The sequence below is a fragment of the Leptidea sinapis genome, chromosome 1 (genome assembly GCF_905404315.1).
Source record: "Leptidea sinapis chromosome 1, ilLepSina1.1, whole genome shotgun sequence".
NCBI lineage: Eukaryota > Metazoa > Arthropoda > Insecta > Lepidoptera > Pieridae > Leptidea > Leptidea sinapis.
In genome coordinates, this window is record NC_066265.1 from 19,553,247 (window position 1) to 19,612,279 (window position 59,033).

At 35.4% G+C, this 59,033-nt stretch overlaps 2 protein-coding genes across 28 annotated transcripts; one reads left to right on the forward strand and one right to left on the reverse strand.

Annotated features, from left to right (window-relative positions):
• Positions 1-1,345: 1,345 nt before the first annotated feature.
• On the reverse strand, positions 1,346-38,627 carry LOC126970216 (glutamic acid-rich protein-like). 26 transcript variants are annotated; one of them, XR_007730571.1, is made up of 12 exons: positions 38,304-38,627; positions 37,578-37,913; positions 37,053-37,185; positions 36,778-36,897; positions 36,519-36,650; positions 36,234-36,427; positions 17,431-17,622; positions 15,075-15,164; positions 11,393-11,635; positions 9,662-11,313; positions 6,784-9,580; positions 5,916-6,390 (listed from the first exon to the last, which is right to left on the reverse strand). XR_007730571.1 is itself a non-coding variant. In XM_050816021.1 (11 exons), exons 1-11 carry the CDS (start codon positions 38,453-38,455, stop codon positions 10,405-10,407), a joined length of 2,304 nt encoding a protein of 767 aa, XP_050671978.1. In that variant the 5' UTR covers positions 38,456-38,627; the 3' UTR covers positions 10,255-10,404. The 26 variants fall into 26 exon arrangements, 8 of the variants coding, with proteins under 8 accessions (XP_050671999.1, XP_050671978.1, XP_050672007.1 ...); XR_007730576.1 differs by lacking the exon at positions 5,916-6,390 and adding an exon at positions 6,487-6,549; XR_007730577.1 differs by lacking the exon at positions 17,431-17,622.
• A 5,915-nt stretch (positions 38,628-44,542) lies between these two features.
• On the forward strand, positions 44,543-51,891 carry LOC126970671 (vacuolar protein sorting-associated protein VTA1 homolog). 2 transcript variants are annotated; one of them, XM_050816773.1, is made up of 5 exons: positions 44,543-44,623; positions 44,835-45,068; positions 46,482-46,632; positions 47,310-47,467; positions 49,465-51,891. In XM_050816773.1, the coding sequence occupies exons 2-5, from the start codon at positions 44,888-44,890 to the stop codon at positions 49,944-49,946; spliced, it is 972 nt and encodes a 323-aa protein (XP_050672730.1). In that variant the 5' UTR covers positions 44,543-44,623; positions 44,835-44,887; the 3' UTR covers positions 49,947-51,891. The 2 variants fall into 2 exon arrangements, with proteins under 2 accessions (XP_050672730.1, XP_050672722.1); XM_050816765.1 differs by having other exon boundaries at positions 44,597-44,750.
• The last annotated feature ends 7,142 nt before the right edge of the window (positions 51,892-59,033 follow it).

Sequence of the window (59,033 nt, forward strand, 5' to 3'; positions counted from 1 at the left end):
AAGGAACCAACGAGCTTGTAGAAGTATATGCAGCACGTAACAGGATCGTCGCTCACTAAAGTACAGCGCTCAGAAGTGTTGAGATCGTTTGCTATTTTTTCTGGATATTTTTTGCTAAGTTTGAGTAGTATAGTGAGCAGTTTCATCCAGCGTATTTCGTTGGCACTTATAGTGAATAAGACAGTTGGTTTACCAAGTTGACGAATTATTGCAAAGAGGTCTCGTTTGCGAGAGGCCCAGTATTGGACGGAGTTTGGCTCTGTCTTCATGTACGCGAGGTTTTGAATGACATATTCTTTCAGAAATTCTGTGTCCTCTAACATATGTCGCGTAACATTCTTCGTGACCGAAACATTGCGAAACGTGCTGTAAATTCTATCCACCATGCGCAGCCGCATTATGTTCATTGCAATGTATAAGATTTTTTGAGGTGTGGCCCCGCGTCTGTCACGTCGTCGTATCTCACTGGTCGCTATCATGTAAGGTGTTACCGAAACTCCCTTGCTGAATCGACGTGGCTCGCCGAAGTATATCGATGGGAACGACAACTCTTCTGCATGACAGTCAGAAATGTTGTTGAGAGGTGTTGGCTGATGTCCTGGTGCGATATTGAGACTTTCTTCGTTCCACATCATGGTATGTTGTCTTGAAGCGAGAATCTCAGATTCAAGCGTGTTTTCAGCGGAGATATTTTCTATACGGTTGGACGGATCATCCTGTATGTCATCGAGAAACGGCACAGTAGGATGCAGTCTCGAGAAATCCACGTTGATTTCGTACAAACGAAATAATGAAGACTTTTTAAGTACAGTAAGCCACGTACTTATTGTACTTTTGGACATGTATTCGCTGATGTAGAGCGATTTGTGGGCAAGGTTGCGCTTGATGTTAACATTAATGACGTCATCGTCATTTAATTGGCGCGGCAAACATTTAACCATATTTTGTACGTCTACTGGTACGTTTATCACTTGACCTATGATTCCATAAGAGAAATCATGGCGCAGGCGCCGCACTTGCACAAATGGAAGACGTGGCGATATCAATCGTTCACTGATGGGATCCAACGGTGGTAGTCCTGGTGGTTGGTCTGGATATAAAAATCCATTTACTTTTGCTAGGGCCGGCATCGATTTTTTGTTTAGTGTACGTTTGCAATTGTTGCAAATCATTTTATATTCTTCTCTACACAGTCGTCGATTTTCTTTGATGAACCATTCCGATATCACTTCCAACTGTGCCGCAGTGATGGGTTTTAAGTCGTTCTTGAACCACAGCCTGTCGCAAACCGTACAAGCGTGGCCAAAATCGTTGTCCAGAAAAGTTGATTTGAATCTCATGACCGAGGATGCCCATTTGGTGTTTCAGGTAGATTGTGCCTGATGTACTTCAATTTGATCAGAAGCACCGGGTTGAACAGTGATTTGTGTTGGTTCTGCTGCTAAAGTTTGAGGTTGGTGGTCTGTGAGCTGGCGTTGAGTACCAGTTTGGACGTCGTTTGACTTTACCGCTGAACGAGAAGAGGATGCAGTAGTCGATTCTAATGAACCATTGACAAGAGCCGAATTGACAGCTCTGCGTAGTCTGCAGTTGCGCTGTCTTTCGGCATCTGATTTCCTCGCTGCTATCGCCTGTGCAGCAGTTCTGGATGCTGCTATACGCTGTCTGTACTCACGTTGTTTCTGTGCCTTCGATTTAGGTGTAGCGATTGTTGGTAGCTCAGAGAATGGCATTGCAGGCCTGGATACGGCAGCGTCTTGCACTTCCGTGAGTAGATTGCTCCTTGAAGGTAATTGTAGATCCGTGAGATCCATAGGTTCGACAGGTTGGTCTGCCATAGTATTGTAAGCGGTTCTGCAAAATGAATAATTTGAAAGCTTGTGGCTTTTTCAAAATTGTCTTTGGGCTAGATGATAATGCATGTCATTAAATGTACTTAATTAAATTCACCCAAGATTATATTTTTTCAATCATTTGTTTCAAAATAGTTATGAGCATTTTTTTTAGAAATAAACTTCAATAAATTAATGTTAATGAAGTGTTAATTTAAAACAATGAAAGTGAAATCATAAATCGAATTCATGAAACTGATGCTTTAGATAAAACCCGCCCAAAAAATGATTTAATAATAAATTCCCATGCGCTGCGTTCACTTCTCATTAAAACATAATATTTTTAAAACTAAAATAATTTTTAATTTTCAAATAGGTATTATTTACAGTTTATACAAATTTAATTTAATATAAGCACGACCAATTAGTTATAGAAACAAACTGAAATCAAATCAATGTCAATAAATTGTTAATTGAAATGACGAAATTGGACAAACATTTTTTTTTAAATTACTGCTTTTAACCCGCCGTAACCTGTTTGATATTATAGAAGATGTTCACGCACAGTGGTTAGCCGGTTCAACTTGTCATTGTAGATGTGTTAGTGATATTATAATTACTATCCGGTAGATTGTCAATCGACTTAATTTCTTACAATTTAACGGCCTGATTTTATTGTCATTGTAAAGACACCGGTCTACTATAGTGATATTGTAAAGCAATGATATTTTGACAATTTTACTGGTCGTTAGTTTATGAGGCCGCCTCTGATTGCTCTGTTTTTTGTATTTATTGTATAGTCATTATTTTGCTGTTATCCAGTAGTGTAATCAACTAATTGTTATCTAAGTAAATCGGCTTTTGTTCACTAGGAGGTCGCAAAAACAAATATAGGCTGTTCACATCAACGCACGGGTCGAGCGTAGCGTGCCGCGACAGGGGCCGGCGAGTGCCAGAACCGAATCGGAATTCTGCCAGTGGGAGGCTCCTTTGCACAGGATGCCGGCCAGATTATGGGTACCACAACGGCGCCTATTTCTGCAGTGAAGTGTAAACAGCCCTTGTGTGTAAACATTACTGTGTTTCGGTCTGAAGGGCGCCGTAGCTAGTGAAATTACTGGGCAAATGAGTCTTAACATCTTATGTCTCAAGGTGACGAGCGCAGTTGTAGTGCCGCTCTAAATTTTTGGGGATTTTCAAAAACCCTGAGCGACACTGCATTGTAAGGGCAGGGCGTATCAATTACCATCATCTGAAAGTCCTGCTCGTCTCGTCCCTTATTTTCATTAAAAAAAAATCACTAACGGGTCCCAAAAACAAATTAACACTGTTCATAAAGACGCACAAGCCGCGCGTAGCGTGCCGCGGTAGCAGCCGGCTAATGCCAGAACCGAGTCGGCCCTTGTTCACTACATTTCAACAATAATTTCAGATGGAAAATTACATACACGCGTTTGGAAATTGTGTATGAAAAAAAATGTCCAATCAGAACGCTTCACGTCTAACATTGCCATTAACTTTATTTGTAATATACCTAAAGGAGACAGTTTTTTGTTCGGCGATTAGGCCCACCTCGAAATGTAGTGTATAGTATTGAAACGTACATTGATTTATTCCTTATAATCTCTAGATTACAACGGTATATTTTGTTTGAAATTGAGTAAGCGGAATACTGACAAATACGACAAAAATCTGAAAAAACCTCAATATAACCTTAAAATTAAATAGAAAAGCTATTACGTAATATCTTGAGAAAACAGAATAATAATTAAGTAGGGGTAATACTATCTGATATCAAAATAAACAGAGCCTGTAGGAAGAGTAAGGATACAGCTGATAAAAGATGGTATACAATGATGCACAGAACAAAAATGTTCATCACACAAGTATTAATAGACCCAGGCGCGTGTAGACCCCAATACTTCAGTTAAGCAGTCAGGGCACTAACCATAACCACTAAACCAGAAAGCATGCCAACAATACTTAACAACCATCATTATAATTTCAAAGTCGTGTCTTAATAAAAAAAGTATTTCATATAAATACTATTGAGGTAAGTTTTTGTACACTGTTTATCATAGAAAGACAAAACACATTATTTATATAGTTAGTATAAATATTTATTAGTCATCATCATTTTCAAAATCATCTTTTATAATTAGAATCTCATCCAGAAACGATACAGGTTGCTCAATCTCATCTTGATGCCCTGCCCTAAATACCACACAACAGACAATTCATGTGCACAGCAACCAACAGAATGTCTGCCCACCAAACCATTGCACCAGTAACCGGCAAGAGCAGCTCTAGTATTAGAAATGGATGGGTCAACCAGTAGATAAGTTTTTCTACTTGTGTGTCTTGATTACATCCTACCCGGTAGAAGATATTTATTTTGACCAAACTCATGGACAGGTTGCCGGAATTCTTCAATTTTGTACTCTCTGGAGGCCCAGTTCAAGTCTCCAGGTATCTCAGACACTAATTAATGTTTTCGCAAATTACGATGAAATCGTACTGCACAATTTACACATCGAATCTCTGGAGTATAATATGCTGTAGATGCGATATTAAAATCTATGAATAAAACAAATAATTATAATCAAGTGTTTGCCTTTATATTATAATTTCATGAACCCGGTTAGATTTAACAATAACGTTGGCCTGTTGACAATAATAAATTAGTTACAATTTTACTAGCATAATACGATTAATAAACATCACCATATCCCAAAATTGTCTCCTTTATTTTAGATAATATCACTATAGTGTACCCGTGACATTATGTCACTAAAACCAGGCCGTTTAATTGTAAGATATGAAGACAATTGACAATCTACCGTTTTACTATAATATCACTAGTGAAATTGTTATATCACGGCTCTGACAATATATAGATACATTGTCATGACATGCACTATCATTTTTTTCATTGAATACTAAAAGCAATTGACTTACTATACGATCGTTTATATGAGTTATAATAAATTTAGTCAAAATTGTAACATAACCTACTATTACTTCACTCGCCGACCGAGGCTACTTTTTTGACGTGATAGCGTCTTATGACGGTGAACGTCGAGGCGTTCAGCCGACAAAAATATGACTTGTTTCCAGGACGATACTACAAAGGTACCTGTGATTCCTTAAGATATACAGGAGGATATGAACAGCGGTGAGCGCATTGGTCTTCCTTTTTAATAAAAATTAAAACGGGTTGCAATCCGGGAGTGCCGGCAGAAGTGAAATCTTGAACATTAACGTTATGCATTTTTGAATATTTTGAAATGGTTAGGGAATAATTTCGCAAGAATTTCTCTATTTATCAGAATAAAAGTACCTACTATCATTTATGTGGTTAAAATACATACACAATATTCGTTATCGTACACAAAAATGACAATTTATAGTACATAAAAAACTTAACACTTCAGAACTATTACAATTATTTTACATTAAAAATTTATCTCTCTGAAAAATCAACTTTCATCCATAACTTCAACGTCTTGTATTCATAAGCAATAGAATCGAAAGAACCTCGGGATTTGTGAATAATTGTCAACGTCAAATCGGAAATCAGTGGAAAATGTTTTCTTTTGCCTCTATGGTTTTCTTTTCGTTGAGTGGTATTGACAATGACATTTTATAAGTACATATTTTAGAAAATTCACTTCATACAAAATCTAAGCCGTAATATTGCACATGACACAAATGACACCAGAAAAGGTTTCGACTGGCATATCTATACATTTCTGCGTTTACTCCAGTTGATTCAAATATTATTGGTCAATAGGCAGCAATGTAAACATCTTTTCAGTTCAATGCGTATGTTAAATATAGAACCCGATATGGACAGTGACATCAGTGGCTATAAGTTTTACGTTTGTTAATCTGTCCCTATTTTTTTAAATATATGTTCAGTCAGAGGTTTTTTACGTTTTTAATCAAAAAACACAGTCATAAAGGCGAAAATTGTATAAGTATTTTTTGATAGGTTTGTGTGTATATGTATTACTCCTTAACGCACTAACTGAATGTGTATTTAACATGTAATAAATTACCTATATTGAGAGAAACAAACACTCAAGTATCTTACTATTTTATTTACATAAAATAATTCGGTAAACTACATTAAAATGTTAAGTTCCCTGAAATAAATTTTATTTGTGAAAAACTTGCCGTTTAGACATCTTTTCCAGGGTATCCTTGTGGCTTATGTAGTGTAAGCGGACATCAACATATCTTTTTATGACAGCTTTGTCAAATTATAAATGGGGCCAAATTGGACTTTTGTGTGTGCATCAATTTGACTAGATATATATCTCAATATTGACATTAGTAAAAGATTTCAGTACTTTTAATGTTAAAAAAGTTTTATCATTCTCTTTGAGCATGTAATTTTAAACGCTTAAATCCGTTAGTGGTGAAATATAAATCAGACTCGAGGGAATGATTCGAGCGACTGACACTCGACTTATTTGGTTTGTAAAATTCTTCGCATCTCTCTCTTGCTACCAACCGCCGCCAATTTTCTTTCATTATCTCGTGAACGGGAAAGCTGAAAATGATTTTAACTTTCAAGCTTTTACAGATTTGCAGTGTAAAACAAGTATCAATTATCACTAGGTAACGATTGGTCTGTCATACCCTGTAAATAGCACTAGTTTGTAATTTATCACGTTCTGGTAAGCCGCTCACATTCACCGGCAATGACATTCTGTACACAAAATACATTATTGCTGATCATTGGTGACTGGGCCTTTTAAAAAAGAGCGACTCTATAGTTCTAATTTTTGACTGTGTGCTGGTCGTGTCCTTTCATCTGTCTCTTTCGGACAAACGGGAGGGAAAGGGATGTCAATATCGTACCATATTTAATGAAAAGCTATTCGCTTTACTTAATTATTTACGCTTTTTGCAAACCAATCTTATATATATAAAATAAACTTACCAGTGAAAAGTCACACCACCTTTTTTTCCGTCGTTTCACACTTAGGCTTGGTGATTGACACACGGCTAAGGAGACTTTAAGCACACAGTGTCTATAAACATACCTTTGCCATTCTGCTGCGAATGATATGTCTATGTGTGTATATAGAACGTCATTGGGTATTGACGATGAATGTACAGAAATTGGAAAAGCATCTGTGTCAATTTTCAAGCATGCAATGTCCCTTCTAAATTTTGTTGCACATTTCTCACCAATGGATTTTGAGAATTTGAACCAAAGTATGTGATTCCATCATTTTCATCAGATTCTTATGAGAAGTAATTCTATAGTGCCAATTGATAAACCATCAGCGACATCTATGTTTATAGTTATCATATAAGGTCGGTTAGGTTAGTAAGGTAATCCACGAGTCTCGTCAGGTTTCACTTCAGTCTTACAATTTTTTTGACCTGCATTATGATAACTAAAGAAAACATCTGATGCCAATGAAACAGTTTTATTTTTAAAACTGTTTAGAATTGATATGTTGTATTCGTTAACCCCATTACTCGTAAACATAAGTATAAGTCCATCCGTGCTTTTATTACAAACGTTTTACCACTCCTAGCTGGCAGTCATATATATCAGCAATGGTTTTTGCATCGGCTCGTTGACTGATTTAAATTATGCATAGTGTGAAATAAAATTTCTCGCTGTTCCTCGTTTGCTTTGCGCATAAGCCCATAAAATTCTGGATAAGGTAAAATATTCTCTTTCTTTTTAGCAATTTCTCCAAGCTTATCACACAGCGCAAGCCGTTGATCATCATTTAAATCTGTATTTGGATTCTGATATAATTCAGCAAATGGGTTTTCACTAGGAATTCTACCAATGACTTCATTTATCTCCTCTCCACCATCGGAAACATATTCACGACATATATCCCTGCAGATTTCCAATGTTTTTTCGATGTCAAAATTTGATTCGAACTCTTTTCTTCGATCTAGAATAAGTGCCTCATTTTCTTCGTATAAGTGAAGATATCGCGATTCTGCAAGAATTTCCGATTCTTCATGACGGAATGGAAGGTGCAAAGTAACCATTTCTCTCCGATACTCATTGTAGTCGGTACTCATATTATAATTGCGATATCGTATAACTTTTGGTTCTTCCCTGAGTACATAGTCACCCTTGTTATTTTTATAATATTTAGCAACAAACTGAGCAAGAGAAATACCTGATAAATCTTCAGGTCTATTCTCATACTTGTCGAACCAATTTTCCTTCCATACGTCGGTTGAATCATCCTCTAGTTCATTTAATCTTTTCATTGTCTTCTTTATTCTATGCCTTTCGACCGGCCTAATGGTTGGTATATAGACAATAACATTTGAACTTTTTGACATCGGCTCTCTCAATAAATACCATGCAGCCTCTTGACTCGTCATTTCAGTGTGGTTCAAAAGATTAATGCTAATATTTTTAGTAATATCAAATAAATTAAACTCAGGATGCTCATCCATTATATCAATTATCTGTCTTTGTAAATTGCTAACACCTCTGTTAGTTTTATTAACATATTCGCTCACGTAAACTGCACAAGAATATTCATCAATTATAAATTGGAAATCAGTGTTGGATCTGACAATGTTCAATATAAATGGATTAAATTGATTATTCCACTTTTCACATGGTTCACGCTTTGGAAAAACTCGAGGTCTATTAATTCCTGCACGAATAATTTTGACATATTCTTCATCTGAACCAATATCATTTCCATCGTAAAACGATTGAAAACCATTGTATTCGTATTTTTCCAAGTTTTTTTGGATTGCATTATATTTAGCCTTGTAGTGTAGGAAACCATTTTCTGTATCTGGCATAGGAGTCAAAATCATGGTTTTCTTAAAAGGCATGAATGGGGCGTCAAATCTACATTTTTGTTTTAGTCTCGATTCCGTACCTTTATAGCAAGTAGAAGTATGCTTATGAGTTTGTAATCGAATATCACCAGAAGCCTCGGCAGCAGATACTGATGTCAGAAAGTCGATTAGATCGATAGCTTTATTGTAATCTCTGTTAAGGGCGTCTTCTGGTGCATTATCTAACCAAGCTAAAATATGCGCATGTGGACTACCTCTATATTGAAAGTCAATTCTTTTAAAGTAATGCAAAATCCTGTATTTTTTGAAAGGACTGTGCCTTTTTGATTGCAATATTTTTAAAAGAATTTGGACTAACTTATTAAAGTATATAGCGCATGTTACAGCATCTTCATTAATAAGAGTGCTTTTCTCAATAAAATGCAAATCTGCAGCCTCTTCAACCGATATTTTCGCATTATTTTTCAAATTATGCAACAATTGTAACAATTTAGGCCATCCAATTTCATTAGCACTTATGGTAAAGAAAACAGTTGGCTTACCATACTGACGAATCATGGAAAAAAGATCTCTTTTTCTTTCTGCCCAATAGTGTGCTGAATTCGGAATGGAACGAAGGAACGCCAAATTAGTTTCAATGCAGTCGTGAATATAATTATCAGATTGTATTAGCTCTTTAGTAATTGCAATACCTTGGCCGACATGCTTGAATGCAATTTTAAGAGAGTCCTTAATTCTAATTCTCATTATTTTCATAGCCATGTACAACAAGTGTTGAGGGGTCACTCCTCGTCTATCAGATCTCCTAAGTTCACTTGTAGCCATCATAAAGGGTGTGACCACATGCCTAAATTCTCTGAATTGCCCCAAATATATTTGTGGAAAAGATAATTCTTCAGCATGTTCATCAAATAGCAAACTCTTTGCAGAATTACCTAAAAATAAAAGCGAAAGTAAAATATATATATATTATGTATCTTCTTGTTCAATAAGTTAAAGAAACAAAAAAAAACTACCTTCGCCTCGAGTGATTCTCAAGTACATATCGTCGTTCCACATCAATGTTTGCTGCTGTGCCATTAGACTTTCCTCAATGGGTATTTGTTCCAAGATGTCATTGTCGCCATCTTGATCAAAGATGATTTCATCTTTAACGTCATAACTTCTATCCTTCAAAAAACTATCGTCAACTGAAACGCCGTAGAACTTGTAAAGAGGAGTATTCTTTAAATATCGTAACCACACTTTAATTTTTCTCTTCGCCACTATACCATATACGTAGCTAGATTTGTGAATTTTTTTCCTTTTAATATGAACTGTTATGGCATGATCATCATCCACTTGCCTTGGTAACTGATGCACCATTGTATTTACTTCAATTGGGACATTTATCACCTGCCCGTATATTCCATATTTACCGTGAACATGCCAAAGCCTTCGAATTTGCATAAATGGAATCCTTGGCGATATAAGCCTTTCAGTTACCAAATCCAAAGGAAACTCTTTGAGACAGTCTGGAAGTGGTGCATATTTGAATCCATTGCAAACTGATAGTGGTGGGATATGTCGCTTTTGAATGGCTGTAAAGCAAGTCAAGCACATTTTTATTCTTAGTATATCAATGTTTGAGAGCAATGTTCTTACAAATTCAATGTTTGGAACTGCATCGTGATTCTGCAAATATTTCAAATCATTTCTAAACCACAGTCTGTCGCAAATGTCACAAGCATGACCAAATTCATTCTCAATAAAATCCTTTTCAAATTGTCGATGAGCAGAAGAATTCTGTTGAAAAGCAGAGTATGTTAGAAGATGTATATTAGGTTGAGATGATTCAACAACTTGATAAGGAAAATGCGGTTGTTGCACTTTATCATCGATAGAATTGTAGTTAGAATTTATTGGTAGACTTGAAGGTACATCTCTTGATGATAAATCTGCAATTTGGGAACTACAGACAACTGGTGGAAGATATAGCACACCTCTTGTGTACGGGCCTGCAGTTTGTGAAGTATGAATGACTGGTTGTACATCTAACACATCTCTGGAGGACGGGCCTGTTAGTAAATTTGATGTTCTTTTTCTATCGCGATACCGCTTAGAATATTCTTTGTTTTTTTGCTTTTGTTTTCTTTCATCTTCCTTTTTCTTTTCATCATCAGTGAAGTAAGGCGTAAAGTGCAGCTCACGAAGATCAAGATGAATCCAATTTTGCGCATCATTTGCTTTAAAATGACAGAAGCGAGTGTCTTCATTTTGTGAAATTACGTTGAAATAGTGGTAATGCACACAAATATTTTGATTGTAAGTTTTTGCAAACAAGTATAAACAATCCAAATCTCCATATTCATTGTTACTTGTGAGTATGCTATATGCTTCCTGTGGATTGTGGCAGGAGTTTAAGTAAGGTGAATCACGTAACTGTCTTCTCAAATCACAAGTCAAAATTTGAAGTTGAAGGACACGTATGAGTGAGTGGAATAAACAATTACCATCGCCTGGAATATCTGTGTTTCTGTGTAGAATGACTTTGGGGGTAATGCATTCGTGACTCTCTTCATATATATGAAGTTTTTGGGCGAGGGATTGGTTTTGTTCGAGCTGTACATTTTCTAGGTATGGCACAACATTCTCTAGGACTTCATTACTGTCCAATTTCTTTCTTTTCCTGTGAAAAAACAATGAAATAATAAAATAAAATAATAACAATATGAATCATGTATATTTATTATATTAAATTAAATTACATTTGCAAATCATCCAATGTCTTTTCAGACAATTCTTCTACATTTTTGTAATTTTCCTTCGAAAAAAACTTCCGTTTTGTACGTTGATAATATGCCCTTTGATTCTCGCGATGTTTTTTTCTTTTTTTTTCTACTTTTGCTTCTTTTTCTTCCTTCGAATCTTTTTTCTTCAAATCTTTTTGACGCTGACGCCATGCCCTTTGATATTCCTGATTTCGTTTTCTTTTTTTTTCTTTTATTTCTCTGAAAACCGGGGATTATTTATTATTTTATTACATTTATTTTTATTTAAAATTATTTGTTTGGTACCTTTTTTTTAATATTTTATACAGATTTTTTACACTCGATTAGCAAATCAATAGAAATGCCAATGTGGTCAGTATCACAATTGATACTCCTATATAAAGAAATAATGAGTCACGCGCGCATTGCTTCAATTTATTAAAAAAAAACGATTAAAAAAGAAACGATTTCCCTCAAATATGTTGCTAAAATTTGTCGCGCGTATTTTTACCGCTTACCACCGTGCTTTTGTGGCAGCCTCTCACATTAAAAACCTGTGCACCTGTGCTTATTGTCAAATTATGAAAATATAGGTTAGTGCTATAAAGTATAAACATATTACAAATATTACATCTATAATATTATGTATATTTTTATGAAGTACTCACTCATTTTCTTTCACTACTTCTTTGTCACTTTTTTCATTAATAGATGCACTTTGTTCTTTTTCCATATTTTAAACACTTTATACAGGATGTTATAAAACTACCGGTAAAGCCGAAAGGAGGTTAAGTGTAGCCTTATACTCTTTATAAGGCCCCATTTAAAATATTTACGGACCGTAAGTAACGCTGTATAACACCTCCCAAAAAAAATAAAAAATATATTATTATTTATTACATTTCTACACTTATGTGCAAACCCTATTTCAGTAAAATTAAAGATTAAACTACGGAGAATGTACCTACATTTCTATCTAATTCGCGGAACGGCAAAAAAAATTAAAAGACCTTACTTAACAAAACAACCTAAACGAACACTTACTTTGTCATAATAAACGTCAAATTTACAGAAAAGGCTCAAAGTATGCTCCGCCTTGCTCAATACACAACCTCGCTTGTCGGGATATGGCTTGTGTGGCATTTCGCACCATCGTCGGTGTTATTGATGCTAAGACCGATCCAACACGCTGTTCCTTCTCGGCAACCGTTAGGCAATCGTAGAAATACACTTTGTCCTTTATATTATCATTTTTAGGTATTTAAGTATATAGGCCTTTCAGTTTAATAACCTGGTTCCCTGACATGACAGCTTACTAGGGTTGACAACATTTTTGGCTTTGATAATTAATTATATTTTACGGGGTATTTTGTAACGCGTTGATACGAATTTTACAAGTATACAGACGGTCGAGCCATCAGCACCATCCGTGGATGCGTGAAAGAGAGTGATATTACTTCAATATTACTACAAAAAAATTCGAAGAACAGCCATACAATGAAAAGAAATTCTTTAATGAATTAAAACTGTAAAAAAGCTTGGTATTCCGACTGATCAACATTAGATTTATCCCATACATTGACTTTCTCAAGAGAGGCACTGCATAAGCAGTGTAAAAGATATATTGTGCTTAAAATGTTATAATGATATTAAACTATAAATTGACTGAGTTTTAGAATGTTTAATGTATTAAAAGAATTCTCGGAGTTTCCCTGCGAGATCGAGTCAGAAATGAGGAGATCCGTAGGAGAACCAAAGTAACCGACATAGTCCAAACGATTGCGAAACTGAAGTGGCAGTGGGCAGGGCACATAGTTCGACGGACAGATGGCCGTTGGGGCAGTAATGTCCTCGAATGGCGACCACGTACCGAAAGACGCAGTGTTGGTAGGCCCCCCACAAGATGGACCGACGATCTGGTCAAGATCGCCGGAATACGTTGGATGAGGGTAGCGCAGGACCGATCGTCGTGGAATTTTTTGGGGGAGGCCTTTATCCAGCAGTGGACGTTTTCCGGCTGATGATGATGATGATTAAAAGAATGATTTTTTTAATTCAGCGCTTGTACAAATAAATTACGCTATTGTAGATAAATTATGCAGAATGGTGTATTTATATGGTAAAATGTATTATTATGTAGTCTGTAAGTTTATTATATAGTCAGAAGTTATGTTTAAGATTTTAATACAAAACGGGTTGTTATCTGATCAATATTTCCGACATTTTTAATTACGTTCTGTAACAGTAATCCACTGCTATTAATTGCTTTCGCCTCTTGTCTCTTTTGCGCTGGTTTAATTCTGCTTTGTGCTTGTCATAGTATCGTCGTTGTCTCTGTATACATGATTTCAAACTTCGAATAGACGATGTTGTATGAATGATGTTTTGTTCAACTTCGTCCGTGTTTTGCACATTATTGTTCGATTGGTGTAAATTACGTTTACGTTTCCAGATTTCTCTTCTTCGCTGATTGATCTTATCTCGGTGTCGCTTTCGATACAAACGACTACGTTCAGCAGCCTTATTGTCCACTCTGAATTATAAATGTTATAAATTCATAAAGCTTAAAAAATATGACTTGCTTTGAGATCCAAATATTTTCTTCTTTTAAAATTAAAATAATCCTCATATAAAACTGAGGCAATGGGCTTGTGACCACCTGAAAACTCACGATTACAAATGACTATGACAAAACTGTTGTCACATCAAAATCCTTATTTCTATAAATGTTGTTTCCGTATACATCCTATGGTTCCGGATTGCCCCATACTGTCCCAGTTAATAAAAACACATTGTATAAATATTTAGAATAAAATTATTGATGATGATTTTTACATGAGGCATCTTCAAGAACTGTTGTCTCGACAAAAGCTCAAACGAGAGGCTCTCGTGTAGAGGAAAAACTCGTGTCGGAATTAACACTAAATGCCATAATTTATTACAAATTCTGTAGGAATGGTTTTCCGCGCCTGAGTACCTATTATAATCGTATACTACCACCCCAATGGATCTAACAGCTGGTTAGTAGCAAGGAGAGTTTTTTCGTGAATTGTGTACATTTTACTTGACACTAACTTCAAAATAATAAAGATAATATTTATTGCTTTATAGTTTACTTGTGTTAAATGGTGCTTTATGAATTCGTGGTTACGTTTGAAGTCGGATTTTCAAAAAGTTCAACGATGTGCCTTTCAAAGTTAATAAACTTTGAGTACAATGTTACTCTAGTCAGAAATTCGCAAGGAAAATAGCAAAGTAAAACTCTACGTGAGTCAAAGAATCCTCGAGCGTTCTCGATCGGGGCCGCCCGTCATATTTTAGAACGGCACCGTTGTAGACGTCATCTCAATGTGTGACATCCCTGCAAAGTGCTGCTTTCAACTTTCTTCCACATATAGGACAATATGAAAAAAAGCGCGTACACCTTCCTGAAAGGCCAGCATAATACTTGTAGTTCGTCTGCTGTTACATAAGAGTATGGGCGGCGGTGGTCGCTTTTTATCAGGTACGCTCGATTTTTCTCCTATTCCTAGATCAGATCAGACCAGGCATACAGTAATAAAGTAATTGATAATGAATAAATATATAGGTAATGCCAAACAAATAATACTGTACCTTCAGTCGATTCTTAACAATGGAAACATCTGTAATAATAGATACGAGATAATATTATATATACCTGGCTGATCCCGTATGCCTCAAATTAGACGTATTTTGTGTGTTGAAAGGTTCTATCATAACGTCGCCAATTCCTTGCGTTGTTTGCGCACTGAAACAATAATTAAAACTTTGTTAGATTACACCTTTTATAGTCAATATTACTCATACTGTAATTCATTTGTACTGTCACTTATTTTAAATCTTCAAGTACCTACTTACAAACACGGTTGAGTAAATAATAAGGACTCCGTGTCACCTTACATAACAGTGAGGCACTAAAACAAGCCGGTAAACGTGTAAATACATAGCCCCACGCATACACTTACACTAATACAAGCCGATCGGCCGCCATTATGAGATTTGCCGTCGTCTGTGACAGATCAGTTTGCGTAGCAATTAAATATTTTTAAAATGCCGTCGTGCGTTGTGAGAAAGTGAAAAAACAGTAATATAAATGTATTTGTGGATATATGATTATTTAAGGGAGAAAAAATTGTGTAACTGGTATACCCTGTAACCGCACATACACTAGAATAAAGGTGCTTCACTTGTTAATATCACGGCGCGGAGTCCTTCTTTTTTTACTAGTGCGTGCTTACAAAATCCTATTTATTTTAGATTAGGTATATGATTTTTTAATATATTATTAAAATTTAGAATTAGCAGCCTAAATTAAATTAAATTGCCCTAACAGTAAACAAAGAAAATTTATTGAATGAGGCGTTACTTTGCGGAAATCCATAATTATACAAATGATTCTTAAATCATTTGTAAATGGCGGAATTAACACTAAAGAAAACACGTCCTGAGGATGCCTCGTGTAGAGGCGAAACACGTGTCGAATTGTTTTAAAAACAAATATTGGCGGAATTAACACTAAAGAAAACTTAAATCATTTGTATTAGTAAACAAAGATTAAGACCTTCACTATTTAACCACTAAATAAGGAAATATTTACTATACTATCACTGACTGAGGTCTCGCGCGGCATTTACTGTAAGAAAATATAGGAGAGTGCCGGCAGAAGTGAAATCTTGAACATTAACGTTGTGCATTTTTGAATATTTTGGAATGGTTAGGATTAATTTCGCACGAATTGCTTTATTTATCAGAATAAATTCGTTTATATCGTTATCGTTCACAATATTACTTTTAGTAGTTATCTTACATTTAAAAGTTTTTGTCTCAAAATTAAACTTTTATCCAAATTTCAGAAAACCAACGAATAAAAATAAAAAAAGACATGTGGCATTCGGGGACTGCCGCGGTAAAGCTATTGCATAGCATTTTTTATCAACTTATGCAATTATAATTATTTATTTATTTTATTTATGCAGTTTTTTTTTTCTTTTATATTAATTCAAGTTACACTTTTTGAGCATGGTGACCGATAAGAAAACAATTTTATTTCTTTTATTAAATAAATGGGAAGTTAATATTATTCAAAATATTTTTATAATCTTACAATACATGTAGGTTATTCAGGAATATTTATCATTGAAACTATAGGTTTATGGTAGTTGAAATAAGAAACACAAATTTCAGACTTGATATCTTCTAAATATCTGGAAAATACCGCGTCAATAGTGGTCCCATATTTTGTTGTGGATTCTTGTGGATCATTATTCATTTTCAAATTCAATATTTTCGAAAGAAAAGTTGTCAACCGCTCTGATATTTTATCAGTGAAGTTGATGTTGAAATCAACAGCCAAAATAAGTGAAAATTTATTACCATTTGTACCAAATATTTTCGACCCTACTTCAGTGTACTCCAGTAAAGTGCGATGAATGAAATGCTCTACCTCGTCTAATTTTGGATTCGGAGAAATGTAATTGCTACCATGACTATGTGTAGGCCTATTCTAAGTTTGCATAAGCACGCACAAATATCTCCAACAAATGAGCTCCTAACATTAACATCGCTAACGTGTGCAATATTTATTTCAATATTCAGAGTCATAACATTAGTAATATTATTATTATTTTGGTAAATAGCTACTTGTTTGCGTTTGGCTATACATTTTCTATCCGATGTTAATGAAATATTTGCTGTTCGTAATTCAATGGGAACAGCGAGATTGCCGACTCTATTTTGTACTGCTAGAGCGGCTGCTTTTTGCCTTTTTTTCTACCCACTGAACCACAAAATTCCAGCCAAACTCTAATTAATGTGTTACTTTCATCAAATTCTAGATGTACCATTTCCTGTAGCGTTACATTTTCTATATTTTAACAGCCCTACCTTGCACGACATTCTCTTCATTACTGCACAATTTTCGTCTTTTCCTGTGAAAGAAATGAGGAAATCGTAAAGTTAAATAATACTGAGGCCTATATTACAATTTGTTTTTAAATATTATTAAATCAAATTACATATCCCCGTAGGATTTTTCTGCTTTACGTTGACGAAATTCCCTCTGACGTTCAGCATTTGTTTTTGGTACTTTTTTTATTTTTTTTTCTTCATTTTTCTTCAAATCTTTCTGACGATGATAATATGCCCTTTGACGTTCACAATTTCTTTTTCTTTTTAGCTCTTTTTTTAGCTCTTTATGCATTTCTTCTCTATAAAAAGAAAATATCTAGGTATAAATAATTACCTAATTGATTAATAGTGTAATTACACACCAAAACAATTATTCATTCAAAAAACTAGCTGGGCGACCGAACTCGTGTTCGGCGATCGTGTAGAGGCGAAACACGTGTCGAATTGTTTAAAGACAAATATTGGCGGAATTAACACTAAAGAAAACTCAAATCATTTGTATAATTATGGATTTCCGCAAAATAACGCGTACTTCAATAAATATTCTTAAAACATATATAAGCATTTAAAAGTTAGTAATCGCTTTATTGATAAGCATGTGAATCATAATTATTAACATAAATCAGTTTTATTTTCATCGTAGTGCTACATAGCACTATATATGATATACGATGTATTTTTTTGATTACTTGGCGCATAGACAAACAAATCTAATGGTTTTCCAACACGGGAACAGGAAACATGGGTTTTCAAGATTACGCACTGGAATTTGTAGTCTTTTAAACTCAAATGGCACATCAGTCGGAATCATTGGAATGCGCGGTATGAGAACATCTTCTCCTTAAGTATAAACTTTCCTTTCAGTATAGTTGCTTCTATCACATTGTTTAGTAATTTTTTATCGCTAACCGTGTGCCATCGCAAAGACGCGGTTAGTTGATATTTCGCAACATTATAACTACCGATCCAACCTTTAATTGAAAATTGTGAGGTGGCAATCCTGGCAAATCCAGTGAGTTCAAGAGAAAGCACTGAAGCAACGTTTAATAACGCATAGATACTATCCATTTGAAATATTAACAGAATATAGTAATTAAAAAACCTCCAGTTATTAATAAAAAAAAAAAATCACCACCACAATTGGAGGACTTTAGACAAACATTGAGTTCTTCCGCTGGCATTGATCGTGGAATCACTGGCAATGTTTGACGAAAATCTCCTGCTAATAAAATCATTGCACCATCAAATGACGATATTAAATCCTCCAACGATGTATTCTGTGCTCCAACGCACACACGCATATTCATTACATTACACGCATTCGATAAAATATGAGAAAATAACGCCGTCATGTTAGGGTTCGCAGAGAAAAATACCATAGTTATGTCAAAATTACTTTTATCTGTACTTTTGACGTAACGAGACGAAATAAATAAGCAACCATGTTAGCTTCAGTAGACATGTAGAGATAAGTCGAGAAAATGCGTAGAGATAAGTTACTCGTGGTGCGCATCTTAGCACGGCAGGGAAAATAAAATAGTGAAGAAGGTGCTAATAAGTGACTCAGACGAAGAAAATCCAGAAATGAATGTTCAATATCAAGAATCAGATGACGACAACGAGTGGCCAGATGAACACATGGAAAAAAGAAACGGTTTGTTTAACTGAAAATGATCTCAAAGAACCTTTACTTCGGCCTCCAATGGAAGGTAAATTTGTGCTAGTCAAGTTTGCAACCAAAAGGCAAAAAACTATTATATTGGCAAAGTCCTAGAAGAAAGAAATGAGAACCTGGAATACTTCATCAGCTTTCTTAGGAAGAAAAATCACAACAAATTTAATATGCCCATGGTTCCGGATCTATCAAGTGTCAAAGAACATGACATTAATTACATTTTGCCAAAACCCACTTTGGGTGGTAGCAGCACACGATAACAGTCTTACTACTACTTCCGCTTAATGTCCATTAAAGTTTTATGTTAGTAAACTGTCCCGCTTACCTAAGGGGTTTTGTCATAGCCATACCTATATTCATTTAAGTTTTCACATTCAGGTCAATAATTTGTCTTCCCCTTATTTTGTTTGGTAGTTTATTTTGTTCTAGAATGAATCTGTTTTGTTTCTTTGTTTAAAGAATGTTTTTTGATAGTGTCGACTAAGGTCGTCGGTTGTTTTACCTTTAATTTATTTAGCAGTTTTGGTAAATGATTACCTGCTCTCATAAGGCCTAGTGATTGTATATGCAGAAGCATCTAAGATTTGACTAATGTAACAAATAGACTGATCGATTTTGTATAAAATAGTTTTATTCCTAATAATCCTATTAAATTATCCACTGTGTACTTAAGGCCTAGCCACTGTTTCGACCCCATTGTACACAGTGGCTCATTCACTTTAAAAAAAACCTGTTTTTATATTTTTCTATGCCATTAATCAAGAAAATAATAATACACAATCAAACGAGCTAAACTATGCTCGTTCTCAATTCCAACGCCCTAGCTCTATCCTGAGCCGGCTTACATCTTTCAGAAAAAAAGTGATTCACTGTTGATCACCTGACCCTACTAATAAACAATCGAATAAAATAAGTTTTGTGTAGATAACTATCATAGTTTTATGATAATATAAAACAATTCAAATAAAAAAGACGTGTGGCACTCGGAGACTGCCGCGGTAAAGCTATTGCATAGCATTTTTTATCAACTTATGCAATTATAATCTATCTATCTATATAAATAAAAATGAATTGCTGTTCGTTAGTCTCGCTAAAACTCGAGAACGGCTGGACCGATTTGGCTAATTTTGGTCTTGAATTATTCGTGGAAGTCCAGGAAAGGTTTAAAAGGTAAATAAATATGAAAGTGTTCGGAATTAAATAAAAACAACAATTTTGTTGTTCCTTTGATGTGTCCCCCGTCGTCCGATATTTGTTTTGTATGGACATATTTTTTATGAGAGAATTTATTGACGCACGCTTTGACAGTTCTGCTGTAAAACAATTTCATTACAACATCAGGGAGCATATGTTACGAAATAATTCTTGATATTATGAAATAATATTGATAAATTCAAAAAAAACATTATTTAATTTATTACTAGCTGATACCCCGCGACGTCGTTCGCGTACTTATTTTTACACCTTGGGTTACATTACTGGACTTTTAGTAGGGATCTCAATTTTTTTTGAAAATGTTATATAGCCTATAACACTCGGGGATAGCCTATTCAATGCAAACAAACAATCAAATCTTTAGTCTTTATAATACTAGTATAGATATACAGAACAATGTCTGTCGGGTCAACTAGTTATATACAGGGTGTCCCAAAACTCAACGATAAACTGGTACCGGGCGAGAGGCCAAGGTATACCAGTTATGAAAAAAATAAGAAAAAAAATCTATGTCACTTAGTCAAGCGATGACAGACATTTTTCGAAAATGTTAAAAATTTGACACCCTTTGTCGCATTTTTAGGTACTGTGATCGCAATTTTCACAATTTTACAGTGATTTTTTTAATAATGTTATCTCAAATAACAGTGCTATTAATGGTAACCACAAATGAAAGTAATAATCATTGTTAACTAAGTAAAATAAATTAAATTTTGACGAGTTATGGTTTATAAAATTTATGTCAGTCAACTTTGACACTCTACGTTGGGAAAAAAATGTACTACACTACCTATGGCAAGTTTTTTTAAAAGATGGCCCATTTAGTCTAGATTTTAAAATAGTACAACACTTGCCACTTTTCTTGCCAATAAAACTGCTATTTCGTATTTTTGCGAAAGGAACTCATGGAAAATTTAATCTAAATAAAACGGTAAATTATCGTAACACTTTATTATCCTAAAATTAAAGCAGATGCTCAAATTGTTTCCCTCCAGCACGAATACAAGCTCTGCATCGCCTCAGAAATGACCTGTTCACCAGTCTTGCAAATCTCCTCGCATTGATTTCTTCTGATGCTGCATCAATTTTTGGCGCAATTCTGTTACGTTTTGAATTGGTTTTGAGTAGACCTTTTCTTTTATGCATCCCCAGTAAAAAAAATCTACTGGATTCAGGTCTGGGGACCGAGGGGGCCATGAAATTGGTCGAAGGCGTCCGATCCATTTACCGGGATATAATTGGTTTAAATATTCTCTTACAGGCCGGGCATAATGTGCTGGGCAACCATCTTGTTAATACCACATTTCTCTGTAGATGTTGAGTGGTACATCTTCTAGCAATGTCGGCAAATCATTTTGAAGAAAATGCAAGTAGGTGGCGCCATCTAAATTTTCAGTGAATTCAAATGGTCCAATTATTTGACCATTTAATATTCCTGTCCACATGTTGACTTTAAATTGGTATTGGGATCGATCCTCACGCATCAAATGCGGGTTTTCCGTATGCCAACTATGAAGGTTATGTAAGTTTAAATAACCATCTCTTTTAAATGTCGATTCGTCAGTCCACAAAACTTTATTTAGAAAATCCGGATCTTCACGAATTTTCGCTAACATGGTTCTGCAGAAATCAACTCTGGGTGCACCAATCACGTGGTAACAAGCTCTGCACACGTTGTACATGGTAAGGATGAAAATCGTATCGTTTTAAAATTCTCTTTTAAAGGTACTCTTCGCCACACCCGTTGCAATTTCAATCGAACGTACTGAGGTACTGGGGTCATTTTCAACTTCAGCGTCGTAGTTTCCTTGAGGTCTCCCACCAGATGTACGAGCATTGGGTAATCGTCCTTCCGAGTATGATGCGTGCACATTTAGGAAGACACGATAACCTGGGTGCCGCTCCACATTCGGGTACCTCTCCCGATACAGTCGAGCTGCCGCAGAGGCATTACAATGGCACTCACCGTAGATAAGATGCATACTTGCATACTCTTGCGGTGTGTACAAATGCGGCATGTTGTTCACACACAGTTTGCACAGCACAAAGTCCAAAAAACAAAGCCAGAGTCGTCAAGTACGGATAGAGTATCAAGTCCAGGGTAACACAAGCCAAAGTCGATAGTACGAAAGTAACACGATTACGAGAGAAGCGCAGTAAACGAAGAAACGATGCGTACTAAATGTTATTGTTTAAATTTTATTATGAACGACTGATGAGTCGTTGTGAGTGAGACGGATAGTGACGTCTCGTTTTGACAAATACCATAACTACTATCCATTTCTTTTTATCATTTTTGTTCATTACAAACAATGGAGACTTCGAACTTTTCAAACAAAAGAATATCAGGTATTTTTTTTTACTGAGGGATCCCTACGCATATCATACGAAATAGCAGGTTTATTGGCAAGAAAAGTGGCAAGTGTTGTACCATTTTGAAATCTAGACTAAATGGGCCATCTTTTAAAAAAACTTGCCATAGGTAGTGTAGTACATTTTTTTCCAACGTAGAGTGTCAAAGTTGACTGACATAAATTTTATAAACCATAACTCGTCAAAATTTAATTTATTTTACTTAGTTAACAATGATTATTACTTTCATTTGTGGTTACCATTAATAGCACTGTTATTTGAGATAACATTATTAAAAAAATCACTGTAAAATTGTGAAAATTGCGATCACAGTACCTAAAAATGCGACAAAGGGTGTCAAATTTTTAACATTTTCGAAAAATGTCTATCATCGCTTGACTAAGTGACATAGATTTTTTTTCTTATTTTTTTCATAACTGGTATACCTTGGCCTCTCGCCCGGTACCAGGTTATCGTTGAGTTTTGGGACACCCTGTATATATTTTATTTAGGCAGTAGTTTTTTTTCTTTGATATTAATTCAAGTTACACTTTGAGCGTGGTGACCGATAAGAAAACATTTTTTTTTCTTTTATTAAATAAATGAGAAGTTAATATTGTTCAAAATATTTTTATTATCTTTCAATACATGTCGGTTCTTCAGGAATATTTATCATTGAAACTATAGGTTTATGGTAAGTGAAATAAGAAACATAAGTTTGAGACTTGATATCTTCTAAATATCTGGAAAATACCGCGTCAATGGTGGTTCCATATTTTGTTGTGGATTCTTGTGGATCATTATTCATTTTCAAATTAAATATTTTCCAAAGAAAACTTGTCAACCGGTCTGATTTTTTATCAGCGAAGTTGATGTTGAAATCGCCAGCCAAGATAAGTGGAAATTTATTACCATTTGTACCAAGTATTTTCGACCCTTCTTCAGTGTACTCCAGTAAATTGCGATGAATAAAATGGTCTACCTCGTCTAATTTTGGATTCGGAGAAATGTAAATTGCCATTTAATTTCTAACAACAAAAGTAATGTGATAAGGCCGTCCTCCAGTGTCAATAACAGATTTTTTATGTAATTTAAGTCTAAAATTGGCTTCTTGCTCAGTACTTTTAGCGCCAATAATGACGTCTACGGACGTTGAAAGAACTTTGTTTTCACATTGGCTCAAAATCAAATTGTTATAGGCGGCAACATCTTAATTTTTGAAAAATAAACGAACTACATCAGGACATAATGTAGCAACATCTTTTTTGAAAAATGTCGATTCAATAAGTTGAAACTCATCCTCATCTAGTACATCTCCATTACCTATTTTTGTCAAAACTTGTGAAAATGCAACATTAGCTTGTCTCATTACTGTGTTAAGTTGATAAAATTTCAATTTTCGCCATATCAATCCAATCATGCTCGTTCTGATTGTCTTGTAAATTGGTGTCGATCTTACTGGTGGCAATTGACGTAAATCTCCGATCAAAATAACATCTATACTTCCGAAATCTGTGTTTTTTCCTGTTATTTGTTTTAGACGATTATCAATTTTATGTAGAAGTTCTGCACTAACTATGCTTATTTCATCAATGATCAGTACTCTGACATATCTGAAGAGAGATCTATACAATTGCAACGTTTCTGATGACAGAGGCAAAAGTTTTGAAAGAGAAATTTTGAGAGCTGTATGAACAGTTGTACCATCAATAGCCACGGCAGCTTTGCCGGTTGAAGCACATGTAATATAGGTATTGCAGTAACCATCATTATCAGTGAACCTATTGTAAATTTCCATAATCAGTTTGATAACGAATAATTTTCCCGTACCAGCTGGTCCCGTAAAAAAATTTGAATTGAAGTTTGTAAATGATGAATTATAGTCATAAGAATATCTCTTTGTTGATCATTGGCCATTCACATTAAATTATAGAATTGTTGATAATCCATTAAATTTTCTCTTTTTTTAGCTACAGCGCCAAGTTTATGCAGAGATGCATTTTGTAAATCAACGTTAGCAGTTGAGTTTGGATCACGTAGCAATAAGTCGTAAAGGATCTCTTTCATGCAATATATCAACCGCTCTTAATAATTCTTCGTCTTCTTGTTCTTCATCGTTTTCTCGGCACAACTGTCTACAAATTTCTAAAGTTTTCTCTATGTCCAAAATTGATTCAAATTCTTTCCTACGTTCTAATATTGTATTTTTGTTGTCATCGTATATTTGAATGAACTTATTTTCAGCAATAATATCATTTTCTTCACTTTGAAAAGGAACATGCAACAGAACCATCTCACGCCTATAATCGTTGTAATTGTCAGCCATATCATAGTTCCTGTATCTTATTATTCTTGCAGTATCTCTTTTAGTGTAAGTCCCCTTTGTATTTAGGTAATATTTTGCAACAAATTGTGCTAACGTAACATCGCAGAGTTCTTTAGGTCGTTTTTCATACTTATCAAACCAATTCTCTTTCCAAATGTTGGTACAATCATCATCTAAAGCTTCAAGTTCCTTCATAGATTTTCTAATTCTTGCGCGTTCGGTAGGAAATACCGTTGGAATGTAGACTGTCACCACCGATGACTTAACCATAGGTTCTCTTAATAAATACCAAGCAGCTTCTTGTGCCGGCATTTCAACAGACTGAAGTATGTCAATACTCATTTTTCTCGTGATATCGACACTGTCGAATTCTGGATGCTCGTCCATTATGTCAATTATTTGTCTTTGCAAATTACTAATCCCTCTATTATGCTTATTGACATATTGAACAACATACGTTGCACAAGCATATTCATCTAGTATAATCTGAAAATCCATGTTCGATTTCAAATGATGTAATAAGAATGGATTGAAAGTGTTGTGCCATTTTTCTGCTGGTGTCCTTTTATAGAATAATTTTGGTCTATTGATACCAGCACGAATAATATTGTAGTAATGATCATCAGAAATAATACCATTATGCGAGTAAAATTCATCAAAATTTGTGTAGTCAATATTTTCAAGATTATTTTTTATAGATTTAAATCGTTTCTTATATTCTTTGAAAAGTGCTTCTGAGTAATCGGGATCAGTGTCTTTCATAGGTATCAAACTAATAGTTTTTTTTGTTGGCATAAATGGTGCACCAAATCGACATTCTTGTTTTTTATTAGGATCCATTTTTTTATAACACGTGAATGTGTGTTTGTGTGTTACTAATTGTATATTTCCAGACGCCTCTGACGCTGACACAGAAACTAATTCGTCGATTAATTTAATTACTTCAGGATCATTGCTTAATAAATCTTTAGGAACATTGTCCAACCAAAGAATAATATGAGCATGTGGGCTACCACGATGTTGAAATTCTATTCTTTTGAAATAATGTATTACTCTATATTTTCCGAATGGACTTCTTTTCTTTGATTGCAATACTTTTAACAGACAATTTACGATTTTATTGAAATAGATAGCACAAGTTACGGCATCTTCATTCACAAGTTGAGCTTTATGCACACAACTCATGTCTGCTAAAAACTCATCTGAAATTTCCGCTCCATCGTTTTTCAATTTGTACAATAATTTCAACAAATTATCCCAGCCAGTTTCATTTGCGCTAAGAGTCATAAAAGCAGTTGGTGGCCCTAATTGCCTTATCATTGCAAAAACATCTTTTTTGCGATCTGACCAAAACCAAGCAGAATTTGGTATGCAGCGAAGAAATGCGAGATTTGATTCTAAGCAATTATTTATATATTCTTCAGATTGAATGGTCTCTTTCGTAATTGAAGTACCTTGTCCAACATGCTTAAATGCAACGTTGACACATTTACTAACTCGCAACCTCATAATTTTAGCAGCGATGTATAAAAGGTGTTGTGGGTCAGTAGCACGCCTATCAGTACGCCGAAGTTCGCTGGTAGCTTGCATAAATGGAGTAACAATAACACCATCTCTGTATATTCGAAAATGACCGCCGTAGATTGTCGGAAAAGATAGTTCTTCCGCATGTTCATCTATTAAAATACTGACTGGCCTGTTATATTCACCGGGTGCTAGACTCAAAAAATAATCATCATTCACAATAGAGTTTGCTGCTGCGCAACTAAATTGTCTTCAATTGGCACATGTTCACTTATTTCATCCATATTCAATTGCGAAGTACTTTCATTGCCGGTAAAAAAAGATTCATCGATTTTAATGTCATGATAAATATAAAGAGGCGTAGATACTAAATAAGACAACCACTCTTTAATTAGGCTCTTATTAATAAGCCCGTGGACATAACTAGTTTTGTGAATCAACTTCTTTTTCAAATGCACATAAAAGCAATGGTCATCTTCAATGTTTCTTGGCAATTGTCTCACCATTGTATTAACTTCGACAGGAACATTAATTATCTGGCCATAAATACCGTACTGACCATTAACATGTCTCAGTCTACGAATCTGCATGAACGGTATTCTCGGTGAAATCAACCGTTGCTCGATAAGGTTTAACGTTGGTAAATGTGATGGAATTTTCGGATATGCAAAACCATTGTAGATTGACATTAAAGGAATTTTATCTTTTTCAAAAGATGTATAACACGTAGGGCAGACTTGAACAATTTCACCAGGTATGTAATTCTAAAAAATTCAAATTCGTATTATCAAGATGTAAAAATAAAAATATAAAGTGAATAATAAAAAAAATACCTGCAGTATTGTTTTCAAAATACATTCATGTTTACTGGTCGACATTTTCAAGTCTCTTTTCCACCATAGTCTGTCGCAAATAATACAAGAATGACCAAATGAATTACTCGTAAATTCTTTATCAAAATCAATATGACTTGTACTGTGTTTACGATAATTTGTATAAACTGGAATAGTACCATCAACAATAAAATCCATAATATTTTCACCAATTCGATCTTCTCTATCAATCTCATTTTCATTTTCATGATTGTTATGGTTATCTTCGGTATGATCTTCATCATAAATGTCACGCAATAGTTGAATATTGGCATCAACATGGGCTTCATTTTGGGTAGCGTCTTGTATTGTCTCCAATAAATCTGGTACTTCATAAAAAGGTGTGAAATGTTGTTCACGAAGATGAAGATGAATCCAGTTTTGTGTATCATTCGCTTTAAAATGACAAAAGATTGTGTCTTCATTCGTTGTAGTTATGTTGTAAAAACAATAATGTACACAAACATTTTGATTGTAAATTTTTGAGAATAAGTACAAACAATCCAAATCTCCGAATTCATTAGTGCTTGATAGAATTTTATATGCTTCTTGCGGATTGTGGCAGGAGTTTAAATAGGGTGAATCGCGTAATTGATTTCTCAAGTCACCAGTCTCAATTTGAAGTTGCAAAACATTTATGAGAGAGTGGAATAGACAATTACCATCGCCAGGAATTCCTGTGTTCCTGTGTAGAATAACTTCAGGAGTAATGCATTCATTACGCTGTTCATAAATATGAAGTTGTTGGCTGTAAAATTGATTTTCCTGTAGCGTAACATTTTCTATATTTTTAACAGCCCTACCTTGCACGACATTCTCTTCATTACTGCACAATTTTCGTCTTTTCCTGTGAAAAAAATGAGGAAATCGTAAAGTTAAATAATATTGAGGCATATATTACAATTTGTTTTTAAATATTATTAAATCAAATTACATATCCACGTAGGATTTTTCTGCTTTACGTTGACGAAATTCCCTTTGACGTTCAGCATTTGTTTTTGGTACTTTTTTTTCTTCTTCATTTTTCTTTTTTTTTCTTCATTTTTCTTCAAATTTTTCTGACGCTGATAATATGCCCTTTGACGTTCACAATTTCTTTTTCTTTTTAGCTCTTTATGTTTTTCTTCTCTATAAAAAGAAAATATCTAGGTATAAATAATTAGGTATTAACAGTGTAATTAGACACCAAATAATTGTAGTGTATACATATCTAATTAATATTACTTATTATTTGCCCATTAATAATTATATAAATGTGTCTTAACAACTGGTATGAATTGGATATGTGTTAATAATCATTGTCACACTCACGACATCGACAGTGAAATTGAGGCTATATAAGGGATGCATAACGTAGCGGCGACTCACTTCTTCGCAATCGCTAGTCGGGAGAGGACGTCCCCTAGTACAGTCTTACTGGATAGCAATCAAGGTATTATTTAATAAGAGCACATTACAAGTGACGACGAGGATAAACTGTAAGTTTTTTCTTTTTTTTTTCAACTTAAAAAAAAGGGGGGCAAAAATGGCAAGATGAATTTTCTTTACTTGCAAATTTTGAGTTATGACGGAATTCAATCACTCATATAAATGCTTAAAATGGGGATTACAAATAAAAAAGTGAGCCGCTATATAATTAATCATTCCGACTAAAGTTTAAAAAAGAACATATTTGTTACTTTTAATATTAGTGACAAGAAATAAGATTATGTATTTTATTTCCATTCGAATCAATTCTTTTACATTATTTTCATTGCGGGTAGTTCGAAGTGCTCGTGTTTTGAAGGGTAGATAAATATGACCTAAAATCTACATACAGCATTTTATAAATGATACAAAATAGTTATTATAATGCTCATCGAATTAGTAAAAACTACTATATAGATTGTTAAATAGCAAGAAAACGAAATATTTCCAATTTACCGTACCAAATGACAAAAAAATGTTGAGTTGTTAAGCTACTATGCCTACTACTCGGCAAGGTCGAATTAGTGAGTCTTTCGTGAGGCGATGTATATGCTATTACAACAAGATCCCAGAAGATGTTTAAAATAAAAATTATTACGCTATTCAAAATTAATTGTTAATAAAACGTTTGTGTGGTAAAAGTTACTACAACATAATTATTTTCTTAATGATAGTACCCATTAGAAATGCAGCGACCACCCTCAGGCTATTAAATAATAAGTTTAATAATAATGTACAATTTTATTTTGTAAGCATATTTTTGATGAAAAAAAAATAAAAGCCCGATGAGATTGTTGCGCCCATTGCTCTCAGGTCAGAGGCATTCGTTTTAGAATGGGCGGTAGTTTTTTGACTTTCAACAAGTGATGTCACATCCTATTTGAATAAAAAATATTTGAATTTGATTCCGGATTTTGTTCCATACATATAAAATAATTTCCCTAATAATGAAATTGCGCTCTTAGAGCATTAAAATTGCGAAAAGTGTTTCAGCAATGAATTGCGTATAAGTATTGAATTGTATATAAGTATTTGAGCATTAAATTGCGAAAATAATCTGAGCATTAAATTGCGAAAAAACATTGGAGCATTAAATTGCGAAACAACATTTGAACATTAAATTGCGAAAATAATCTGAGCATTAAATTGCGAAAAAACATTGGAGCATTAAATTGCGAAACAACATTTGAACATTAAATTGCGAAAAAACATTTGATTTGAGCATTAAATTGCGAAAAGTATTTGAGCTTTAAATTGTGAAAAGTATTTGACCATTAAATTGCGAAAAGTATTTGACCATTAAATTGTGAAAATTATTTGACCATTAAATTGCGAAAAGTATTTGACCATTAAATTGCGAAAAGTATTTGACCATTAAATTGCGAAAAGTATTTGACCATTAAATTGCGAAAAGTATTTGACCATTAAATTGCGAAAAGTACTTGAGCATTAAATTGCGAAAAGTGTCTGAGCATTAAATTGCGTAAATAGATTTGAGCATTAAATTGCGAGGTATATGAATTAGGTACGTCATTACATTGCTGTAAGACCAATGTAACGGCAGGAGCAATATTGTCTACAGGTCGCGCCAACATGGCACAATGTACTTTGGAAAAGTTTGAATGTAAGGGTGACGTAGGAACAGTTTCTATCAGATGGGAGAAATAGAAACGGGGCCTATATATTTACATTGAGGCAGCAGGTATTGATACGGAATCAAAGAAACGAGCAAGCTTAATGCATTACGGAGGACAGGAATTACAAGAAATATTTTATAATATTCCGGGAGCTAATTGCTATGGAGGGTGATTTATTCAACATAGCCATACAAAAGTTGGACGAGTATTTTTCTCCAAAGCAAAGTAAGATATATGAGCGTCATTTGTTTAGACAGTTAAAACAATCACCTGATGAAAAATTTGAGAAGTTTCTTGTAAGACTAAGGCATCAAGCTTCTCAATGTCAATTTGGGAATAAGGATGAAGAAATTATAGATCAAATAGTTGAAAAATGTAAGTCCGACGACTTGAGAATGAAAATTTTAAAAGCTGGGGACAAAATTACTTTAGATGAAATAGTAATAGAAGCTCATATATTAGAAGCCTTAAGCAGACAATTAGAAAATTTTGGACAAAAACCGGTTGATACCCCCCTCGATTAACAGAATAGCAACAGAACTTGGGACGAGTAAGTCTTTTAAAAGAACATTTGAACAATGTGGGAGGTGTGGTAGCACAAGACATCTTGCACGCGATAAAACCTGTCCTGCAGGAATAAGGCTTGTTTGAAGTGTGGAGTAATAGGGCATTTTAAATTACAGTGTCGAACGAGAGAGACTCGGAAGAGGAAAAATGAAAGAGAAAAAGTAAATACAAGCAGGAATAAGAGGTATAAGAGTATTTACAAAACTGAAACAACGGACAATATAACAAACAATGAAAATAAAATTGACTATATTTTTAATGTGGAAAATGATATAAAAATTACAGGCAGCATTGGTGGAGTAAAAGTGAATATGCTCGTAGACTCTGGTTGTAAATATAACTTAATTACACAGGAAACATGGGACACGATGAAACATGATGAAGCTCAGGTAACAGACCTTAATCGAAACCCAAACAAAACCTTCATGGCTTATGGCAGTACAATGCCCCGAAAGTTATTAGGATCGTTTAAGGCCCACATCAGATTTTTAAAAGCAGCAGAGAACACATTCTACGTGATAGCAAAAGGGGACCCGGAATTTACTCTGACCCCTCACAGCGACGGGTTTAGGAGTGCTCCAGATTGAAATTGACCAAATTGAAAGTGAAGCATTTCCAAAATTTAAAGATTTGGTGGTTATACCCATAGATGAGGCTGTTAAACCTATAGTACAACCTTATCGAAGAATTCAAATTCCTCTGGAAGAAAAGGTCCAGTCGAAACTTACGGATTTGATAACGTTGTACTAAGAGAAGAGAAATGTATATTTAGAGTGAAGGTACTTCACTTCTTGGGCCATGAGCTCTCAGAAAAAGGCATAAAACCACTTCACAAGTACATAAGCACTATAAAAGATTTCTGAGCTCCTGAGACAGTATCAGAATTGCAAAGTTTTATGGGCTTAGTAAATTTCGTAGCGAAATGGATTCCTCATCTTGCAACAATAAAAGAACCATTAAAAGAAGTACTACGACAGAAATCTCAAATCTGCACTCACTAATGTTCCGAAGTTAGGCTATTATGATGCACATGGTAAGACTTTGGTTATAGCCGACGCCAGTCCTGTTGGGTTAGGCGCTGTACTTGTTCAGATAAATAAAGAAGGACCTAGAATTTATTGCATTCGGTAATAAGACCTTGACCCCATGCGAGCGACGCTACTGCCAAACAGAAAAGGAGGCCCTAGCATTAGTATGGGCATTTTGATATATTCCTGTATGGGAAGAAATTCGAATTAGTTACGGACCATAAGCCACTAGAGATTATCTTTAGTCCTAAATCTAAGCCTTGTGCCCGAGTTGAGAGGTGAGTCTTAAGACTGCTCATATGATTTTGAGGTAAAATATAGGCCAGGGAAAAGTAATATAGCAGATGCACTCTCGAGACTTTGCAAATTGGCCACTAATCCTATGGCAATATACAATGATTACGTCTCAAATGTAACGGAGATGGCCAGACCTATCGCAATACCATTGCAAGTGATCTCTGAGTGTTCTCGTCAGGATTCTGAGATATAAAAAGTAAAAAAAGGTCTATATAATAATGAATGGAATCAAAATGTTAACATTTATAAAAATTTCCAGAGTGAATTGTTTTTACGGGGATATTCTGTTACGAGGTACAAAGATTGTAATTCCAATTAATTTAAGAGATAGAGTACTCAAAGCTGCGCACGAAGTTCACCCAGGTATAGTGGCAATGAAAGGCAGGCTGAGAACGAAGGTCTGGTGGCCAAAATGCGATAAAGATACTGAAAATTATTGCAAAGCTTGTGAGGGTTTTATATTGGTTTCTGCACCAAACCCTCCAAACCCATTAAAACTAAGAGAGTTACCTACCGAACCTTGGGTTGACACCGCAATTGATTTAATCGGACCACTACCACATGGAGAATACAGACTAGTACTGGTGGACTACTATTCAAGTTATAAAGAACTTAAAATATGCCGAACAATAACAAGTGCAGAAGTTATTTTTTAATTAAAAGATATTTTTAGTAGACTTGGTAACCCAGTCTCGATAACTGCAGATAATGGAGGGCAGTTTACAAGTGAACAGTTCAAGACTTTCTGTACTGAGAGAAACATTGTAATCTTTAATACAATTCCTTACTGGCCTCAGCAGAACGGTGAAGTTGAACGCCAAAACAGGGATATATTAAAACGTCTCAGGATTTCTCAGGTTAAACACAAATATACAAAATAGTACACCACACTCGGTAACAGGAAAGACTCCTGCTGAGTTGTTCTTCCGTCGTAAGTTCAGAGACAAACTACCTATGATTCAGGATATGAACTATATGGAAGACCAAGAAATGAGAGATAGAGACAAACAACAGAAGGAGAAAGGAAAGGAATATGCAGATAAAAAGAGAAAGGCTTCAGATTATGGACTAAAAGTAGGGGATAGGGTATACGTCAAGAATATGATAAGAAGTAATAAATTGACTTCGAATTATGACCCTGCCCCTCACACAGTAGAGTCGAGCAAGGGCGGAGATGTAACAGTACGTAATGAAGAAACGGGCCAACAAATAAGTCGAAATGTAGTGCATCTTAAAAAAATAGAAGGACAATGGCATGTGTTAAAGGACAAAGATTTTATTGATTCTGCTGATAAAACTAACGAAGAACAATGTAGTGATTCTAAATAATAACGGTGATTAGACTATGCTCCCTAAATGATTGCAGAAGATATCTTAATTTATCAATTGTAAAAAATAATATTAATAAACTGATTCTAGTAATCGAAGTTCTATTAGTGATGTCAATTCATAAAAATATATATTTCACATTTACAACAAAGAAGGGATGTAGTGTATATATATCTAATTAATATTGCTTGTTATTTGCCCATTAATAATTATATAAATGTGTCTTGACAACTGGTATGAATTGGATATGTGATAATAATCATTGTCACTGTCACGACATCGACAGTCAAATTGAGGCTATATAAGGGATGCACAACGTAGCGGCGACTCACTTCTTCGCAGTCGCTAGTCGGGAGAGGACGTCCCCTAGTACACTCTTACTGCATATAGCAATCAAAGTATTATTTAATAAGAGCACATTACAACAATTATTCATTCAAAAAATTTGAACAAAAATAACGATATTAAGAGTTTGATCACCGAATTTCGCGCAATGTACATTTATATAGATATAATATCATATATTATACCTATACATAAATGAAGAATGAATTTACACATATAAATATATACATACATATTGAGAATCTAAATTGAGAATTTAAACTATATGTGTGTGTGTGTGTTGTGTGTGTTGTGTGTGTTGTGTGTATATATAAAAGAGGGCTACTTTTAATATCGCTTATTTTAATATAAAAAATTTTGGTTATCTTTAGAGCAGTATTATATATAAATTAACAAAACAAAAGATAATACTGCATTTGTGATAATAATAATAAAATGTATGTATATATAGTACTCACTCATTTTCTTTCACTATTTTTTCGTGACTTTCTTCATTAATAAATGCACTTTGTTTATTCATATTTAAAACACTTTGTACACAAATTAAACGAGTACAGATATTCACATAGTTTTACATAGATGATAAATACCTATACACCTATATACTTTCTCACAAACAGCTGATTACGTATTCGTCTGATTTCGGAGCAGATCTCGTCTCGATTTGTGCGAGATTCGTAGAGTACGTACCATGAAGTAAATACAAAGAGGAGGTGCCCTAACGCCGAAACTCTAAGCAGGCATGAGTCACCAGATTGCGGGGCGAAGAAGGGGATTACGCATGCGCAGTAACGCCGATACAACCAGTGCCACCTAAAGGCGGGTTGCTGAACTAAAGAGACAAGCGTGATATTTCAATAAGTCATTAAAAGTTCTGCTATTTATCGATAGATGGAAAAACTAAAAAAAGTATCACCGCTGTGCCGGACGGAGTGGTGTTAGGTTTTTTTTTCGTTACGGAATTTCTGGATTCGGTCTCCACGCTCAAGGCCCGCGATAGAAGCTATGCAATAGCTTCTTGCCAGAAACCCTTAATGTTCATGAAATTATAATTTTGTTACGGCATAGTATAAAAGATAATTTTTATAATAAAATATACTTGGGTAATAAGTAGATGATGTTTCCTCATTAGCCAGACACTTTTGATAGTTTTTATACAATGGCGTAAGTAAAATTATAATTTCGTGACTATTAAGGGTGTCTGGTGAGGGGTTGCCACGATGTTAAGTGTCTGGCAATGAACAACGTGATTTTTAATAATATTCTGAAGGTAATACCGAAAAATCGCACTTTATTCTTTAATGTATTTATCGGTATTTTACACAATTTCAGTACCGCTTACCTGCCAAAGCCACTGCAACCCAAACTCTATAAAGGACCATCTTTCTTACCTATGTTGGGAGCATGCGCTGACAAACTTTCAGATTTTATAAAATGACGTTGGTCTGGGGTCCACGGGCTCTTAGACCATAATTATTGGTTTATAGGCTAAAATTCGTTGAAGACATGAATTTTTTTTTGTCGTGCAAGTGAAAATGATAGTTACTACGTCTGTAATAAATAATAAATTTGATCTATATTTCGCAAGTCTATTAACATAATTGCTATTTTTTCTCATTTAAATAAAAATAGACTTTGTTCGTTTTCGAAAGGCAACAATTTGCATTGTATTTTACTGTCAACCACCTAGCGTTACTTTTGAAAATTAATTTATTTTGCAACAAGAAAATTCAATGTTGTGTGTAATGTACGTTAGTGTAAGAAGTTAGTGTAGTAAACTTTATTAGATGGCGTTGAACCATATACACTCCATATAAGTTGAATTTAAAAATAGTTTTGGATAATGCGACATCTAGTGTCACTTTCATAAACTATTTCGTATGTCCAAATCGAACGGAATCTATCGAGTCTAATACAACATAAGTTTCCGATACATGGCGCTGATCACGGAACTTGGGGGTGTTAGGTTTTATTTTCGTTACGGAATTTCTTGATTCGGTCGCCACGCTCAAAGCCCCCGATAAAAGCTATGCAATAGCTTAAAAAAAGCCTATTTTTCAAAAAATAAATTTATCAAGATTTTTTTTCGTAATCGTGTTTGCGAAACTCCCATAATTTAGATCAAGAAATGAAGATAAACATGTCAAAAAATTGGAACCGTAGTATTTGTAGAAGTATTTTAAGTAGATTTTCAAAAATGTTAGTTTTTAGGAATATAGCACCTTAAAATGAAAACGGCAATAATAATACAATAAATATAAACAAATACAACTAACCTGTCAAATACATCGTTTGCAGCATTACAATTATAAGTATATTGTGTAAAGTACTCTTTATGAAGCACTTCTTCCTTGACATCTACCTCATCTTTTATTTTAGCAATGTAGTCTTCAGAGAGCCCATTAACTTCTTCTTTTATTTCCTTCTTTATTATTACTTCTTTATTGGGCAACTGCTGATACTCTTTTTGCTGGGTAAAAAATTGACAAAATGTTTATTAATCCAACACTGTCAATTATGTTTATAACCATAGCAAAATATTATAGTAAAATAAAAATTACATTTATCTTTTCTCCTACTCTAACAACAGCATCTTCAGGTTGCTCAGTGACTTTGCATTCCTCATTTCCCTCAATTACATTATCACAAACTTCCGATTTTATTACTATTTCTAACATATGACATTCTTCTTCCTGTGAATTATTTTAATATATGTTTTATATTACAAATTATTCAATTAATAAGACATTAAGTTTACTATCATTATTAAGCAATAAAATTCAACTATGATTTTACAAAAATATTTTATCTAATTCTTACATTTATCTTCCCTTCTTTTTTTACTTTAAGATCTTGTGTGCATTTACTTATTTCCTCCTCTTCATCACTAAAAATTTCAGTTTTTATTCCTTTTACAACTGTGTGCCGATCTTCTTCATTCTGGGAAAAAAATTGAGGATTATGTAGCATAAACCAACTTTACTAATAATATTGCAAATCAAAATTAATTTACACAATACAGCTTGAATTACTTAATTTTTCCAGAATAAAAAAAAATACTTGTATAATTTCAATAGTAAAATAAAATAACTTACCACTGGACAATTAGTGAATTGATTTGGATTTGAGTGAAAATCAATTTGTGTTGAGCATAATCTGTCTGGTTTTGACTCCCACCCTACAGTGTTGTTCATCCATTTACTGTTTAGTTTTTCATTTTTTATTAAACTAAAATAAAATAGACACATGAAACAAAACTATTTCAATTAATTCAAAAACATATATTCAGAAGAAGCACGGAGCATACAAAATTGATATATTTGTCTTTATAAGGACAAATTAACTTACAAGCAGCAGCATTGTACATTATTTATTCTATTTAAATATATATAAAAAAAATATACACACATAAAGAAATATAAAAATATAACAAATTGTAATTTAAGTAGATTAATTATTAATTGATAGCAATTTAAAATTATTAAATTATATTTTAAGTTCATTTGAAAATATGGAGAATAGTGTCTGATGCAAACCTAACTTTAAGGAAAGTTTTTTATTTTTATTTTTAATAACTTTAAGATGACTTAATTATAAACTACTTATTAGATAATAATCACCTATTCCCGGGTGATCTTTCTGGTAAACAAATTTCAATAGGAACTTCTACAAGATTGCTATCAGTATGCAAATCAGAAGTTCGATCTTTTGTCTGCACAGTGTTTGTAATTGGATGTTGCAGTTCCAAACTGTTGGGATTACTGGTTTCACTTTTGATTAAATGTAGTGTTGGTAAGCTACCCTTCTTTAAGACTCTCCTTCCGTAAACAAGACCAATACGAAAACAGTCATCTTCAAAGTGCAAGTTACACAATGATGTGCGCCTTCCTATGTCCACATTGCTTTTTCCTAAAATGTCCAACCACTTCTGCCTCAATTCATTGTTGGATGGAAATCTGTAACATTTGTTGAAATAGTAAAAATAATATGAAACTGATATTTTGTGTATATGTTTAAGCATGGTGTAATTCAGGGCTGTATTGCCAGATTTATCATCATTTTAATATAATTTATAAGTACAAAACAAATACTTAATTGAATTATTTAATTATAAAGTTAAAAAATACCCACTCTTACTATTTTTATCCAAATAAAATATCAAATTAAGCAAACATGCTTAATTGTTTGAACTTCAATTAATCAACACTGTTTTCATGATCAATGATTCAATTGGTTGCTCCTTACGTTTATCCTCTCTAACTTGTGATTATAAAATATAGTATTGGAATACCAATAATAATGTACATAATATTTATATATATATTCTTTTTAAATAATACACTTACTTGTGGAAGGATCTCTGGGGGTATTTATCAGTTCTCCATTTACACAAGAAACATCTATTAACCATGTTATGGAAGAAATCTATAAAAAATCTAAATAGCTTAGCTAATAGCAGTGTTTCTATCGCTTTTCTATGAAGGAAATAAAATTGCATTAATTATTACGCACTCATTACAATTCAATGCTATTAATATAATATAGAATGTGTAAGGCTACGATTTAAAATCCATCAGAGAAATATTATTTGCATATAAATAATACTTCACCATACTATATATACACTTGTTTGTAAAATAGTCTAATTCAGTTTACACTTTACAGGTTGATAGGAGATTAGCTTCTTGTATGTTAACGCGCTAGGGGTGAGACCTGTCACTGTGACAAGATATCAAAAATAACAGTGACAAGTATTAGGAGTATTTTATAACAACTAGTATTTTGTAACAACTAATATTTTGTAACAACTAGTATTTTAGTAACGACTGTTATTTGAGTAACAACTGTTACTGAACAAGTATTTGATAACAACTAGTATTTTAGTAACGACTGATATTTGAGTAACAACTGTTACTGAACAAGTATTTGATAACAACTAGTATTTTAGTAACGACTGATATTTGAGTAACAACTGTTACTGAACAAGTATTTAATAACAACTAGTATTTTAGTAACAACAGATATTTAAGTAATAGCTGTTACTGGACAAATGATTAGGATTATTTAGTAGATAAACACTAGTATTTTGTTAAGCTATAATTGTGTGATTCGTAGGTATGTTATATTATTTTGATACAATAGGTAATAAAATAGTTATGGCTCAACTCTTCTTTTAAATGTGGGATAAGAAAAACCCTGTTTACTTAAATTGTCTACTGAATATTTTTCTTTCAGAAATATTCGTAAATAATAGATACATCACTTTCATACATTTACTATTATTTAGATAATATAGGTAAATAATTAAGATATTGAAGTAAATTTCTAATGGAAGACCCTGTTTTTATTTTTCATTATGTATCTACCTACCTAAAATTTTTGTTTCTTATATCATTTTTCGTATTCATGTTTATTCACAGTTATTTTGTGCCTACGAGCAGGAAAATACGGCTCACCTCTTCGTATAAAAAAACCTTTATTGGTAATTTGATAGTACCTACTGAATAATATATTTTTATGATGTTTATTTCTACTTTATTCTTGAATTATTTGTATGATAAGGGCATATTTTAATTATGTAGAAGGTTAGGACCACTATTTAAGCATAGGTAGTATTAAATCATAATGAATACGACAGTATAATTATAATTTTCATTACATCAAAACTATAAAAAAAATTATAGGTCTGTACAGCTTTACCTAAAGAGAACTTTTGAAATTCGAAGTTACCACAAGAAAAAGTACTACGTAATTCGTATAGATGACGCTAACAAGTAACATCAAACAACGAAAAATATACGGCTCATCAAACTTAGCCCCCCAAAAAAAATTTTTTTTTTGTATTTTTGAATTTTCAATATCGCATATCGTTAGTTCGTAGTTTGTTCTTAATTGTTCGCTATAAATAATTGTTTGTTTATTTAAAAACAATTAATTAAAAACATACGCCTCAGTACAGTAGCTAGTATTTTATCACAGATATAGTATTAAAATAACAGCTAGTATTTTGAAACAGGTATTTGTCACTGTTACTTTTGAGTCACAGTCACCGTCATACCTAGTATTGCATTTTGCCTAGTACGTCTCAACTCTATAACGCGCCCATTACAGGACACAGTACACAGGACACAGTCTGTGGAAGGTCCTGTCACAGGACCCGCCACAGGTGCGATCACCTTGTTCAGTTTCGAGCATATTTTGACGTTCTTATAGTTCTTACTCTTTTGCCCACATGAAAAATTGTATTTTATTGAAGTGACTCTCACTCTCATATATAATTTACCACGTCTATGGTACAAAAAAGTTGAAATTTGTTGTTTTAATCTGTGACAAGTTCAATCAGCGATTGTCGCGATTTCACGATTGTTTTTGTGCTGAACTTAGTAAGTTTTAGTGTTTTAAACTGGAATAATCATGGAATAGTAAGTAATATTTCATTTTATTTACTCATATTGACATATTCTTTACTTTTAAAGTCAAAAACAGCCTTAGAACCAACGTACGAGTAACTTTACAAATTTGTACGTGGATTTCGTTTTGTCATATTTGGTCGAAAAATTATTAAAACCTTAAAGCATCTGTGTAGTGAGGTCACAATTATATTGAACTTCACTATAGTAATTACAAAATACGTGTAATTTAGTCGAAAATGTGTAAATGCCGAGCTCAAAGACATGAAGACACTCAAAAGTCCTGTTCTGGGACTTGCCACAGATAGGAATTTTTGAATCACAAAATGGCCGCCGGTTGGATAATATGGACAATTTTTTTTTCATATAGCTATATTTTAAAAAGTGATTGGATGATGTGTCTAAGGCAGTTATTATGACGAATTAATTTAATTTAAAAATCAATTTGGATCGATTTTTAAAATGTTTTTTATTGACTTGATTGCTTTTAGTACTTCTAATGTTGTTAAAATTTTTTCACACTGAAAATGTTAATTTTGCACTCACAATTTGTTTTTATTGGCTTTTTTTGCATGAAATAGTACTAACAAAAACAACAATGATGAAACCCGAGGGCGCCTCGCAACTACCAGGCGTGGCGATACTTTGAAGCCGACTGTCGTGCAGGACTACAACATATATATGGGCGGAGTAGATCGCAAAGATCAGTAACTCGCAATGCACTGAAAGAAGGCGGACTAGAGTGTGGTACAAAAAATTTTTTAGAAAGATGTGTACTGAACTCATATATTTTACTGAACAAAAATCTGCCATTGTCACACCGTAAATTCCGGAAGACGTTAATTACTGATTTGTTGGTAGCATACAGAACGCCTGCACCCAATGCACCCATCCGAGCAGCAGTACACACTCCTGCACAATATGATTTTATTAAGCCCGGAAAGCCAGACCGACTAAAGCGCCAATGTGCCGTCTGCAAGAAGAGGACCATTACATATTGTAAAGCTTGCAATTTGTGTATTCACTTGCTACGAGCCATACCACATTAATTTTTAATTTAATTTTAGTCCGAAAAAAATACAGGGACAATTGGGAGGTGTTGAGGGAGTCCTTTTGCCAGCAGTGAGACAGTACAGGCTATTAATAATAGTAATAATTGTCCGAAAACCTTCTACTGACACGACCAAATTACAGTGTCCTGTACTGGGATGCGTTAACATACATGTATGAGTTGTATCCTTACTATATAGCCTTCATAGAGCAGATATGTTCATTTTTCTCTGTGTTTAATAACATTATTTGGAAGACCAAACATGTTTGTTTTTTCGTTGTATTTAAGTCCTAGTTCTATGTAAATCTTGAATAATTAATAATGATAACTTTTGTGTCGACATAATTCTGTAAAATCTTAGTCTTTATGAGACAATGTTTTTTGTACCAATTATGAGTCTCATTTTTGATACTTTCATTCTCAACATATGTTGAATATTACAGCGTGTCATTATTTAAACTAGCTTGACAATAAGTTAAAATTATTGTAAACAAAAAATGCTTTGTCTCTGACGCCAGGAATGTATTATTAACTAATGAGATATGAGACCCACTGAAGTGACTTTTGAAGAGGTGCTTTTTTGGTCCCAAGTTTAAAAACAAGTGTACTGAAAAAGAAATGTATAGAACATATGCCATTTGTTTTTTAATGTTATCATATATGTTAGATTGTATAAATAAAATACAATATTACATCCAGCAATCGTTTTATTTTGTATACATGAGAGAATAAAAGTTATGTTTTAGGAGACCAATATTATTTAACCTAGAACAGTTGCAATGCACTACAAAGTTAAGTGTAAGTAGTGTAAGAAATTTCGAGAATATATCTTAATTATAAAATTATCTGTAGTTTTACAAATTTTTAACTAGATTAAGAGAACATCTAGTTTTTTCAAACCTAGATCTCAAAAATTAGCGCTCAAACCCAGATCTGTGGAAAGTCCTGTAATGGGATCCACAGATGGGCTTGAATTGTCATTTAGACAGTTAACATACGAGAGGTTAGCCACTGAAACGTCCACGCAACGAGAGCGGCTTCTTTCTTTAGATTGGAGATTTTTTTAATACTGCCAATGCCTTAGAATTTAAACACTAGTACGTACAGTATTAACTCCTAAATTAATTTCAAGCCCAGCGTCATCTATTGATGTTGTGCGAAAACAATACTAACTGATCACGTTAGTTTTAAGCGCAAGCAACGACAGATCTGTGCGTTCACCCTCCCCCCTCCTACTTCCGCACCCCTCAATCAGCGTTTTTCTTCGCTAAAGATCGATTATTATTAGCGTCTCACTAGGTAAAAACTGGTTATATGTCCACCGCACCGGGAACCGCAAATAGTATTTGTAATATCTGCAAGAACTCCCTAACTGACGAAAACAGAACTATAAATTAAGCCACTTTTAGTTTTAGTAATATTGTTTTCCCTATATCATCTTAAACATATCATGTTAAAGAAAATTAAAATACTATTCCCTATATCATGTTAAAGAAAAGTAAAATACTATTAGTTTGCTGAATATTTTTATCTTGTGGACGAGATCGTTTGTCGAGGATATTTTCAAGTAGCTAATTGAAAAAAAAAACTAATTTTAAAATAAATTTTATAAGTATTAATTTTGTAAGTAATATAAATTCAATTCAATTATCAAGAAGAGTGATATACTTCTTTTTGAAATAATAAATAAAAAAATAATGAGTTAACTAAGATTTCCTTATCATAACAATATTTTATCCGTAAACGAAGAGAGGCGCGTAAAATTCAACGTAAACGAATAAGATGCATGTATTTTATGCGATGAAGAAAACCAGTCTTGGCCCTTTATTTAGTGGAGAAACATGCCGAAGAATAGGAAGGAGCCTAGGATCTTCAGTGGCCTGCCTGTCCACCTTAAGAGTTTTGATAAATAAACACTTTTCGTAGTTGTGTCCTTCTGTAGGAACGGAATAATCTATAATATAAAAATGAATCGCAAAATGTATTGGTAAGCGCATAATTCAACAACGGCCGGACCAATTTGGCCAGTTCTTATTTTTAAATGATTGTTGAAGTTCCAGGATGGTTTTTACGGCGAGAAAAATTCGAATAATTGCCGGAAAACCCCTAAAAACAGCCATTTTCTTTTTCCCATACAAACGTTTTCTAACTAAAACGTAGAGTCAATTTGAGCTTTATTGCTATTGTTTAAAGTCCATATTAAATTACAACCACTTTCTGTTGTCTAAGCAATGTAGGTGTGTTCCTAACGTCAAAGAGTCAATTTCCACTTTATTACCGCTATGCAAAGTTCAAATTGAATCATATCTATCAAAAGAGTGTGCGTGTGTGCGTTGGAGCACAGAATAAACCGTCGCGTTGGAGGATTCAATGTCGTCATTTGATGGTGCAATGATTTTATTAGCAGGAGATTTTCGTCAAACATTGCCAGTGATTCCACGATCAACGCCAGCTGATGAACTGAATGCTCCAATTTGTGGAAACATGTCAAAGTACTTCAGATAAGCAAGAATATGCGTGTCGAGTTGCAAAATGACCAATCTCGAAACATATTCTCTAAACAACTGATTGATATTGGTAATGGCAAATTTCCTATAGACATGTTGACTGGCTGCATTAACTTTTCTCAAAGTTTTGTCAGTTATCTCGATCAAAAGATGAACTTATTCAGGAGGTGTTTCCAGATGTTTCTCAAAATTACAGAAACCAAATATTGGAGTTGAGCAGGTTATCAACTGTAAATTAGATCCTGTAGATGAAGCCACAACCTGAGAGTTGAACAAAGCATACAAGATTTTATAACGAGACGTCACTCGAACGGCTAGCTCAGTTGGTTAGAGCACCGGCACGGAACGCCGGAGGTCGTGGGTTTGAGTCCCGCATTGTTCATAAAATTTTGTTGTTTTTCAAATTTTATTTGTGGATTAATCCTAGAAGTGAGGGTTATCACTATAAAAACATAACAAATTGATTGTATTTGTTGTTGAACTATGGATGTATGCCTGAAATAAATTATTATTGATATTGTTTTGGTTAGTGCTGATGGTCTTGTTACCCAATGCTCTAAATAAATAAAACTAACAGAAATGTGTCAACTGTCATCTCAAGAGCCACTCATTGTCAAATTTCAAATGTGACACTCACTATATTAAAAATTGCTATCAATAAAATAATAAAAAGTAACAAAATATTGTGTAAAATTTAAGTAAGCTATACTTTAACTTAGTAGAAAAAACTAGCTAGAAGTGCAATTCGATTTTATATTTATAATGTTGTAATTAAGAAGAATATTTAATCTTATTTCCAAAACTTAATGAAAATTTAATACATAGGTTTGCTCGAGTTTTTTATTTCTGTGCTTAACTAATTAAGTAGTAACTTATGTTGATTGCTACACTGGTTCTGTATTTTTTAAGGAAACACCTGGAGTACTGATTTATTAAGGGAGCTGCTTTTAGAAGGAGTGAGCATGTCTGTTAATATACCTGATTGCCCTCCTAGTCTTAAGACAATACAACATTATCTGAAGACTGCTGTAGAACATGATGCAAGGGATCCCATCATATCCTATTGGTGTCGTTTACATGCACTACAAGTTGGGCTTAAAATAACCACCAAAAAGACACCTGAAGAAACAAAAGTTCTGATGTGTAAGTTGACTTATGTATTATGTCATTAATTATTAACATTAAAAAATAATATTTTGCAATATTTTCCTAAAAATACATCAATTACTATTTTATTTATTGGTTGGTTAGTTTTATTCTTGGGGCAATTCTTAACTTTATGTATTATTTAGATGAATCTTATTGGGTAAGAAATAATCAATCAAATTTAAACTTGATAAAGATAATAAGGAAAACAATAACTATTGTGTAACCTTAAAGTATGAATAACTTTGAAATTATTGTTCATTCAATTGTTTCTACAAGTATGTAAGGTTGCTAGGTGTCTTCATAATAATTTGGGCATATTTATGCTTATTGCATACAAGTTTTGGCAAATTAGGTAGTGTTGGAACTGTGCTACATTTATGGAACAACTTTAAAGAAATCTGGTTCAAACTGAAAGAAGACTCTTGCAAAGACTACTCTGCAAAATTTTAAAATGTAGCCATAAAAATTTAGACCACCTGAAACTTAATAAGAGCAGGTTTGAGTACTTACTGCTAAAAAGTCTCTCTTTGTAGAGCAGGTTTGAGTACTGCTAAAAAATCTCTCTTTAGAGTATATCCTAGAATAGAGAACACACACCTAACTGCCATATCTTTTTAGCAGCACAAGGCAATATATATATATATATCAATTAGACCAGTTGAAACTTAATTAGAGCAGGTTTGAGTACTTACTGCTAAAAAGTCTCTCTTTGTAGTATAACAATAAACATTTTGACTGTTGCTTCTCAATACATCTTTGATAATGTTCTATATGTTCATAAGCACATTGAGGAATTTTCTAGGAACTGTGACATTCATAATGTTAACATGAGGAACAAACATAAACTTGTTATGCCTACTATTCGGTTGGGTCGAGTTAGTAAGTCTTTTGTTGGGTGATGTATATGCTTCTACAATATGATCCCAGAAAATGTACAAAACAAATGTGTTACGAAATTTAAAAGAATTGTTCAAAAACCTTTGTGTGGGAAAGCTTATTATAGCATAAACAATTTTCTTAATGACACACCACGGACTGGGAATAAAGAGAACACCCTCAGGCTCTTTAATTATAAATGTTTATTGTACGATATTACATTGTAATCCATATTTTATATTTAAAAAAAAAGCCCGCTGTGTGTCTTGCTCCCATTCTCCTCAGGTTCATGTTCAATAAATGATTTTGAATAAAAATATTTGAATTTTAGTTTGAAAAGTATATCCTAGAATAGAGAACACACACCTAACTGCCATATCTTTTAACAGCACAAGTCAATATATCAATTAGTGATAGTAAGCTGTGTAGTCTATTATATATACCTGCAAATACTATTTTGATATTTAGGTCTCTCCAGTACCAAGCTGGTAATGGTATTTATGTATAATATAAACCAATTTAATATTTCAGCTATAATGGATTGGTTAGAAGAAGCTAAAAAAGTTAACAAAGACAATGATGCTATATCCAATGAAGTGGTGGCTCAGGCACATTTGGAGAATTATGCTCTCAAATTGTTTTTGTATGCTGATAAACAAGACAGAGAACTCAGTTTTGGGAAGTAAGTCTTTGTTTATGAATTAACCTTTCCGTTACCGGAAACCCTGACCTGATATTTTATGTGTAATTATAGATTGTTTTAAATAAGGATGATTTGAGTGAATGTTTCTGAAAGCTATTGAAACAAGCTAGGTTATATATAGATTATAGGTTATCATGGGCTATTGTACGCAACTCGACGACTACAGCACGCCTATTTTACGTGGTGAGGTGGGCGGCTAATCCTGCCATCTCCTCAAGGTATTGTATCAAACCTCTGATGTCACCCATGACCTCGGGGAGAGTCCTCGGTGACCCCGAGGTCAGGGGATCAGAACTTGGTGAGGGGATGCCATACTGCAGTTCCAATTTTAGTGTATCTGAAAAATCTAGTGCCCTATGGCACTTGCCAATTTCGAAAGGTTAAGTTTAAAAGAGAGACACCACAAATTTAAAGAGTGAATTTGGATTGAAATATAAGAGAAGGTCTGCCTAGACTACTACAAGATGCATATCTACAATCCAATTGGGAATTTACTCAAATTGAACGAAAATCGAACAGAGCAATAAGTGTAGATTGATGAGAATGGAGGATGACAGGGTAATATGTATGGTGACAGCCTGATTTTATGTGTGTGATTTATTTGATTTCATTATTTATAATGTTAAGAACTTTCTCACTAGTAATGTTATTTCTAGAAATATGGTGAAGGCATTTTACACAGCTGGTATGATATATGATGTATTGACAACCTTTGGAGAATTGACTGATGAGGCAAGCCAGAACAGAAAATTTGCAAAATGGAGAGCGGCTTATATACATAATTGCTTGAAAAATGGAGAGACACCACTACCAGGTATAATAATAGATTATTACCCTTTAGCTTATTCATAGGAGTTTTGCCGGCCTGTTAGATCTTAAAGCTGACCAGCTTATGTGCTTTGGTTCATTCTCTGCGAGAGATGCTGCAGAGCTGGCTGAAGTCCTCCACCAGTATATTTCCTCGAAAGAAAAAATTTTCGCAAATCATGCTTTACTTATATCATCAGTTTTGCAGAAACTCTTCTTAATGCCTCGCCTATTATCAGAATACTGAGTCTTGAAATTTAGATTGGCGATTGCTAGTTCCGTGGTAACTCTTAGGTAAATCCAAATTGGCATCAAAGAACAGTATGGTTGTCATGGAGCTTTCTTCCACGTAGTAGAAAGCTGTGGAATGAACTTCCTTTTGCAGTGTTTCTGGGATGATACGACATGGGTACCTTTAAAAAAAGCGCGTACACCTTTTTTAAAGGATGGCAACGCTCCTGTGATTCCCCTGGTGTTGCAAGAGAATGTAGGCGGCGGTGATCACTTAACACCAGATGACCCATACGCTCGTTTGTCCTCCTTTTTCCATACAAAAAAGAAAAGGGAAACAGAAGGTTGTAAATATATGAAAGCTATAGCTTCGAGCCGGACTATATCCTAGCACTACATAGTGCAGGTTCGGCCACATGTGGATTATTACGCTCAGCTTGGGTTCGGTGCCCCCAGTATCAGCTCGAAGCTTTAAACCGCAGAGAACTCAGAGCTGCTCTAATCAAGTAAGTAAAGCTATGACGATCACTTGGTGTTGCCTAGAAATATCAGTTCTTTGTGTCTCTTCTACCCATCTATCACGGGAAGTGTCCAAAGAGCTGTATGACTTGATTTCTGTTGCCAAAATCTACCGTTGCACGTCACGGCAAATACTTACATATCATCACCATTTAGTGGTTCACCTCACCTCTACAATGTGTTTTCAAGGAACTTTTTGTCACATCCCAACTATGAAATGTGTTTCCAGGACGATAGACAACGGTACTTTAAAAAAAACGTGTAAATTTTCATAAAAGGCTGGCAACGCTCCTTTGGTTCCTTTAGTGTTGCAAGAGGCTATTGGCCGCGGTGATCACTTAGCACCAAGTGACCCGCAGCTTGTTTTTCATTCCACAAAAAAAGAGGAAAAATACAGCGACATACTCGACGCAGCTCTCTTGTTACACCACATGAATACTGTGAGACGTTAAGTACACCAAGCGATCAAGCCATACACAAAGTACTCGTCGATATCAACAGTTCAAGTTGCTCTGCCTCGCATGTGGTCCTGGATTCAAACTCATTTTGGGATGGAGCAGATTAGAGATGAGAGTACTCCACATGTAGCCAGACCTGCCTTTTATGGAGTGCTTGTTAGTAGTCTCGCGTCAACTAATGTCAACCAGTTTCTATGAAGCCCAGTTTAGCTTCTATGTTACCGCGGTATTGGCAATTGTCATACAAAACATGAACACCTTCAAGTAAGCTAACTCTACATAGCTCATGCTAAAGTTACCCAAACGCAAATGATCTGTTGCAAAACAAAATTTCAAAAGAGGTATTTTTATGGCAGAGGGGAATCTTGTCGATAGTCTCGCTACGAGGAAATATTAGTTAAATGACTTAGGTATTTACTTAGGTTCTCTGTGATTCCCCTGGTGTTGCAAGAGAATGTGGGCGGCGATGATCACTTAATACCAGATGATCCGTACGCTCATTTGTCCCCCTTTTCCATAAAATAAGGTACTCGTCGCTGTTCGCTCGTAATTGTTCGCCGTGTTCTTCCAAAATAGTAGAGGCTTTGCGGTCAAGCGGCGTTAATATAGGTGGGCAGTCCATGTTGCATCTTGTGGGACAATTTAACATTGTATAAGTGTAATTTTATTTAAATGCCCTGCCACAGAGTTACCTATACCTAGCTTCTTTTCACTTTGACAGTTGACTATTAGGTGCATTACGTAAGTACCAACTAAGTTGAAGATATTTAACAAAATGTCTGTTACTATTCCCCAGCTTCTCAGCAAGGTGAGGATGGAACTAATGAAGATGGCTCCACATCTGACGCTAACCCGCTAGCCCCCCCGCCTGAACCTGGCCACATACCAGCGCCTGCTCCAACCAGCTTCCCACAAGACTTCGGCTTCTCGGACTCCAGTCAGCCCACCATACCTACCAACTTCGGTAACTCTTTACCAGATCCGAATGCAGCCATGCGAGCCGCATCCCAACTACCACCAGTGCCTTATACTCCAGATCCAAACCCTGGCGGCTTCATTCCGTATGACCCTTTACAACAGCCACAGCAAACCCCCTCCAGCACTGTGTACGGGGACAACTCCAACCAAGTAGCCCAGCTTAACCCTGACCAGATAGCCAAAGCACAGAAATACTGCAAGTGGGCTAGCAGCGCGCTTAACTACGATGATGTGAAGACTGCCATCATGAATTTAAGAAACGCACTGGAACTTCTGCAAACCGGACGCGACCCCGCTTAAAACCACCACGCTTAATGTTTAACATCACAATATATTATCCATTCAACATAACCAATTTGTATATATCACATGCAGCACCGACAACACGTGCCTGTGAACACTATATAATTATATTTTTTATTTTTATAATTTGGGAAACTTACTGCTAGCTTACAATGATAACTTGTTAATAAATTTAAACTATTGATGGCTTCTTAAGAGTTTCCACATATATATAAAAACAAACAAAAACTGTTTATATTTTTTATCTAGCTGTATATATTTTTATGACAATAAGGAACGAGATGAGCAGAACGTTCATCTGATTCAAATTGATACGCCCTGCCCATTACAATGCAGTGCCGCTCAGAATTCTTGAAAAATCCAATAATTCTGAGCGGCACTACAATAATTGCGCTCGTCTCCTTGAGACATAAGATGTCAAGTCTCATTTGCCCAGTAATTTCACTAGCTACGGCGTCCTTCAGACCGAAACACAATTATGCTTACACATTACTGCTTCACGGCAGAAATAGGCGCCGTTGTGGTACCCATAATCTAGCCGGCATCATGTGCGTTCCAATAAAGCTTTCCCGTTTGTATATTATATTATATTTATATATAGCTTGTTTATATTTACAGTCAAGATATGGTAAATATTTATATTATAATATTTTATAACCGCTAACCAATCAATATTGTCTCGTTTATGCTAATGCAATTATAAACTTTAACTCGGTGCCTAAGTTATTCAATAAAACAATACACAGGCATCATGTTTATTTACTAATCTTAAAATATTAATCGAATAATATAAATAGGTATTTCATAATATGTTTGATAAATGCTTGGCTAATTTTACTAAATCATTATTATTCACAGATATTATTTTTTAAATGGTAGTTTAAAATATTGATAGTTGATATTTTTATTTAATCTTTAAACATGTACAATTACTTATTATTGTGAATATAATACCTAGTCTATCTAGGCCAAATAAAGTTTTATTAATTCATTTTTTCGTTGTCTATACACGTAACCGACAACTTTACCTACTCTTGAATTTATGGACGTCACAGTAGCTTTGAATATCCAGCTTACCTACCTTGTAGCGTTTTCATCAAAAAAGAATAAAGTTGAGATGATGAGCACCGGATTCGTTGTCCTCACAGGGTCGGCGGGCGGATCACTTGGTATTTAGGTACTCGCTGTGAATTTATTTACTCGCGCAAGCTTTGTTTTGCCGTGCGACGTTCACTGATGACGTTGATGGTCAGGCCTTAGGTGGCTAATGATTTTCTGTTAGCTAGTTTGGTATGCTGATGACGCAACATTTAAAACCGATTAACGGCCGTTTCAATAACGTATCTCTAGTTACGGATACACTGCTGTCACCAATGACAAGATCTTATCTATCCATAGTTATAGTCCAATGCTTTAAGTCGATAGGTTATTGAAAAGTAAGTAAGTGTAAAAGGATAGATTTGTCTCTAGTAAGTAAAACTTAGGATAGATAGGTTATTGAAAACGGCCGTAAGTTGTTGACAATTTAATACCGTGGATTAGGGATTTTATGCTACATCTAAGAAGTACCTTAGTAGTAGAAAATATACTTACATTTAACAGATAGGTAAGTAATAAATATAATTTTGAGAATCAACTGCATACTCTATCCGCTTTGGTTTACGGTACCTAGCTTCTGAAGACTTAATTAACCTTACAGTACAATAAGATGCAGTTCGTCGAAGCTGAATTAATTAAGAACTATCTGACAGAAGTTGCAATGATCATTATTTTTATATGGATGCCATAGAATATGACCTATTGATCTATGATTAAGTACATACCTATTAATTGAACCAATAAATTATTTCGTGTTAATACCTTTTAATATTCACTATAATTATTTTATCATGAACTTTTTGTTGTTGTTATCACCAGAAATAAACTATTTTTTAAGATAAAATTTTGGCTTTTTATTTATTCCTACTATCAAAGCTACAATCTCGGTGATAGTAGCGATAATATTTTATATACCTACTTATGATATAATATATTAGACCTATAGTAATGAGAAAAACATTAATACAACCGATTTTAGTGTAATTATGTATCAACCTAAGTAGCTACTTACCTATTATAATAACTTTCAAAAACTATATAAAATCACCTGCTGTTGGGACACAAAAGGTTAAAAAGAGGTTGTATTTCATTTATTGAATTCATTTCGCAACGTATCAACGTAGGTATGTTTATAAAGACATATCTTCTGGGGCCAGCACTTCTTCAATAATTAGTTGCTCTGATCTGCATAATTCTCCCAACATTTTGTTACTTATAAGAAAATTAACGATTTTCACACTTAAGTAGGTATTAAATAATAAAACTAGAAATTTTAGAGTTAAACTAGAGTTTTAAGTCACTGCATCATCTCATTGAAAGCGCGAAAAACAGATTAAAAAATGAAACAACATTGACGCAACGCCTACCAGCAGATCACTAACCGAAAGATGATTCGTTGGTGGGTGGATATATTATATGATATATGACACATCTGCGCGACAAACGTGGCCATCAAATATCGATATCTCCCACCGAAGGAATGTCTTGAGGACGCGGAATGCTGTAAGATGAATCTTATTTTACCCCTACAACATACAGAATTGTAGGTACATTAACCACAAAGGTGATGATGTAGCTTGACAACCCTGTTGTTCTTCCCATTGACAGCCATTGGAATCATTTTATATTTTTCCCACGTCTGGGTGGTTTAAATTTTTAATTTCGGCATTTATTATCACAAAATTAATTCCTTTAGAATTCTTTTCGATGTGATTCCTAATATACTACACTACTACCGCTTCGGAAACAAATGGCGCTCTGAGGGACAAGAAGCGGCGCAAGAAACTCTCCCACTTAATAAGTATATTTCAACAAACCATCGTTCACAAATGAGGGACCATGATGTATGGATTATGTGTTTCGGACAAAGTTTGTTAATGATTAATTTGAATTAAAGTCAATTCAATGAAAATCTTGTCTTTTGGTGTCTGAAAATTAATAAAGAAAATATCATTCGTTGTTGGTATCAGGTCCTGTCGCTCTTCTATTCCTTAGAATTTGAGTATGATGTTCATGCTTACTATCGTTTATGGCACCAAATTGCTGTGAAATGAACTTCTATGCATGGTGTTTGAGGGTCCACGGGACATTGGTACGTAGGTAACCTTATGGAGTAGCGCGTAGATAGGTAGAAGAGACGGTGATCACCTGATAAGAGTCAGGTGACCTATAAGAAAAATTGTTGTACAAGAGTTAGTTTAACGTTAGAGAATTTTTATATATATCTTTTTATCTGATATTGAGGCTACAATCATGAAGTTATGATTCTGTCGGAAAGGTAAGACAAACCTAAATCGCTTTCTCGTAGCAGTAACCGTCTAGTGCTTGAATAAAAAAAAGACATTTTCTAGTAAATGTGTTTATTTGTTTAAATATTTGTCTATAATTTGGTAAACATTAGATAAGTGCGCGGAGGAATTGCGTGTTCACTAACGAAGCACAAAACACAATAAAAATAATATAAGTACCTACCTAACCCACCCACCCAAAAAGCTTGATTAGGTACCTATTGTTTGAACCCATCTGTTATAGTCCGTAATTACATAAGTATGTTTAATTTGTTTGAATGAAAAAAAAACTAATTAAACTGAATAATTTTATAAACATAATATCTTAATATAAAAAAACTCTTTCTTTAATTTTTGGCGCATGAAATTTTAAAATGGAAAGGTTCTAACACAAAAAATTTAACCTTATGACAAAAATTCCCTAAAATATTATCCAAATTGAATAACAAATACGTATTGAATGGTCCAAAACACGGAAGTCATTAAAATGTTTAAATGACGGTAAGGGAAACATTGTAATTAAGTAAATAGGTCCACCAGCACATATCAAACGAATATAATGTACTTATATTATGTTTATTTCAATATACATAAATCATTAATGCTATTGATAGGAAATAAATAATCATAAGAATAGTAAGTGAACACGTCTTCATTAGCTCTGCTTTCGCAGAACACAAACAAAGTATTTTCATTTGAAATTTTTATGACAATTTACAAAACGTCAATTCTAATATTTAGAGAGTACAATATGGTGCATTATAACTAACTCGGTGTTACAATATAATTGAGCAAATCATATTCACAACTGTTGCTCAAAGGTAGAATCAAAATCAAATATGGAAATTAAAACTTCCCGATTTAGCGATTGTTCTCTACAGCACATCCAGAAGAATCGAGACTAACCTTCTCACCTTTGAGCACATTAATTTCTTGGTGTAACTACACGATTCGGTTAATGTGCTTAAAATACTTATAAGTACTTAACGTTCACACCATAAGCCAAGTATACTTAAGTTCATGCAGCATGACTGGTGAGACACTCGTTATTCAAGGAAGTGATATATGGCTATCATATAGAAACAAATAAGTTTAAATGTAAATATTAATTGACTACTTGATACTTTGTAAACTTAAAAAACGTACCTACGGTCAACGCGCGGACGCGCTCATGGCGGGGCTTGACCTGACGGCGCTTGCGCTCAACTAACGGAAGAGTCGGCACTGTGTTTAGCTGAGTTGTTTACCTTCATCCTGTATCCTTTGTTATCGTAATTGTCTCACCAGTCATACTTTATTTATATTTTATGTCAATCTTAAATATTATGTTGGATTTACTATGGATAGACAACAGGTTATTTGTCGACAGAGCGAGGTGTCGCTTAAGAATCTTCAACGCAAGGAATAAAGCAGGAATCTTCAGTTTTATATCTACCGCTCCTGTCCGCATTGGTGTATTTGGATTTCGAGCAGCTCCAAGGAAATACCAACTACATTATGTTACAAACTGTAGCGGTATGAGATAAGGTAAACTGATCTACAAAAACTGTTGCCAGTAACTTTTGTCAGTTTACGTGTTCTATCCACACAAACACATTCATACTAATAAATACACTCTTAAAATAATATCACTTATACAAACAATTATCTTCACGCGGACAAACTACACAAATCACTACAGGTAAGTTCTATCTATCTATTAAATATTCGCCGGTAAAACAGCATCAATCTATCGAAAAGGATAACGAATGTATCGATGCAGCATTGAAACTGTACCTACCCATCAATATGGATTACAATTGTATCAATGCATCATCGAAACTAAAATTAATTACAAAATAAGTATCGCTGCAACATTGAAATATTAATCTGCATCAAACTGGATTACAAATATTTTATCTACATGGATATGGTACCCATCAACATGGATTACAAATGTATCAATATGCAGTATCGAAATTGTCATCAACGTGGATTACGAATGTATCGAGGCAGCGTCGAAACCTTTACCGACGCGTATTATGAGTGTATCGAGGCAGCGTTGAAACCGTCATCGACGCGTATTACGAATGTATCGGCGCAGCGTCGAAACCGTCATCGACGCGTATTACGAATGTATCGGCGCAGCGTCGAAACCGTCATCGACGCGTAATACGAATCTATCGGCGCAGCGTCGAAACCGTCATCGACGCGTATTACGACTGTATCGGCGCAGCGTCGAAACCGTCATCGACGCGTATTACGAATACATCGGCGCAGGTGCGAAACCGTCATCGATGCGTATTACGACTGTTTTGGTGCAACGTCGAAACCGTCATCGATGCGTATTACGAATGAATTGGCGCAGCGTCGAAACCGTCATCGACGCGTATTACGAATATATCGGCGCAGCGTCGAAACCGTCATCGACGCGTATTACGAATGAATTGGCGCAGCGTCGAAACCGTCCCCGACGCGTATTACGACTGTATCGGCGAAGCGTCGAAACCGTCATCGACGCGTATTACGAATATATCGGCGCAGCGTCGAAACCGTCATCGACGCGTATTACGACTATATCAGCGCAGCGTCGAAACCGTCATCGACGCGTATTACGAATATATCGGCGCAAAGTCGAAACCGTCACCGACGCGTATTACGACTGTATCGGCGCAGCATCGAAACCGTCATCGACGCGTATTACGAATATATCGGCGCAGCGTCGAAACCGTCATCGACGCGTATTACGACTGTTTTGGTGCAACGTCGAAACCGTCATCGAAGCGTTTTACGAATGAATTGGCCTAGCGTCGAAACCGTCCCCGACGCGTATTACGACTGTATCGGCGCAGCGTCGAAACCGTCATCGACGCGTATTACGAATATATCGGCGCAGCGTCGAAACCGCCATCGACGCGTATTACGACTGTTTTGGTGCAACGTCGAAACCGTCATCGATGCGTATTACGAATGAATTGGCGCAGCGTCGAAACCGTCACCAACGCGTATTACGACTGTATCGGCGCAGCGTCGAAACCGTCATCGACGCGTATTACGAATGTATCGGCGCAGCATCGAAACCGTCATCGACGCGTATTACGAATGTATCGGCGCAGCGTCGAAACCGTCATCGACGCGTAATTCGAATGTATCGGCGCAGCGACGAAACCGTCATCGACGCGTATTACGACTATATCGGCGCAGCGTCGAAACCCTCATCGACGCGTATTACGAATATATCGGCGCAGCGTCGAAACCGCCATCGACGCGTATTACGACTGTTTTGGTGCAACGTCGAAACCGTCATCGATGTGTATTACGAATGAATTGGCGCAGCGTCGAAACCGTCACCGACGCGTATGACGACTGTATCGGCGCAGCATCGAAACCGTCATCGACGCGTATTACGAATATATCGGCGCAGCGTCGAAACCGTCATCGACGCGTATTGCGACTGTTTTGGTGCAACGTTGAAACCGTCATCGATGCGTATTACGAATGAATTGGCGCAGCGTCGAAACCGTCACCAACGCGTATTACGACTGTATCGGCGCAGCGTCGAAACCGTCATCGACGCGTATTACGACTATATCGGCGCAGCGTCGAAACCGTCATCGACGCGTATTACGAATATATCGGCGCAGCGTCGAAACCGTCATCGACGCGTATTACGACTGTATTGGCGCAACGTCGAAACCGTCATCGATGCGTATTACGAATGAATTGGCGCAGCGTCGAAACCGTCACCGACGCGTATTACGACTGTATCGGCGCAGCGTCGAAACCGTCATCGACGCGTATTACGAATGTATCGGCGCAGCGTCGAAACCGTCATCGACGCGTAATACGAATGTATCGGCGCAGCGTCGAAACCTTCATCGACGCGTATTACGAATGAATTGGCGCAGCGTCGAAACCGTCACCAACGCGTATTACGACTGTATCGGCGCAGCGTCGAAACCGTCATCGACGCGTATTACGACTATATCGGCGCAGCGTCGAAACCGTCATCGACGCGTATTACGAATATATCGGCGCAGCGTCGAAACCGTCATCGACGCGTATTACGACTGTATCGGCGCAACGTCGAAACCGTCATCGATGCGTATTACGAATGAATTGGCGCAGCGTCGAAACCGTCACCGACGCGTATTACGACTGTATCGGCGCAGCGTCGAAACCGTGATCGACGCGTATTACGAATGTATCGGCGCAGCGTCGAAACCGTCATCGACGCGTTATACGAATGTATCGGCGCAGCGTCGAAACCTTCATCGACGCGTATTACGAATGAATTGGCGCAGCGTCGAAACCGTCACCAACGCGTATTACGACTGTATCGGCGCAGCGTCGAAACCGTCATCGACGCGTATTACGACTATATCGGCGCAGCGTCGAAACCGTCATCGACGCGTATTACGAATATATCGGCGCAGCGTCGAAACCGTCATCGACGCGTATTACGACTGTATTGGCGCAACGTCGAAACCGTCATCGATGCGTATTACGAATGAATTGGCGCAGCGTCGAAACCGTCACCGACGCGTATTACGACTGTATCGGCGCAGCGTCGAAACCGTCATCGACGCGTATTACGAATGTATCGGCGCAGCGTCGAAACCGTCATCGACGCGTAATACGAATGTATCGGCGCAGCGTCGAATCCTTCATCGACGCGTATTACGAATGAATTGGCGCAGCGTCGAAACCGTCACCGACGCGTATTACGACTGTATCGGCGCAGCGTCGAAACCGCCATCGACGCGTATTACGACTGTTTTGGTGCAACGTCGAAACCGTCATCGATGTGTATTACGAATGAATTGGCGCAGCGTCGAAACCGTCACCGACGCGTATGACGACTGTATCGGCGCAGCATCGAAACCGTCATCGACGCGTATTACGAATATATCGGCGCAGCGTCGAAACCGTCATCGACGCGTTAAACGAATGTATCGGCGCAGCGTCGAAACCGTCATCGACGCGTATTACGACTGTATTGGCGCAACGTCGAGACCGTCATCGACGCGTATTACGACTGTATTGGCGCAGCGTCGAAACCGTCATCGACGCGTATTACGAATATATCGGCGCAGCGTCGAAACCGTCATCGACGCGTATGACGACTGTTTGGGTGCAACGTCGAAACCGTCATCGACGCGTATTACGACTGTATCGGCGCAGCGTCGAAACCGTCATCGACGCGTATTACGAATGTATCGGCGCAGCATCGAAACCGTCATCGTCGCGTATTACGAATGTATCGGCGCAGCGTCGAAACCCTCATCGACGCGTAATACGAATGTATCGGCGCAGCGTCGAAACCGTCATCGACGCGTATTACGAATGTATCGGCGCAGCGTCGAAACCCTCATCGACGCGTAATACGAATGTATCGGCGCAGCGTCAAAACCCTCATCGACGCGTATTACGAATATATCGGCGCAGCGTCGAAACCGCCATCGACGCGTATTACGACTGTTTTGGTGCAACGTCGAAACCGTCATCGATGTGTATTACGAATGAATTGGCGCAGCGTCGAAACCGTCACCGACGCGTATGACGACTGTATCGGCGCAGAATCGAAACCGTCATCGACGCGTATTACGAATATATCGGCGCAGCGTCGAAACCGTCATCGACGCGTATTGCGACTGTTTTGGTGCAACGTCGAAACCGTCATCGATGCGTATTACGAATGAATTGGCGCAGCGTCGAA

What these genes read in the sequence shown, in the direction of transcription:
- LOC126970216 (XM_050816021.1), bottom strand. Translation starts at nt 38,455, where the DNA reads ATGCAATTTTATTTCCTTCATAGAAAAGCGATAGAAACACTGCTATTA. An exon ending in GAAAAATCCTACGGGGATAT is followed by an intron (nt 15,165 to 17,430) that starts GTAATTTGATTT and finishes TTATTGTTTCAG; the next exon opens with TGCGCAAACAACGCAAGGAA. An exon ending in AGGCATACGGGATCAGCCAG is followed by an intron (nt 11,636 to 15,074) that starts GTATATATAATA and finishes CCCGGTTTTCAG; the next exon opens with AGAAATAAAAGAAAAAAAAA.
- LOC126970671 (XM_050816773.1), top strand. Translation starts at nt 44,888, where the DNA reads ATGTCTGTTAATATACCTGATTGCCCTCCTAGTCTTAAGACAATACAA. An exon ending in AGAAACAAAAGTTCTGATGT is followed by an intron (nt 45,069 to 46,481) that starts GTAAGTTGACTT and finishes TTAATATTTCAG; the next exon opens with CTATAATGGATTGGTTAGAA. An exon ending in AGAGAACTCAGTTTTGGGAA is followed by an intron (nt 46,633 to 47,309) that starts GTAAGTCTTTGT and finishes TGTTATTTCTAG; the next exon opens with AAATATGGTGAAGGCATTTT.